This window comes from Acomys russatus, chromosome 1, assembly GCF_903995435.1.
Source record: "Acomys russatus chromosome 1, mAcoRus1.1, whole genome shotgun sequence".
NCBI classification, from domain to species: domain Eukaryota; kingdom Metazoa; phylum Chordata; class Mammalia; order Rodentia; family Muridae; genus Acomys; species Acomys russatus.
The window spans coordinates 31,980,934-32,053,022 of record NC_067137.1 but is presented as its reverse complement, the minus strand read 5'-3'; positions in this window follow the sequence as shown (position 1 = coordinate 32,053,022).

Genomic DNA, 72,089 nt, shown 5'->3' with positions numbered 1-72,089 from the left:
CATCATGGTCTTCCTGTTGAGTTCCTCCATGCTCATCAGTCCACATGTTATAATGGCACAAGGATGTCTCTCTGGCTGTAAAACAAGGACACACTATTGTCTAGTATGGTTTCATCATCATTCTCAAAATGAAACAAACTGGATTTGTATAAGAAGTAATCAGACCTCTCCCTATTTTCATTGGCCCTCACCCAAGGGCATGCAGCTATGCTGACACTTTGATTTTACTCCATGAGATACAGACTGTACCTCTGACCTCCAAGGCGCCAAGACACTACATTTGTATTGCTTACCAGACGCTACACTTGATTGTTGTTCTAACAGCAACAGAAATTAATAAACCTCCTTAGCCTAACCCTTCTTTTTCAGGCTTATGGGAAGGAACAAAATGCAGATTTTCATTACAAGGCTACCTTTCCTGGCTGGAGAGAGCTGGAGCCAGCTAATGTCTTCTAGAAGGAACTTGAAGTTCTGTGAGCCTTTGGTGGTAGAGTGAGGGTTCATATTCAGAGGAGAAACTGGGGGCTTTAAAGAAGCTGTGGCGGCAACAATAAGTCACTTAGATTCATTAAATCTTGTTTAATTAAAAATCTTTTACCATATAAATTTATATTCATGATTCAAAAATTAAAACATAAAATACAAAAGGTGAACTTTATTTCTACTGTTCTCTCCATGGACCCATGTCTTACTTTTTTGGTGGGCTACTGATTTTATTTTAATTAATTAATTAATTAACATCATGGTAGGAAATTCCCCTCTCTCCTCTCCTCTGAGTTCCCCCCCCACCTCAGTCCCTACCTTTCCGTTCCCTCCCCTCCCCCTGTGTCTCCCTCCCTTTCTTCTCAGAGAAGGGGGGGCCTTCCCATTGGTATCAAGCCACCTGTGTATATCAAGTAAGAGGACTGGGCACATCTTCTTCTATTGAAGTTAGACAAGGATGCCCAGTTAGGGGAAAGGGATCCAGATGGAGAGAAGAAAGGCAGACAACAGAGTCAGAGGCAGCCCCTGCTCTTGCTGTTAGAAGTCCCACATGAGAACTAAGCTGTACATATGTTACATATGTGTAGGACGCCCTGAACCATCCTATGGATGCTCTCTGGTTGGTGGTTCAATCTCTGTGACCCCTATGTATTCAGGTTAGTTGATTTTGTAGGTTTTCTTGTGGTGTCCTTGATGTCTCTGGCTCTTTCAATCCTTCCCCCACCCCCTTCTTCCATAAGATTTCCATAGACAACTGAAGTAGATGGAAGGAGGGAACTGGGTGAAAGGGGGGGGGGACTGGGTGGGGATCAGGTATGGGGAAGGAGGGTTGGGAGAGAACTGAAATCCATAGGGGGAAATCTGTGGGACCAAAAAGTCTCCAGGGGGTCTATGGTGGTGACCCCAGCTGAGCCTCCTAGTAGGCGGGGGTATGGAGCCTGAAGTGGCCACTTCCTGTAGCCAGGAAGGACTTCCAGTGGAGAGACAGAGACACCAATCCACATAAAAACTTTGGACTCAGCCAATCAATGGCAGGTCCAACTTGAGTCACATGCCATGAAAGAGAGCTCACCACTGGCACTATTAATAATATTCTGCTATTCATGCAGACAGGAGGCTAGCGTAACAGTCATCTGAGTGGCTTCACCAGCAGCTGATGTAAAAAGATGCAGAGATACTCACAGCCAAACAGCTACTGGTTTTAAATGAAAGCCTGTACTTGGTGGGAATTGCTTTGAGTACCTGAGCCTGGGCAGTTTCTCTACTGAGGTAGGAGCTGTGCAGAGGCCTGTGTGAGAGAAGCAATAGTACATGGAGATTCCCAGGGAAAGAGTATCAATCAGCTACATCAATCATGCAGTGACACATTAAAATGAGGAAATAAAAAAAATAACAAACCAGTACAAAGTTTCTGCTTTCTAAGAGGTCAAAAACTGTAGAAGGAATATATGTTTAAAAGAAGTGGCATTAGCTGTGCAGAATAGCCTATGATATTGAAAGAAAAAGCAAATTATTGATCATTTATTGTTTGTGAGGTGCAGCCTCCTGCACAGGTTAAGGAAAATGCACTTGGAGAGAATTGATGGGAAGCTGAACACCAATAGCCCTAATGCTTGCCATGTCCCAGACCAAAGCCCATTTAGGCTGCAAGGTTGGAACAAATGGAAACAACAGCATCCAGATGCACAGTAGTGGAGCTTACAAGATTAAGGGACAGCTCTGGTATTTGACTACTTCCGCTTAGTGGGGAGGCCTGGTGGCACTCAGAGGAAGGGTAAACAGGCTACCAGGATGAGACTTGATAGGCTGTGATCACATGGTGGGGGAGGAGGTCCCCTTTTGTCACAGACCTAGAGGGGAGGAATAGGGTGAAAGAGGTAGGAAGGGGGGAATGGGAAGATACAAGTGAGGGGATAACAACTGAGATGTAATCTGAATAAACTACTTAAAGAAAAAAAAAGGAAAAAGAAAAGAAAACAACAACAACAGCAACAAAAACAAGATTAAGGGACAAATTAGACTCTGGTTCTTCAGCTATTGTAGGACCAAGGGCTGCCTTGCGCGTGCATGTGCTCACCATTTCTGAGAAATGGGGGAAAAGGGATGGGGGAAGAGGGAAGGAGGTTGGGACTGGGCAGAGAGGAGGGAGGAGGATACAATTGGGATGTAAAATGAATAAATAAATTAATAAAAAATTCCCACTCCAAAGTACCAAGCAGAACACCAATGGAGGAAGGAGTGTGGAGGGCAGGGTGGCGGGAGCCTGCTGATATTTTATGAAAAGATGGTATGTTTCACTCTTGGAAGGACAATGAGATTAAACTAAAAAATATAATGTGATAGTCCAGAAAGGAGTCATTCCTGATCCATTTGATCATGTGGATTGGATTGGTGGGCATGGAGGAACCCATCTGGAAAAGTAGCAGTATTAGTTCCATGCTAATTCTCCCTCCTGAAAGCAGCTTCAGGTACTCCCTGTAGTAGGGAAAATGGGGCCCTTTCGATGGTTTGGAATCTAGAAGTTTCAGTATAACAAATCCATGCTCAGATTCATAGCAACAATCCCAAGTGAGAAAGACAGTTCACACTCAACAGGCTGTAAGGGTGGAAAAACATTAGTGGTGCAGAAATGCGAACTATGGAAATACTGTTCTTAGAAAGAAAACAACAGCATTATCCATGCCCTGTCAGGGCTGTTGTTAAAACCCCAGGAAAGCAGAGAAGTAACATCTGCCTCGGAAAGCAAATGAGTTTGCAACTGGAAATAGGGGAGAATCAGGGTGTGGTTGGGAAGAATGGCTAAGATGTAGGAAAGAAAAGAAACACTTGTTTCTAGTTACTCCAGCCAGACAGGAAAGGTGACCCCATTGTTGTTATTATGTCATGGGTGCCAGGCAGACAAGACAAAAGAATTTCTATTCTTTCTTCAATGCACAAAAGAGGCCAGACCAGTTAGCCAATCAAGAAAGGCTGTGTGACTCCTTAGTGTCTGCAGTGCACAGCTAAGACGCAGCCTCATAAGTCTTCTTCATAAAAGTACCTGAAAAAAAAAAAACAGTAGTCTGGATTGCTCTAGATGTTTCTACATGAGGAAGCTAGAGACTCATTAATATTGTGCAGGTGACATATTGTCCCTTTTCACAGCCCATTGTGGGGACCTAGAATATCACTGTCAGGCTTAGAAAGACTTGGGCTTCATAAAGAAGAGGTTTATATAAGCTCTAAGGCAATTCTTGCAAAGAAAATCTGTCTGCATGAATGCTCCACACAATGAGTGTGAATAGCTTCCATAAAGCCAGCAAGAATGGACCCATGAACAAAAGCCTCAGCCATGTGCTTATGGGATTGGACGTTGTCAGTCACACCACCTCTCTTCCACAAATTGGTTTCCAGGGTGTGATGTTTTAAAATCAGACCAGGGCTCTGAAGTTTGTTTTGTGTTGATAGTCCTAATGGATGAATTCCTTTCTGATCTGGAAACAAAAATCTTCAAGATTTTTGTATGTAACATGGCGTTCCTGGAAGTGTATCTCCTATCTCTCCTCCTGGGATGCACCTAAGAAGGTACTGCACACCTTTCAGAATTTATCTCTACATACTAGAAAAGGTAAGTCATGAACATGAGGAGTCTGGAGAGCCACCTTTAAAAATGCTTGACTAACCCTATGAGCATATAAAGGGGGAGGAAGTCCCCCTCAGTCACAGTCATAGGGGAGGGGAGTAAGGGGAAAATGGGAGGGAGGGAGGAATGGGAGGATACAAGGGATGAGAAACCATTGAGATGTAACAAGAATAAATTAATTAAAAAAGATATACAACAACATAAAATTAACAATAAAAAGAAATTTAAATTTTAAAAATGCCTGACTATCTAGTTTTACACGAGGAGTTAGTTCCATTTTGCCTGAGGAATAAATTGAAGGGGGTAAGAAGAGAAACTCCTAAGCAGACTTCTTCAGCAGCTCTGTCCTGGGAATGGAGGTCATGGGACCTGGAACTACAGATGTATCTGCCTTAGTTCACTTTGTGTGGCTCTAACAAAACACCCAAGGTTGGGAACTTTATTAATTAAAGGTATTTATTTGCTCATAAGTCTAGTAGCCAGATATTCATACAGTATGGTGCCAGCCTCCTGTCAAGGTTCATAACATGGCCATGACACTAATATTTATAGTATCATAACAGGTGAAAAGAAAAGAAAGACAAAAAGACACCAGTCAATTATATTATAACATTTAATAACATTATAACATATAATATAACAATTATATTATATTATATTATAACAGAATTAATGTACTTTGTACGATGCAAAACACTCTGTAGACCATCCACATATGAGATTGCATCTCCTAAGAGCAAATTAGGCTAGACTCAAATATACTAGGTTTTCAAGGATAACTTCTGTCCTAGTTTGGTTTCTGTTGTCAAACACTGACCAAAAAGCAATGTGTGGGAGGAATGAGATTATTTCGCTTATATAATCAGATAACAGTCAGTCACTGAGAGTAGCCAGGGCAGGAGGAGCTCAAGTGAGGAAATCAAGCACAGACAATGGAGAAATGCTGCTTTGCTTCTTACCAGGCCACTTCCAGGCTCACTTTTCTTATATAGCCCAGTCCAACCTACTAGGAACAGTAGCACCCACAATGGGCTGGACCTTCTAATACAATTGCCATTGCTAAGATGCTTCACAGCCATGTTATAGGCCAGTCTGAAAGAGCCAGCACCTCAGCTTAGGTTCCCTCTTTTCAGGTGACTCTAGGTTTATGTCAAGTTGACAATTGACAGTAGCTATGACAGTCTTCCACCCATGGTCTCTTGCCTGCACATTTCAAATGCATGCCTGTGTCACCATGCCCTGTTGGCCTAAATACATCCCACAGGCCTTTCTTCTCTAAGGTACCCTCATCTCCATATTATATGTTATGGGTCAAACTTCCAGCAGTTGAGTCTTTGAATGTCTAACTGAATATAAGCCACAACAGCATTGAGAAAGGCAATTTCACACTTAAAGTGTGATGAGCACAGTCTCTGAAGCTGTCCTTTCTCAGCAAGTTGCCATGTCCCTCGGAGTTTCTCATTACTCATCTGTATTTAAGTAAAGATGAGACACTTTTGTGAGAATAAAAAGCATATAAAATATTTATCACATGATTAGACACCAACAAGCTAAATATCAAGTATTTTATTTGTTACAGGAGAGTGCCTAAAAGAATTTGGTATTAATTTAGAGTCACATAATTGCCTTTCTTCAGCCAATATGAAGCTAGTTCATGTCTGAAACCCTAATTCTGCTTCTGTATGTTTCCCTACCTTTCATGCAGTGTATTTAACTTAAAATACATGTCCACATGCCTCAAAACCTAGGATTTATAAAATCCCCAGTAAGAGTTTATTCAATTAACATGTATTAAGATTAGAAATGCCAGGCAGTGATGGCGCACGCCTTTAATCCCATCACTTGGGAGGCAGAGGCAGGTGGATTTCTGTGACTTCGATGCCAGCCTGGTCTGCAAAACCAGGACAGGCAAGGCTAACACAGAGAGACAGTGTCTCGAAAAACCAAAAAAAAAAAAAAAAAGATTGGATTATAGGTTAGCCTGGCCAGGTGACACACACCTGTAATCCCAGTACTCGAGGAGGCAGAGGCAGATCTCTGTGAGTTCGAGGCCAGCCTCGTCTCCAAAATGAGTCCTGAACAGCCAAGGCTACACAGAGAATTCCTTTCTTGAAACGACAACAACAACAAAAATAGATTATGTACTTAGTATTGTGAAAACGTACCAAGGAGACAGATGTTTATTAAGCCATGGTTTGTTACATGCTGTTGAGAATGTTTTAACTGCTTATTTTATTTATTTACTTTTGTTTTTTTTTAATTCCCATATAAACCAATGCCCATTGTTTATTGGAAAATGTAACTTCTTGTTCATTGTAAGATTTCTTTATATATTCTGGATTCAATTTTGTTGTTACATATATGATTTACCAAAATTTTCTTTCATTCCGTATATATTATCCATACATGTTTTCCTGATGTCACTTGTGTTTTTTTGTCTTCCAATGAAGAAAGTTCTGCTTAGTAGAGTCATGAAGATTTGCTCCTCTTGTCTCCTAGGAATTATAGTTTTAAATCTTGCCCTTGGGTCTGGCCCATTATTTAGTGAATGCTTGTGTATGCTGTGAGCTACCAGCCCAGATCCATTCCTTGCATACTATATAACAAGTAGCCCCATTGTCATTTGTTGAAAAGACTGTTCAATCCTCATTAAACTTCTCAGTCATCAATACTGGAAACTATTTCTCTAAAAACTGTAAGATTTCTTTTATTTGTTTATATATATATACAGATTCTTATTCTTGTACCACACTCTGATTACGTAGCTTTGTAGTTAGATTTTTAAATGGGAACATGTGAGTTCTCCAACTTTGTCTCATTTATGTTGTTTCCAATTTTTATTTCAAGCGTCCTGAGAGAACGATTCTTGCCACCAAATCCTTTCTGAATTCCTTGAGTACATCTCGGCATGCAGATCCGAGGTGTTCCGATGCCTTCCTTTTTTTATGTTTCTAATATGCTCAGTTTCTGCTTTATGAATCCAGTTATTGCTTTCTCATGTTCTTTCACACACTTTACTGTGATTTCCCTCAACAGTTGGCTCTGACACTTAATGTAGACTTTATCTTACGGTACCACAGCACCTTGTGTATGTCGATGTTTTACTGAGAGTCTTGGATTTTACAGAGCAGAGCTACTTCCTGCCTCATCCTTATCCTGGGCCTGCAAGGGCATTCACTTCTCTGAGCTGTAACATCTTTTCTTTAAGATCTCCTCCTGAGAAGACCACCCATATCTTTTAAGCATTCATCATGTGTGTGTATTGTATGTATGTATCATATATGTCTCCAATCCATACAGCTTGCTGCTCATGTGATTCTAAGTAAACAATATACAAAGACTCGTTTCAGTAATTTCTTAGAACAACTTGCTTTGTTGGATCGTGGCCTTTACTGACTGGCTCCAGTATTTCTGTCCCTTTCGCACCTCCGTTTGCACATGATGTTTGTGTTACTTTACCATGCTCTTGTGTCTCTACTTGGTACTCAGTCCCAGCCCCACCTTACCCTCAGAGATCACCACATTAACTTCCCCTATATTCTGCAGGGATGCCTTAATCAAAAATCACACTGGGAGGAGAAAAGGTTCTCTAGAATCTGGCAATTCATAGATGCAGAATTATAGGACCTAAAAAGGACGTCAAATCCAGCCAAATGGTCTTTTTGAGCTCTAAAGTAGATGTAGGGAATCAAAGGATCCCCAGGCAACAGACCAGTGGCTAGTTTAGATGTGTCAAGTGGTAGGGCTTCAGAGAGAGAGATAGAGATAGCGATAGAGTTGGGATGTCCTAGAAAAACCTGTCTAAAATAGGACATGGAAAAATAAAGATACAGCCTATGGGATGAGGCATGGCAGGAGCAGGCAAGCACACTGCTCAGTGTCAGGTAGGCTCTGATTCAGGTGTCTACACAATGACATTTGCTTTCCTGAGACCCAATAGAAGACCTCCCTCTGGACTTCAGTGTCCTTGATACAAAGTTCCAGGAAGAGGAACTCAGATATGCTTTCACAGGTACATTAGAACTTGGTGCTGTTGGGTGACAATGAAGAATCTCCAGGTCTTGATTACTGCCATTTCAAAACCCTTTTGGCCTTTGAGTAATAAGAGCCACTCAAAGTTTGATTATTTGATCTCCTCTTAGTTCCAAAATAGCCACCATACCACTATCTGTTTTATATTCACCCAGTTCCATACAGTCTTCCATTCATCTGTCTTTAATATAAGAAGGTGGCTTGTCAGGAAGGGCAGAGGACAGAAGCATATAGTCTGTTAAAGGAAGTCACTCCGAGTCTCCTCTGAGCTGTCACTTAGCAGCTGCAAATACTTTCTTGGGTCTGTTACCAGTGGAAACAAATGAACCTGACCAACAAATTCTGGTGCTGAGTTTGTGGTGGTCTGGATTTCTTGATGTGGTTTTGGTTCATATGTCAAAACGGGGCCAATCTGTAAGTTCCTTTTTGATACTCAGTGTGGTTCAGGCAAAAACATCTTTTAAATTTGGATTACAATTACCACATCAGGCAAGAAAGCCAGTCTGATTGGGGGGCGGGGGAACAAATCTGATCAGCAAGGCTAGGAACAGGCCAACTTCTACAGCAAAGTTGTTCTCACAAGATCTCACTCTAGGAACAGATGAGAAAGTGCAGTGCATTTGATGGCACTGACACTATTATTTATCATGATGTGTGCTACTTTGCCTATAACAGAAGGTAAGATTTACAAAACTATAGGCTGCAAAGTAAGCTGCCTTAGTGGAAATTGACTTAGAAAATATATATAAAGCTTTAAAAAAAATAAAGGATGCATTTTTCTGAGGAAAGAGATTGTAGGTACTTGAGGTCAAAATTTTGAGGCTCACCATTCAATAACTAAAACGTGGTGGAATTTTAATTACTTATGAGGTTTAGTTTTACATTGCAGCTCTCTGACTTTTTAGTTGGTTGAAGAATTTAGGAAAATTGATCTGTCCAACTGAAAACAAAACAATGTTTGCAACGTAAAAATATGGGGCTTTCTCCAGAGTCCTATAGCATGACACAGTTGAGTTTAGTGAGTGAGTTGTATCAGTCAGGTGAATTCTCTGATTACTTGAAATTTACTTTATTAGATAACAGGACGTGTGTGTGTGTGTGTGTGTGTGTGTGTGTGTGTGTGTGTGTGTGTGTGTGTGTGTGTGTGTTTAAAAGCAAATTGTAGTTTACATGTTCTGATGTATTTCCAGAACTTATGTCATCTTTGCTTTCTGTTATCAGCTTCTTTGTAAATCTAGTCTCATGGCTTATATTTTGAGAGTGGGTGAAAACATTTTCAATGTCAAAGTTTGGTTTCAATAGTACAGACACCAAAGGTTTTGCTTATTGCAGGATAATTTTTCATATTAAAATCCAGTAAGATTCACTATAGCACCTGTAAAATATAGCATTTCAAATCTCAGCCTTGCAAGCTGGCTTCTTTGTTAAAAGTGCGTTCTGCAAAAACATGAGGATTTGAGTTCAGCTACCAGTGCCCATATAACAAGCCAGATGTCTTTCCTACATGCCTGTAACCCTAGTACTGTGAGCATCAGAGGCAGAAATATCAGTTTGGATTACTGGTAGCCAGAGTAGCAAACAAAATCAAACAAACAAAACCTTGAGCTCCAAGTTTGAGGAGAGACTCGGCCTCAAAAGAATAAGTGAGAGAATGATTGTGAAGACACTTGAGCTGACTCTGGCCTCCCCAACATGTACACATATTTGTGTACATCTGCACAAAAATATGTGCGTACAGCATTCACACACACACACACACACACACACACACACACACACACACACGAACCATCTTGCAGCAGGACTCTGGGCTTGTTAGTCATTCAGCTTTGACGGACTGACAAGCCATAACACATACTTAAAATATCTCATCATATCCCTTTTCTCCTTTCTAAATAGACTGAATATATTTTTGTGACCGCTCCAGTTTTTAATTATACTATTATGGATAATCTTGGTTGCTGTTGAGGAATGTGGGGCAAATTGTCCCTACATTAATACCATGTAGTGTGCACGTGAGCACATGTGTGTCGTTCTTTTGTTTATTTTTAAACAGGAGACTGTAGTAGAAGCTGGCTAGTGCTCATATACTTCTGGAGTGACATCTCTGTCCCTTTGAGCAGTTGTCTGTGCGCAAGCGTCTTGCTTCGCTCTACCATCTGTTATTCTTTGTTTCTTAATTGCTGGCATTAGGAGGCCTAATGAAGGATAACCTGAGGGCAAAACATGTCATGAAGATAAGACAAGTAGCATCATGCAGAGCTGCTGTTAAGATCCAGTTCTGCTTCCCATTAGCAGTGGCCTCTGGGCACAGCATCAGGGCTACTAAATCTTTCTACAGTGAAAAACAGAAGCATCTGGAGATCAAGAAAGCTCCTTGCTATGCCTTCCCAGGGCGGTGCCTACTCCACGCCAGGCTTTCTTGCCACTTAAGAGGTGGTAGAGTAGCTCAGTCAAATGGCTCCAGAGCTGGTGTTTGCTTCAAGTATGCTTTATTTTATTGCCAATAGATTCCATCTACACACACAAATAAGCAGGAGGACCCTACGTGCTGCATGGCAAGTCTCTTGTGTCTGTTCTTTCCTTTCCTTCCTTCACAGGCGGCATGAGCACCTACTCTTAAATAAGTCGAATTGACTCACTAATGAGCTTCGCATGGGATGCCATTTTCTTTCTCCATAGCCTCCCCTGAGGAGGACTTAGACGGTAATTTATCTGAGCAGGAATAATGTTTTCCCTGGGGACATAGGCAAGAATAAAGAAGCCACAGTGACTGTGTAGGTGGGACTGGTGTTGTGAATAAATGCAGATGTGCAGAGAAGTTTTCTGCCTTCTGTGTCCCATTACCCTGATCACGACAGGCCTGGAACTTTTAAAATTACGAAACACAGCAAAAAGCTGCAGATAGGATGTATTTTAAAAATAGATTTATGCTGTCCAGTGAACTAGGCAGACAATATATATTTTTCTTTCATCTAGTACTGCCTGTTAAATATGTCCTTTTTACTCGAAGGATTAAGCCTTTCTTACAGAATTCAGTGAAAGAATAAAGCTCTCTACACTACCCGGGAGAGTGAGCTAAATCTACTTTTCAAAAACTACGTGCTTAATACGTGTTAGTTGAACATATCAACAGGACTCTGTCTGGTGTTTCCACACATGCATGAAGTGTGTGTTGGTCATATCCAGGCACACTTCTGTGCCAGGCTTCCAGCCTCCACCACCAAAATCCTTTCCAGTTCATAGTAACCACTAGTCCTCTTCCAGATTAGTAATTTTTGCTTCTACATGCAAGAGAAGACATGTGATGTCTTTTTCTTTCTATTCCTCTCTTATTTCACTGAACATAATTTCTTCTTGTCCCATCATTTTTCGCACAAAGGGCAGAATTTCACTCTTACTTTATGGTGACTTATACTCCATTATTCATATATAGAATGTATTTTTTTATTCATCTGTTGTTGAAGTGAGTCATATTTCAGTTTATGTGAGTGGTGCCACAGCAAACATGGCTATGCAGGGATCTCTTTTTAGGATGATTGCATTTGCTTTGGCTGTTTACCCAGGAGTGGGATAGTGGAATTATGCAATGGCTCTATCTTTAGTTACCCCCATACTATTCTCCATATTTCTTTCTGGATGGACTAATTTACACTCCCACCAACAGAGCATGAGTTCCCTTTTCTCTACATCCTTACCCGCATTTATTAGGAAATCTAAAGTTAGTGTTCTAGGACAATAAACCTAATAGTGCCACGGTGCTGTAGCATTTCAGATTCATGTCAATCACCTACCTGGAAAGTCTGAATGCTTTCTTTAAGGGACGACCTGTCATGACTTTAATAGTAGTGTAAAGGACTGGGGGTGAAATCATGTTATCCATAGGAAAAGTATATTCCTTTGCTAGTATATTTATTCTTCTATTTATAAACCCCTCTCACATGCGACCTTTAACTTTATTATAGCTTTGTGTGTAGTAAATTTTAATAAGCATAATTAAGTTCTGATGGGATAAGAAGCTCACTCAAACCATCCAGCTAGAAAGCAGTGTGAACACACACAGAGGTGGGCTGCACATCCCAGTCTGGATTCCTTTTTTCATCTCAGGCATGAGGCTCTACAAATATACATGGTACATTGATCTCTGCTCTCTTGGAGTTTCATTTCAAACCAGGAAGAGTAGATCAAAATCAGTTTTAAAAACTATGTAATGATATCAAGTAATTATAAGCAAGGTGGTTAAACACATAGTAACTGGTGGGGTGAGGTGCTTGGGTGATCTATCCAGGGTAGCTCCAACAGAACATTTTTTAGGAGCCATTAGAATTAAGAGTCCGCCCAGGCCATGGTGGCACATTCCTTTAATCTCAGCACTCAGGAGGCAGAGGCAGGCGGATCGCTGTGAGTTCGAGGACAGCCTGGTCTACAAAGCGAGTACAGGACAGCCAAGACTACACAGAGAGACTCTGTCTCAAAAAACAGAACAGAACAAAACAAAACAAAACAAAACAAAAGAATTAAGAGTGCCCAAAAACACCAGTCTCTGCACAGGGAGCTATGCCACATAGTGAAGAGGCCATGAGGAGTGACAAGTGGGTATCCCTGCAATTAACGTGACAAGCACTGGGATGTTGGTACCTGTCTCTTCCTAAATAATTGGTGCTGCCGCCATTACCAATGTCAGGTTCTCATTTTGCAACATTGGAAGGAGGCATGGGATTTCTTGTTTCTTGTATCAAGAGGAAGGAAAAATTGAGAACTCACCCCCACACTTTCTTAACTGCTTTAGCTCTTGCAGCCTGACTGGCATCAAATGGCCAAACCCAAACTGTGCTTAAGAGGAGAATATTGGGACAATAGATTTTTGAAAAGAATTATCAGCTGTCTTTCTTAGGCAGTGGGCAAACTGAAGGACACTATTCAGTAAGAAGTGGGTCCAGAGCCTGCTGGTAGCTTCAGGACACCCTATCTTTACTCAGCTTGTTGTAAGTCCGAACGCTGCTTCAAGAACTATTGGCATAGCCTGGGACTCAAAACTCTACTCAGAGGCTGTTTCTATCATCCAGAGTGGTGGGAGGGTAGAAGAGAGCTTGCAGAGCAGTGTTGAGAAGCAGACTTGACCAAACACATTAAATGCACATATGAAATTCTCAGAAAGTAATCATTTGTAAAAGAGCTACTCTTAAAAGACATCTTCATAAGAAGATGCTGAGTTAAAGTGTCTATAGTTATTTAGAGACAGAATAGTTTTACATCGGAAACACCATGTGTTTTGTTTTCATTATTCACTTGCCTGGCAATGAACACTAGGTTGTTTCCACATTTCACTAGTGGGGATAACATCGCATTGAACATGACAGTGCAAATATTTCTGTACAACCTCAACTTATCTTCTTTAATATATTATTTTAAGTAGGACGTCCACGTCAGACAGAAGCTCTATTTTTAGTTATTCCGAGGAGTAACATGATTTTCTATAGCTACCATTCCATATCTCAGGGCCCCAACAGTGCTCCAGGCTCCGTTTCTGCACATCCTTACCAACACTAATACCTTTTTTCCTTAACTTTTTATTAATAGCCATTATAATAGTTGTATAGCTTGAAGATATTGTGCTCCCTAACATAAACTAGACACAGAATGACAAATATCAAATAATTTCACTCATTTCAAAAGTCTTAAATAGTCAAATTCATAAGGAATAAAGAGTGGGAGCTGGCTTTAGAGGCTGTGATGCTCAGTGGATGTCAATTTCAGCTACTCCTACTCCTAACCTCTAGGATCCTAGATGTTGTCCTAGATGTCGATAGAGCTGTACTGTGTCCTAGAAGGATTCAGAGGACAGATCTCTCACACAAAACAACAAAATATGTGTGTGTGCACAAAAACACACCTACACGCATCTCATAGACCCACACACAGACACACGCATGCACACATACACAATAAAGGTTGCAAAGGCTTTCAGAGGTGATGGTAATGTTTATTAGCCTGATTGTTGTGGGACTTTCTTATGTTTCTGCAACTTTCCAAACCCATTAAATATAAACATTTAACATATACAGGTATGCTATATCTTAATAAAGCTGTTAAACACAGCATGTAGCATTTACTCTTAATAAGAAAATAACCTTTCCTTCTCCCTCTGTATTACTGCAGTGAAAAGATACCAAGTTGTCATAGTGACCAAGGCAACTCTTTTTTTCTTATTTTCCTTATATTTTATCCATTTGTTTGTTTGTTCATTTGTTTGTTCACTTTATATCCTGATCATAGCCCCCTCTGTCCTCTGCTCCTGGATCCCTCCCTCCCGCCCACATCCCTCTGTTTCCCCCTCCCCCACTCTTCAAAAAAAGGGAAGTCCCCCCACATACAACCCATCCAGCATATTAAGTTTAATCAGAACTGAACACATCCTCTTCCACTGAGGCCAGGCAAGTCAGCTCTGTGAGGGGGAAGTGACTGAAAAACAGGCAACATAGTCCATGTCAGTGGCAGCCCTGGTCCCAAAGGCAGCTCTTATAAAGGAAAGCATTCAATGGGGACCAGTTTACAGTTTTAGAGGTTTACTCCATTGTCATCATGTTGGATTGCATGGTGGTGCCCAGGCAGACATGGGGCTGGAAAAGATGCTGAAAGTTCTGCATCCAGCAGCAGGAAGAGAGGGACTCTGGGCTTGGCCTGAGCTTTTGAATCTGTAAAGCACACGCCTCAGTGACACACTTCTTCCAAAAAGGCCACTCCTACTCTAACAAGGACATACCGCCTAGTCCTTGCAAATAGCGCCACTCCCTGGTGACCAGGAATTCACATCACTGAACCTACTGGGGTTGCTTTTATTCCAACCACTGCATCCCCTTTCACAGAGAACACACCTTCTACTTTGTGTTCTCTTTGGAGGAGCATCTGAGCAAACCATTGGCAGTCAGTAAACTGCTCTACCATGTGCTGACCGTTGTGTCCACCTTGTGGTTTTGCTATAAGTTTCTAAGGGTGCAGAACTGAGTCTTAAACTATTCTTCCACCTCTGGTACTTACCTTGGGGTTAGAGTTGCAATTTTTTTTCTCAAATTACTTTGGCTCTTGATCCAACCTAAACCATCTATACCAGTTGTACTGGACAACTGCTATACATTTGATCAGGAGAAGAAAGGAACAGGTTTTTAAGCTTCATTTTTAAAAATCATTGTTAAGTTTGAAGGTGAAAGAAACACCACACTCCAAAACTTTTAGCCTGGTTATCTGTTCTCAGGGTTTTAGCAGAAATTCTAATTTCTCCAAATTCTTACAAACCTTATTATTTTTTAAAAGTTCTACCCGTAATGTGCAAATCATATAGACTGTGGTACTTAATTCCATAGTATTAATTTTAGGGAGTTCTTATTTTCCTTAAGGATGTAAAATCGAAGAAGACCAGAATGACAGTGTGACCTCACCCAACCTTGACCAGCAACAGTTAATTCCACTCTTAGAGAGAACTAATCTGGGTTCAGAACCTACAGAGTCCAGGTTTCTCTCTAGGTAAAACTGCTGGAACATGTCTTAGAACTGGCAGAACCACTGCCCTCCTCAATTCAAAACACACAGAGAGAGGAGGACAAAAAAAAAAAGAAAAAGATATGCTTGAAATGCAGTGTGAGTCCCACTCACACTGGGATTTGGCCAGGGAAATAATGTGGAGTAGGAGAGCTCTTAATTAATGCATTTAACACCTTAATGATACAAATTAATCTGTTTAATCCCATTTATACTAAAAGACCAAGAGAAATTAAATGGTTCAGTCTTAAATACTGAAGGAAATGAATTTAGCCAGAAGTCATTCGTACCTGGACCATTTGCAGGGAAAAGTACTGGATCTGTTCGTACAGCATGTATTTCAGTTTTTAAGTTTCCTTTCCTGTCTGGTGCACTGGTCCATATCCCTTCTTCTGTTCCTTCTCAAGAAAGAGTAATAGCCTAGACATGAGACCTGGACCCAGCAAAGGGAGACTAGAAATGCTTTTAAATTTCCTGGAAAATGAGTGTAGAAAGATGTATTATTCTTTCTATATTAATCAATGCAATAAAATATTACAGCAGCAGTTTTCTTTAACCAGCTAGTTCCTCAATGACTGACACAGAGAGACTGACTTATTACTAAGCTGTAAGCACTATGCTGGGCAGGTTCTGAGCTATTCTTATCCTAGGACCTTTAAGGCCCACATAATCCTCAATCACTTGGCAATCTGATGATTCCCAGGGTGGCTTCCTCTCCATCGGTCTATCCTTACAGCCATCTTGCCTCATGGCGACTCCTTTCTCTCTAGCTTCCTCTCCTCCTGCTAGTTCTTCTCCTGCTCCTCTCCGCCCTGGAACCCAAGCCTGGATTCCTAAACCTCCACCTCTTTGTCCTAATGCATCAGATGCACACACAGGGCTGGAAGGAGGAGCGGGTTTCTTTTATCCTCTGAGCCCTTACGGTGTAAGAAGGGAGTCATGTAGCTGGTGAACACATGTTGGGATCATGTCTCTGATGGGGAACCCTTGGTTTAGAAAGCCCTAGTGTTGTTAAAGATCATTAGAAAACATCCTCAAAGTTTAGCAAGATAAAATTTGATGACAGAAAGCTAAAATTGCCCCTCTGTCTTACAAGGAGATGCTATCACGGTCTCCCAATACAATACTGGAGTCTTTGAGGCAATAGTGAGGATTAAAAGCTGGTGAAAGGTGGGGTGAAACTTTACTAGGAGCTGCTTGCTAGTGAATGGCATGCTGAGAAGTGTGAAGTGCTGGGTCTAGGTTTAAATTAAGCCCAGACTCTTTCCTGGTTCATTCTCAAGCCATCTGAGCTTACCTAAGAAGACTGAGTGAATACCTTTAGAAAGCCCTTTCAGGAAATACATCCCAATTACACATGCAGAAAACGAGAGGCCAGGTTTTTGTTTTTGCTTTTCATTATCCAAACATCTAAAGTGGCTTGTCAACATGGGGCCCAAACTCACTTCTATCATAATAGCTAATACTTAACATACCCAAAATTCTAGGAGATTTTCAGAAAACACAACTTGTAAACCATCTCCCCAGGATAAAGAAACAGTCACCAAGTAAACGGGGATATGGGTCTTTCTTCAGCTTTTGAAAGAAATCATCAGGGTTCACTGAGTACCACATGCAATGCAAGGTGCCTTCCATTTTGCAGCATTTTTCCCTGTCTTAGACAACACCATCTCAATTTCTCTCCCTCTGTCTTCTCCAATGCAATATGCCATTAGACACCAAGGATCTTTATTGTGCTTAATTGAATATGTGTATAGCTAGTGGAATAGAATAGAAAAGGTGCCAGTGAAAGCTGAACTCCAAATGATGTCTTCAGAGAGTGATTTTGAGTCACCAGTTAAAAATAAGGAAGAAAAATAAATCTCACAAAAAGCGTCTGATTTTTTCCACTTCTCTCTATTGAGACAGGTCTGTACAAACTGTAACCGGATTCAAATTTAGTTACTCCCGCTATTTGGCTCTCAGTGGGGAACTGATAAAATGTTATCAAGCATCATTTTCTACTGCATTGTGGGAGTTTTAACATTTATCTACAATAAAGGAGGCAAAATTGGAGGAAGTGAGTGCTTGATTAGGATTTGAAGACACGTACACCGTGTTCTCAAACTGTCAGGCAGCTTCTGAGTGCAGCTCTCTGTGATCTGATAATTAGCTTATAAGTGAACTGTTGAGATTCATAATGCTTTTTACAGGATCCCTCATCTTTCCACTGAAGATGGCTGATTACAAGTCCAAAGTTTGAACCTATTCTACCTCTCTATTTCTGATTCCCTGCAATCCCGATAGTCAGTAATAACCAAAAATGACATTTGAAAATTACATTTAAGATTGAAGTGTAGTCATTCCAACCCAGAGATGACAAGAATTCGCATAATTCATTATTGTTTAAAAAAAATTAGTGCATAAAATGTATCTAACATTTTTGACTAAGTGTTTGAAACATTGTTCATATTGTATCTTTTGCTACAAATACAATTCAAACATTACTAATCTCTAGTGTTATTTAAAAAAAAAACCCTCAGTGTAATATTTGTTTCCATTAAAGTCTTTTCCAACAACCAGAATGATATTTTTAAAAACAGGTAAATTAAATTGTGTATCTGCTTTGATGATTGTCACTGAGAAGCTTCTCCATGCATCAGATGATATATAAAGGTCCTATGTGGTCAACTCAGCCTCTGTCTCTTTCTTAGTGTTGACCTTTTATCCATCAAGGTCCAGACTGTGTGGCTTTTCTCCTCCACTTGTACTGGTTCTTTTATTGTTGTTGTTGTTGTTGCTGGTGGTGGTGGTTTTTTTTTTTTTTTTTTTTTTTTTAAATCACTGTCAAAAATAGTTGACAGAAGCAAGTTAAGAGCAGTAGGATTTATTGTGACTCAAGTCTTCAGGGCATTTCAATGCACCACACCAGGGGAGGCATGCCATAATTAATAGTAGGAGGAGCTTTAGCAGGGGCACCACTCACATTGTGGTGGCAGAAAGAAAGCAGTCATGGTCAAAACTGTAAGTGGACGTAACCTTTAGAGTCCCACTCAAGTGATCTGTGTCTACTAGCCATGGTAGCACCACACGCTGGTGGCCTGGTGGTCAACACATGATTCTCTGGAGACACTTATGATTCAGTCCATAACACCTTCAAACTCTGCAGGCTGACTCTGATGTTCTTTCCATGCTTTCTTCTAGTGCTCATAAATCAGTTCTTAACTTGTATCTTTCTTGCTCAGAGGGACTTTGTTAATGCCCGCTGCTGCTGCTCTGAAGAGTTCCACGGTAGGGTGTCTGGGGCTGGATGCGGATGCCCTTTCAGTTTGCTTTATCTCTTGGGTGGCCAGAGCTGATGGCTCAGGCAAGTGATCAGGATTGAAAGAAGAAAGAAGAAGGCGAACCCAGGCTTCTTCTCTAGGAACTGGCTATACTGCAGCCTAGGAAGAGAGCTGAGGTTGTAAAAGCGGCTTCTGGCTAGAAACTGCATGGGGGTTGTAAAAGGAGGCTCTTTGATCTATAGCTAGGCCTCCTTGTGAAGATCTCCAAATGCTAATGTAAACTTAGGCTTATTAGCCATAGAAGGCTGATGGCCCCGAGTCGGCTAACTTATTTGCGAATCTACAGGGAAATAAGAAATAAGGAAGAGATAGAAAATAAACCACTCACACACACACACTCAAGAGAAGAGGTGGGTGAAATTAGGCATCTCGACTTCAAGTGAAGTCAGGTTTCCCAATCTCAACACATACATTCCAGAGAAAGGCTCAAGAGAAAAGGTGGATGAAGTCAGACACCTTAACTTTAACTGAACTTAAGCTTCCCAATTTCAACACTGTTTATTGTAGATGACCAAACCTATACTTCTGAGAAAAAGGTATTACCTCATGGTCGAAAAAAGGCAATTAATCAGGAAAACAGATGAGTTCTAAAATACAACAGGTTACATGTTTTACATCTAAACATTTCTTATCTAAATATCCATTACATAAGTTCACAGTGAGGTCAGAGTGACAAGGCCTAAAATTTACAAGATTATACGACTTATCAATTGGGACAGACCTAATTACACATTATCCAGCTATCTCTTAGTTCATAATGAGTTCAGGACAATAATATTATCTGTCTTTCATTCTAAGAAACAGAGTAAATTCAGACATCTCTAGGTAGCTTCATTCCAACTTAGGTTCAGTGAAATACCAGGATTTGTGGTGCCATCTGGAGTGGAGGCTTATCTGAAGCCACAAATCTGCTACAAGGCTATCCTTAATGAGGCATCTGGAGGCTCACAAAGGTGTTTATTACAGCCATAAACTAACTTTAACTTTTAAAACTATTTGAATCAAATCAGGAATTCCATAATCAGGGATTAATTCCGCTGAGTAACAGTACATCTTCAACAAAATTCTATAGGATGTTTGCTCAATCAGAGCTCGTCAATACCCAGAAAGTAACAGTTCACACCAATGTCAGATGTTTCTTCTTTTTGGTTACTTGAGACAGAGTTTCTCTGTGTAATCTTGTCCATCCTGGACTCGCTTTGTAGACTGGGCTGGCCATGAATGAATGTAGTCCTGGCTGTCCTGGACTCACTTTTTAGACCAAGTTGGTCTCGGACTCACAATGATTCACCTGCCTCTGCCTCCCTGGGTGCTGGGATTATAGGCAGGTACCACCAGATTTTAGAATGCCAGATTTTAGTGAGATGCAACAAAGCACAATTGACAGGGTAGTCAGAGGTTAGAAGCAATTCTGAGGTACATCACGATACAGACCTTGCAAATATTAGATCGCCTCCAGAGATCTCTCATGCCTCCTGGACTTCCTCAAATCAATGGCTCCTGACAGCATGAGAGTGGTTGGAAGCAGTTTGGAGTACATCATGGTACAAGACCTTAGAAATACCAGATCACCTCCTAGATAGCCCACATGCCTCATGAGCTCCCTTAACAGGGTGGCTTTTGGCAGGACTTTATCCAAAGGGAGCTACGTGTAAGTTCCCGACCTTTTCACCAAATCCACCATCAGCTAAATAGCTCATCTGTAGTGTGTATGTGTGTGTATGTGTGTGTGTGTGTGTGTGTGTGTGTGTGTGTGTGTGTATGTGTGTATTCCTCTCTCTCTTTCCTACTCCTGTGGAGAATAAATGTCAGCAACTCAGTTATCTTGGCAGTATCTGTATCATATCTTTTTGGCTAATTTTTATATTTGAGAATTTTACATATGATTGTCGAATTTACATTAGGTCAGATAACAGGGATCTCTCTTCCCTAGAGAAAAATGGATTGTCTATTTGCAGCCCTTGATCGCTGTAGCTCTTCATTTCTACATGGGACCTTGAGAAATTTCCGTCCTCCACATGGGCATGTTAATTGGAGACACGATGTTTAGAAGCTCCTGTCTGTGTAGTTTCTCTTCTACTTACCTTACCTGAAAAGTTGAAGACAACTTTCCTCTACTATATCTCATGTTCATTCTGCAATCTCTCTTACACATGCACACACACACACACACACACACACACACACACACACACACACACACACACACACCCAAAAACTACAGAGTTCAGTGTCTTCAGAACATGACAGGACTACCATACCCATGAACTAAGAATAGCTGTGGTTTCCTGTACAAGACCAAGCCAGTCGACACTCTAGCAGAGAAAATGGAGAAGAACATGAGCTCCCACTCCTAGCTAAGAAGCTATTGGCTGCTAAGGGATATAGAGGCAGTTTTCTTTAGCAGTATGGTTCCTGGACCTATACTTCAGTGGCTGATTGCACACCCAAATGTGCCCAAGTGTGTATAAGCAATACTATTGGATCTGAACACCCACACATATGAAGTTGAAGTTGGGCAAGGGACTTACTTAGAGGGGGATCTAAAAGGAGTTGGAAGTGGAAAGGGCGTTTGATATGAACAAAATACATTGTATGAAAGTCTCAAAGAATAAATACAAATACCATATTCAAAATGAACACATTATATTCACAACCCCATCTTCTAACATGCCACACTTACTGTCTCCACAGGAAGCACAGCATCAAGGTTAATATCTATATTGTAGAAAGTAGGCAAATATAATTGAATGGATAGATAGTGCACATCTGAATGGCTGAACGAACATAGCAGTCATGAGACTCGCTGAATCAAATCCTGTTTCCTTCCCAAATTACACAATATAATTGTAAAATTCTAACTGGACCTCTGTATTTGAATAACCTCCAATTTTTTAATCTCTAAGATTCAAGGGAAAATGTATTTTATCATAATAGCCTATGCTTGACTTAGATTTTAGTCTCCTATGTTTTTGTTTCTTTGTGGTTGTTCAGAAACTGCCTTCTACTGTGTTCTTTCAAGAAAAGAATCACAAGGCATATTATTCATGTTGTCTGTACTCACTCCATCACACACTCTCTGAACTTGCCTCTCTCTCTCTCTCTCTCTCTCTCTCTCTCTCCCTCCCTCCCTCTCTGCTTTATTACTTCCAATCCAAGATCCACCTCCAGTGAAAAGTAAAACACAGCCCAGTGGACGGCATCTCAGTCTACGTCACACCACGACCAGGCCCACTCTGCTCTACTTAAAACCTCCCAACTGCTTACAGTTAAGTTTATTCAGACATCCATATATCTTAGCTTGCTTTCTACTGGTATAAGGACTATGACCCAAATGCAACTTGGTGAGGAAAGGGTTTCTTTCACTTTTCAGGTTACAGCCCATCGAGATGGGTCATAGGGACAGGAGCTCACGGCAGAAACCTCGAAGCAGGAACTGCAGCAGATCCTGGAGGAACACCACTTACTGGTTTGCTCCCTGCAGCCTGATTCATCTGCTTCTTTATAAATCCAAGGAACACAAGGCCAGAGGTGGTACTGGGCACAAGAGGCCCTCCCACATCAACTGTTAATTAAAATGAGATTCCCTCAGATTTGCAACTGGCAATCTGATGGAGGTGTTTTCTTAATTAAGGATCCCCTTCCCAGATAACTCTAGCTTGTGTTAAGTTGATCAAAACAAGCAAACAGACAGGTCAATACAGTTAATTATAAGCAATTACTATTATTTAAAATTATAAGTTGTAAAGATAGAACAATGAAAAGGTAGTCTCTATAGTAACAAAAACTACCACTAGAGTCAAATAAGTATGTAAATATCTACAATAATGGAAAATAGTGAAGGTGACACCATGAAAGTGAGGAAGAATGAGAAGTCCATGATGGAAGGCATTGTGTATGATGCTTGAGACAGGCTGCTCTTATGAAGTAGTGTTGAGATGACATCTGAATGAAAGGGAATAGGAAACTGTGAGTATCCGATGGGAGAGTGTTCTAGGTGGAAGTAAACAGAGCAACAAAGCCACTAGGTACAAATGTACCTTAGTGTGTTTGAATGACAGCAAAAGCCAGCACAGTAGTGGTGAAGATAAGATTCTTCTATCTTTGCTTTCTGCCCTATGCATTTGAGGCATTCTTATATTCCAAGCCAGTGTAAACACTTCAAATTCTCACATAGTCTCCTGTCCATACAGACAGGCTCCACTGCCCAGGAAGTCTCATCTTCCTCACTCTTCTACTTGACTCTTATCAAATCTTCTAGTGTGAGAATGTTATGTTCAGAAGCAATCTCTCTTCTGAAAGACAGTAAGGTATCCTGTGTCTGAGGTCTCACTTTTGTATGTGTCTCTATCATAATACTTAAGATAGCATCCTGGATTTTTTTTTTCCGTTTGCAAGTTTGCATCACCAGTTCTGTGAACTGTTGGATGTTTCAAATATGCCCCTTTATAACAAAAGTAAGGAAAGGAAGAAAAAAGAGCTAAAAATAAGAAGGAAGCCTTAGAAACAAATCATAAACTGTTTTGTTGTCTACAAATTTTGTTTTGCTGAAAATCTTTCTGTGTTTGGTTGTTTATGGAAATAAATGCGGAGGATCCCAGTGTTCTTGTAAAAAAATAAAATAAATAAATAAATAAATAAATAAATAAATAAGACCAAGGAAACAGTTTGTCTCTACAAAGCAAAAATGCATGCTTATGTGAAATCAGGCAAAACCCTGTAATGGCAGGGTTGTATCAAGCAGCCGCGATTCACACATCATCTTAGAGAGGCCGTGTTTATTGCCACAGTAACCAGATGTCTATCAGACACCAGAAATTGACTTTGAGGCAATGAGTACAGACACAGTATGGAGAACACAGGAGGAGTGTTAGGTGAAGGGTTGCATTGGCTAACCTTGGGCTTGCCTGGTACTTCACACAACTCTTGCTATTGCTCAGCAAAGTCAGATTATGAATTTCATGTGGGGCCTCTGAGGAAACACAACAGGAAGTTCCTCAAGGTTTTTCTTTAACTATGTTTTTATCCTGCATAGCCTTAGTTGCTGACATTTGAATTAATTATATTTCCCCAGATATTATTATGACCAATCTGTATATAAAAATGTACTCATATTTTGTCTGTATTTCATTTCTTCCACCCATTTTTATTCCTAAAGTTTTCCATATCTATGATGTATTGATATGATTTCTCAGATAATTCAGTATGAAACTGGTAACTTGGATCAATGATATTGTTCTGTTGATGCTATTCTATTATTTAGTTTCTCTCAATTCATGTTTAAGGCCAACATATTTTAAAATGAATATGCTTTATGTGTGTACTAGGTTTCTTAATTACTTCTAACATGTCAACACCAGCAACACTGCTCAAGTGATGTCTTTCTATATACTAACCAATGGAGTTGTAAAGGACACAGGTTTTTTTTTTTTCTTAAATTTTTTTATTGATAATGTTCATATTACATCTCAATTGTTATCCCATCCCTTGTATTCTCCCATTTCTCCCTCCTTTCTGCTTTCACCCTATTCCCTTCCCTCTCCTATGACTGTCACTAGGAGGGGGACCTCCTCTCCCTGTATATGATCCTAGGGTATCAAGTCCCTTCTTGGTAGCCTGCTATCCTTCCTCTGAGTGCTACTGGGCCTCTCCATCCAGGGGACGTGGTCAAATATGGGGCACCAGAGTTCTTGTGAAAGTCAGTCCCCATTTTCCACTTAACTGTGGAGAATATCCTGTCCATTGGCTGGATTTGGGTAGGGATTTAATGCTTACTGCATGTATTTTCCTTGGTTCGTGCCATAGTTTGAGCAGAACCCCTGGGCCCAGATCTGCCCATCATAGTGTTCTTCTTGTTGGTTTCTAGGACCCTCTGGATCCTTCTATTTCTCCAATCTCCCATACTTCTTTCACCTAGAGTTCCAATAGGATGTCCTCACCTCTATTCCACTTTCCTGGTAAGTGAAGACTTTCATGGGACATGCCGCTTGGGCTAGTGTTCAGATATAATTGAGTACATATCATTGAGTCTTTCTGCTTCTGGGTTAACTCACTTATTATGATCATTTCTAGTTCAATCCATTTGAGAAATGTAAATCAAAATGACTCTAAGATTCCATCTTATACCCATCAGAATGGCTAAGATCAAGTGACACCACATGCTGGCGAGGATATGGAGAAAGAGGAACACTCCTTCATTGCTGGTGGGAATGTGAACTAATATAACCTCTTTGGAAATCTATCTGGTGCTTTCTCAGAAAACTGGGAATAGAGATACCTCAAGACCCAGCTATTCCACTCCTTGGAATATACCCAGAAGATGCTCCAGCACACAACAAGAACATTTGCTCAACCATGTTCATAGCAACCTTATTCATAATAGCCAAACCATGGAAACAGCCTAAGTGTCCCTCAGTAGAAGAGTGGATAAAGAAACTGTGGTACATTTACACTATGGAATACTACTCAGCTATTAAAAACAAGAAATTCCCGAAATTTGTGGACAAATGAACTGAACTAGGACACAAGTTTTCTGCATATGTGAAAGAGATAAACATTTGTCAGCCCTTTTTCCTTCCTATACCATTATCTGCATCATCATTTCAAGAATATTCACTTTAGTGAAGAGGCAGAAAAGGACAAACTTGAGCAAACCTCCCTTGTCACAAACTGTCAAGTGGGAAATATCCAGCTCTGTACAAAGGCGCACAGTAGCAAAAGAGAGATCACCAATTTAAACATTTCATCGGAAAACCCACACTCACACAAAACGAGTTAACAATGTACATCTGGAAAACCAAAGCATAACACTCCAAACCTAACAAAAAGAACACAAATAAGCCAGAAATTTAGACAATAAAAAACAACAAGAGAAGGAGCTGGGACTCTATATTGGAAGAATTAATAGACCTCATAAAGGACAATGAAGAAAAGTTGAAACAATCCCAGAAATGAAGAATAAATTGTTTGCCAATGGATGGTAGATGCAAATACAATATAGCAGAAATGAAGAAAAATGGGGCTAATGAAAGAATGGTATCAAATAAAAAAATAATTGGGCAGATGGTACAATGGGAATTTTTAACTAATACTTTGGACAGACAAATATTTAAAACTGAAATCCAGGAATATATATATATATATATATATATATATATATATATATATATATATATATATATATATATATATATATATACACACACACATATATACATATATAACTGGAACTGTCCATGGGTAAGTTGACACAGATAAATTAATTCTGAGATGCCCCCAAAATCATAAGTGGAGAAGGACTTTTTAGTTCCTTTAAACAAGTGCAAAGACAACACAGTCCTCAGGCTTCTTAAGAACAGACACGCAGCAGCAAGGCAGGAGAGTCTTTTATGCATTCCAGGGCATCTAGCCATGCTGACGCTAAAGCAACAAAGCTTGAGAGTGCTAGTTCTGAACACAGAGGCACCCAACTACACCATCTTCTCTGACTGTATTAGAAAGCTGTATTAAAGAACCAGAGCAGACAAACTATGGCCCTAACCAAGGACAATACAAGTAGTAAACATCGAACCCCTACTCTGATCTAGCCAATGGACAGGACATTCTCCACAGTTATGTGGAGAGTGGGGACTGACTCTGACATGAACTCTGGTGCCCCATATTTGACCACTTCCCTATGGTGGGGAGGCCTGATGGCACTCAAAGAAAGAATAAGCAGGCCACCAAGATGAGACTTGGTAGCCTATGACCATATAGTGGGGGAGGAGGTCCCCCTCGGTCTTAGACCTAGGAGAGGGGAATAGGGTGAAAGCGGGAGGGAGGAATGGGAGGATACAAGTGATGTGATAACAAGTGACTTGTAATCTGAATAAATTAATAAAATTAAAAAAAAAAAAAAAGAACCAGAGCAGAGAGACCACCACATTGTAGACATGTACATGGTATGAGTAGAGTCAAGAACTAAGCAAGGTTGGGGAGTGAGGCATTGGAAATGTGGTTTGATGGGTCTTAGCCAGCTTTCCTCATAGTTGAAAACATCTTGAAAAATGAAAACTACTTAAAGGTGTAAATATTTTCAGGCATATGAGACGTGAGTTGAGTTATTTCACTGTGGTGAGGCAGAATATCATGGCATAAGCATGAAATGTAGGGAAGCTAGACATTTCATGATAGCTGAGAGAATAGGGAGGGGAAAGGGAGAGAGGAGAGCGGGGAGGGGGAGGGCAAAGGAAAGAGGTGGGAGGAAGAAGAGGGGGAGACTGGGAGAGGAAATGGGGGAGAAAGATGGGGGTAGGGAGGGGAAGTGAGAGAAAGAGGAGGAGAGGGGGTGGGGGAAAAGCCTTGCAAATGTGACCTACTTCCTCTAAAGAATTTAGAAGAACCTCCCAAATTCGACCACTTCCCAGCAACACCATCTATGTCTGATGTTATCACTAGATTTGACTCAGTTGGTCCTCAACAGCGTCACCATCTAAGGACAAAGTCTTCATCGCAGGAGTCTTTTGTTTGCTTTTCCTTTTCTTTTTGCTTTAATTATGTTGTATGCATAACAATACAACTTGAATTTTAACTAGCACTGTAACAGAAGGACTTAATATAGGTTTAAATAAGAAAAAAAAAAAAAGCAAAATGTTCAGGCTACAAAACCCTTTGCACGAACAAATTTAAAAAATAATTTAATTTTCTAAGTGGGTGAACTTGACAAACGGATTATGGGGCTTTTCATATCTAATCCAAAAACAGCGGGCAAACACATGATTCTGACAAAGTAGAAGATAATTGAGAGAAGTGGCAAAAAGGAAACTAGATTTTAATAATATTATATAATCAACAGAGGAACACCAAAGTTTGCAATGCAAAATTATGAAGCTGGCAGTAAATTTACACAACAAAAGATGGCTAAGGGGAGCACACCATTCATCTAATGTCAAAGATAACCACAAATGCTAAAGTTGAAACATTTTAAAATTCCTAAATACTTAAATTCATAGTCATAAAAATATCCTTCCACTATTACATAACACTGTACTTGAGGTATTAGCTAATGTAAAAAGATAAATACAAATGACTGTGGCTCTACAAATGCAAAAATAACAGTCAGATTATCAGTATTTGCAGATGACATATCATTATCCTCAATAATCCTACTGTGTCAATGATAAAGACAGTTCCAAAAGCAAATACTCACTAAGGTGATAGAATAAAAATTTAAATGTGAAACTGCTGTTTTTCATTTGTTGCATTAGTAACAGCTTGAAAAATATGAAAAATACCATAACAGCAAAGACATGCAATACACAGCACACTTAAGAAGGGTATGTGTATATGTGAGTAAAGAGGATTCATTGTTAAGATAACTCAACTAAGATGTCAGTTTTCATTAATGTAATTTAAAACTTAATTAACCTTAATAAAAATAGTAAGCCATTTCATTTCAACCAGAGAAGTTTGTGTTAAAGTTCACATGGAAAAAGTAAACATGCAATGCTAATTACAGTAATACAGTTGAGGAAGCTCTGTGGGGAACAAGAGCTGATTTTACTGAATGTTGTCACTCTGCCAAAGGCCAGAACACTATTGCATGAATGAATAGAACAATGTAATCTAATAGAATGTTTATACTTCAACACAGCTATGTAACAGAAGATGGTATATAAAAAAGCTAACATCTTGGTGGCTGAAGAGATGGGTCAGTGGGTAGAAATGCATATTGAACATGCAGAGGACTCAAGTTCAATTCCCAGCTCTCACATTGGGCAGTGTAATTTCCTATAACTCTCGCTCCAGGGAATTTGATGTCTCTGGCCTTCATGGTCACCTGAACTCATGTGCACAAATCTTTAAATATAACACATAACTAAAAATAAAATATATCTTTAAAATGTTAACAACAGTTAATTATTTAAAGGCCATGGGTTTGGAAGACAGCAATGAAGGCTATGTGGGTGGGCTTGGAGGGAAGAAGGGGAAAATAATGTGATTTCATTAGAATCTCAAAAAGAAAATAGATACTTTTTTAAAGCAAAAAATTTAATATATGAATTATTAAAAACTAATCTCAAGTTAATGAGAGAAAAGGGAAATTTTGGTAAACTGTATTAACTGGATAGTTTTAATAGGAATCATTTATATAGTCTTTGATACATTAAAAAGCCAGGTGTGGTGGCACACACCTTTAATCCCAGCACTCAGGGAGACAGAGGCAGGCAGATCTCTATAAGTTTGAGGCCAGCCTGGTCTACAAAGTGAATCCAACTCAGCCAAGGCTACACAGAAAAACCCTGTCTCCCCTGCTCCCCCCAAAAAACCCTACACACATTTTAGCTGCCCTGTCATTATCTTCATAGCCATTAGCCTTCTCATAATTATTAATAATTTTATAACAATGTGTATTTTAAAAAACTAAGTAAGAAAGCAGACAGTTCTCTCTGTGAGCTGAATTTTCTTGCACCACACAAAGAAAAGCCACTAAGGAAGAATCCAAGGCAGGGGACAACAGCACTGCGTCTCTTCTTTCTTGACTGATGTGTCCACAGTGCCTACTGCACTGCCTCCTGCCTGCTCTCTGATATCTTGAGAGAGAGAGAAAGAGAGAGAGAGAGAGAGAGAGAGAGAGAGAGAGAGAGAGAGAGAGAGAGAGAGAGAGAGAGAGAGAGAGAAGAAACAAGCAAGCCTGCCCAAAGCTGGAAAAACTCACTTTGAGACCATGTATATGGGGCAGAAGTTCTGTGTATCAAGAAATTGATCCCTTTGAAGTTTCCTGTTGGGAGAAGCCAGGCTCAGAACAGGATCCCTTTATCTCATTAAGTGGAAAGGAAATCCCCGAGAAATGTCTGTTCACAGCTAAATCATGTAGGTTTCAGCACTCACTCCTCAAGCAAAGTCCTGGCAACCCCCAAGAGCCATCTTTCTTACAAAAATCTGACATCTGTAATCCTAGACTGAGAAACAAAATGATTTGTGGAAGGAAAAAAAGAGTGTATAGTTCCAAAAGTGCCTTTATGGGACATTTTTTTCCTCAGTCCACCTACAATCTATCTCTAACCCTGCATTTCCTACAGTAAAAAAAAGGCTGTAGAAAAATTACATAAGAACTAAGCTGCTCAAGGACAATAGCTAGTAAGGGACAGAGACCAATCGGAAACATCTGTTTGTACACAAAGTCCATGCTCTTAACTGTTGAGACAACATGTGCTATATTACCAAATTTCCATGCACTAAAGCTTGCTTATTGCAGGGATCCATGGAAGAAATGACACTGATTACAAACGACAAGTAAAATTGAAGGGCTTAGTATCAAAGGTGTTAAGTCCTGCCTCTTCAATAAGAGTTTCTTACTTCTTAAAGTCTTGATAATATGGACTGACTTTTCACAGGAGATCAGGCTTGTGGGACAAACAGGAGAGTGTTTTACTATAACCCAGGAGGAAAGGGTTGATGTCCCGAAGCTCACTCTAGTTAGATGATAGACTGCAAGGTATTTGCACAACCTCTACCCTTCTTTCTGAAACACGATAATAAACTGATGGTTTATGTCCTTTTAATTTGTTTTGTTTGTGACTTTCTCTCTGATTATAAGCCATTTGTTTCACTGCAGCTGAACAAAACTAAAACCCATGTAATAAATTCATGATTTTTTTTTGGATCAGAAAATCAATCTGCATATATGAAGACTGTGAGTGGCTCAAAGTTACCTAGCAATGTGAAACAGGAATGAGGAAGGATTCAAACATCCTCCATGTCAGAGTGATGGTTTTGTCATAGTGGGACCAAGCAGTTATTGAAATGTAATAACCACTGATAGACCTTCCTCACTTAGAGATGTTCTTGTTAATAAATTAGCATGTGGATAATTGACATGAAATAATAAGTATAATTTCCCAATGGAAACATTGATCTAAACAATAAATATTCTTCAGGCATCATTATAGTCAGGGAAATTTGTTAGATTAATTTGGCCCTGAGGACAACTGTCCAAGACTTGGGGATGTTATTTCACTCTGTGTTCCTTGGTTTTCCATGTGACAATGAGGATATTTATGAAATACAGTATGGGAAGGAGAGAAGATGTGTACCTAAAGCATCTAGGAAAGCACCTGGGAAAGGCTGCATCTTTCAAGCAGTAGCTGTTGGTCTACCATTTTCATGGGCAATGCACCTGAATTTAAGCAAGTTATGATCCAAGACTTTCAGACAGGTAAATATCAACTTTTCCTTTTCAGAACCTAGCTTGGAGCCATAGAAGGACCAGAAGGCAATGAAGAAACAATATAATTTGGATTCAAAAATATACAAACATGAATTTGTCTTCTATTCCAGACTCAATTTGTAACTTCAAACCAAATATTTCAATGCTTCATTCTTTATTTGTTTTGCTTATGAATAGGCATACATCTGCTCTACAGCTTGGTTATGGACACATGGTGACATTTTTTTCATTTAGTTATTTATTTACTTAATCACTTCACAGACCTACCCTAGCCCCCTTTCTACTCTCCTCCCAGTCCCACCCTCATGCCCAATCCCCCATGACCCTTTCTCCTTTTTCTCAGAGTAGGAGAGGCCCTCAAGGGGTACCAATCCATCCTGGCACCTCAACTTGCAGCAGGACCAAGTACATTTCCCCTACTGAGGCCAGACAAGGAAACCCAGCTATGTGAAATGGATCCAAAGTCAAGTAACAGAGTCAAGACAGGCCCTACTCCCATTGCTAGGGGACTCACATGATGACCAAGCGGCAAATGGTGACATATTTTGCTGTTGTGGTTACTATGATGAGTTTTATCTGGGTTAGTATCTATGGCTTGTTGAAATTACATCTCTCAGACCCTGCATCCATAAGTATAGCTCAGTGGGAATTGTAGTTATTCTGGGTACCGAGGGTCCACAGACCCCAGCAAAGTCACTAGCTAGAAAGTCATCTTCAAAGCAAGATGAAGGAGAAAGGACCTCACACAAATTATAGCAGACATTTCAATTGCATTAAAGGAGCCCAAGCCTTGATGAAAGACATCAGAGACTTGTGTGATGGGGTCACTGAGTTCTGGGGGCGGATTTGAGATGCTTTGTAGACAGCAGGGGTCTGCAGTTAGTTCTATAAGATGTAGAGTAATATTCTTAAATGTAAATTTGACAGAGAACCACTTCAACGGCACACTAAAATTGCACAGCATGTTCAAATGAAGATCAGACTCTCTAAGAGAAGAGCTGCTTCTCCACTTGATATGGCTTCTTGCACCCCAGCTCCCTCCTGGCTCTGGGTCTCCAGACAGTCTTGCTCACCATTTCTTCCACTGGTCTATATACATATTGGTTCCATTCTCACCCAATTTTTTCCACATCACCATATCACTCCAACATAGCCATCAGATTACAGGTAAGTCACCACTTTGCCTTAACTCCATTGTTGATGCACTAAACCCCGTAGAAGGCAAATGTATTCTGTGCTTTCTAGATGCCATAAACCTCCCTTTGAAGTAGATGTGACAGAGTTTTATTGCATTGGTGCCATGCTCCGTTCACCTAGGCAATTTGAGTGACAGTACAATTGTGTTCTTTTTAACATCCTAGAGCAGTGTCTAGGATATTGTAGGTGCTGAAAATAAAATTGTAAGCTAATGAGATAATGTTAGAAAAGATTTTTTAAAAGACCACTAAATTTACAAGAAACGCTCAGTGTTTCAGTAAAAACATAAGAAAATAAAATATGCAAAGAAAGACTAAGCGGATACCAAGATGAGACTTGATAGTCTATGACCATATAGTGGAGTAGAAGGTCCCCCTCAGTCATAGACCTAGGGGAGGGGAATAGGGTGAAAGTGGGAGGGAGGGAGGAATGGGAGGATACAAGTGATGGGATAAGAATTGAGTTCTAATCTGAATAAATTCATTAAGTAAATAAAAATTAAAAAAGAGAAAAGAAATATGTAAAAATACATGAAGCGACTGCCTACAGACTGGGAAAAGATCTTCACCAACCTTACATCTGACAAAGGTCTAATATCCAAAATATATAAAGAACTCAAGAAATTAAACACCACCAAACAAATAACCCAATTGAGGAATGGGGCTCAGAACTAAACAGAGAATTCTCAGTAGAGGAATGTCAAATGGATGAGAAACACTTAAAGAAATAGTCAACGTCTTTAATCATCAGGGAAATGCAAATCAAAACAGCTTTGAGATTCTATCTTACACCCATCAGAATAGCTCAGATCAAAAACTCAAGTGACACCACATGCTGTCCAGGATGTGGAGAGAGAGGAATACTCCTTCATTGCTGGTGGAAATGCAAACTAGTACAACCACTTTGGAAGTCTATCAGGTGCTATATCAGAAAACTGGGAATAAGGCTTCCTCAAGACACAGCTGTTCCACTCCTTGGAATATATCCAGAAGATGCTCCAGCATACAACAAAAACTTTTTCTCAACCATGTTCATACCAGCCTTATTCATAATAGCCAGAACATGGAAACAGCCTAACTGTCCTTCAGTAGAAGAATGGATAAAAAAAACTGTGGTACCTTTACATTATGGAATACTACTCAGCTATTAAAAACAAGGAATTTCCAAAATTTGTGGACAAATGGATTGAACTAGACATGATAATAATGAGTGAGTTCACCCAGAAGCAGAAAGAGTCAAATGGTATATACTCACTCATATCTGTACACTAGCTCAAGGGGCATATCCCATGAAAGTCTCCACTTACCAGGAAAGTGGGACAGAGGGGAAGACTTTCTATTGGGACTCTAGGTGAGAGAAGCAAGGGAGAATGGGGAAATAGAAGGATCTAGGGGGTCTTAGAAACCTACAAGTAGAACATTATGATGGGCACATATGGGCCCAGGGGTCCTGTTCAAACTATGGCACCAGCCAAGGACAATACATGCAGTAAACTTTGAACCTCTACCCAGATCCAGCCAATGGACAGGACATTCTCCACAGTTGAGTGGAGAGTGGGGACTGACTTTCACACGAACTCTGGTGCCCCATATTTGACCACATCCCCTGGATGGGGAGGCCTGGTGGCACTCAGAGGAAGGATAGCAGGCTACCAAGAAGAGACTTGATACCCTATGAGCATATACAGGGGGAGGAGGTCCCTCTCAGTCACAGTCATAGGGGAGGGGAGTAAGGGGAAAATGGGAGGGAGGGAGGAATGGGAGGATACAAGGGAGGGGATAACCATTGAGATGTAATATGAATAAATTAATAAAATATATTTTAAAAAACAAAACCAATACAAAATTAAGTTAAAGCAAACAACACACACACGCACACATGTGCGTGCACACACACACACACAGCAAAATAATAAAAAAAAGAAAGTAGAGAGTTTATTACTGAATATGCAAAAATAAGGAAAACAGTTATGTTTGAAGGAAATAGTTTCAAAGTAAAGTAAACATCAGTTTTTTAAGATAAAATGTGTTCCTCATATCAGGGAAAAGGATATGTTTTAAATGGAATATAAATGGCATTATTCTGGATAAGTTACTCAGTATAATAGGTAAATAAATAGTTTTCCTTATAATTAAATAGATTTAAAGCAGTGTCTCATAGATTCTGGAAGAACTGACACCTTGGTATTCCCCACAACGTTCACTAAAATAAGCTGTGGTTCAACAGTGAGAATAATTTAAGGAAAAGAAAGCAACACACACACACACACACACACACACACACACACACACACACACACACACACACACATCCTCTCAGAGTCCCTACTAGGATGTTTATCAGTTGACAATGACCATACCCCCACAAGAGGCGGTTCCTCTTCTGGTAGACAAACACCACATGTCCTTTCACAAGTCTGTTTCTAGTGCACAAATCTGTTTCACATCCCACACTTGGGATCAAAATGAAAACATGTTTACATCCACTCCATGATATATACTTATCAGTTAATTTTCATTTTAAATATGAAGGCAGCAAACAGAAGTTTGCTACAGGAAAGAGCTTAAGTACATCCCTCAGGAGTACTTCCTGAATTAAATCTTAAAAATCAAGCCTGTTGTGGCTGCAGAAATTACTCAAGGGTTAAGGTCATGTGCTGTTCTTCCAGAGGACCTAGGTTTGATACATAGACATACCTGCAGGCAAAACACCCATACACATAAAACAAAATTTAAAAACCCACAAAGCTATCTCCAGATGGAATGAACATTCCTTCCAGATAGCAATGTGATGGGGAAATACTAGAGACCCGTGTAATATAGACTAAAATCTAAAACCCCAAGGAAAAATGTGTGTTGCAAACAGAAAATAAATATTAATCCTAGGGAAAAAAAGGCAGTTTACCCTTTTGGGAAGCAGAATTGAATGATATGTGAAAATGGTCATACTTTTATGCCATCATCCAATAATGTACCCTAAAGTGAATTTCCAAAGCTTAAAAAGATAGCATAGACTCTCAGAGGACATCTATGTGGGGCTAATATCCACTTGTGAGTGAGTGTATACCATGTGTGTCTTTCTTGGTCTGAGTTATCTCACTGAAGATGATCTTTCATAGTTACATCTTTTAGACATAAGAATAAGATAATGATAGATACATTATGTTATATGCGATTCATTAAATGAGCATGGGGAGAGTAGGAAAGGGGAGAGGGGATATCTGAGAGAGAGAGACAGAGACACAGAGAGAGACAGAGAGAGAGAGAGACAGAGACAGAGAGAGACAGAGACAGAGAGACAGAGACAGAGACACAGAGAGAGACAGAGACAGAGATAGAGACAGAGACAGACAGACAGAGAGAGACAGACACAGACAGAGGAAGAGAGGGAAAAGAGAGGAAAAGTAAGAGGAAGAGAGTACAGAGGGGGCCACGTGGATGGTTTGTCCTTTTATATAGCCCTGGGCAGGGCCATGCCCCCATGGCAGGTAAGCAATGACATCACAGGTAGGCAGACTGAAGCAGAATCCTAACATTCTTACCTTTTCCTATAATTAAAAAATGAGGAACTTTGGACTGTTTTTATACAAAGTAAGTTAAAGTATATAAATGTTGTCTCATTGGAGGCAGCTTTTGGCTGCCATGTGAGGGGAAAAGAGAGAAAGAAAAAGCAATAGCAACAAAATGTCCAGATTATATTGTGAAAGTGAAGGAAAAATTCTTCCGAGGAGTGCTGGGGGAACCTGGAGCTGCTTGTCCTGGGCCTGGAGCACAGCATTTTAACCTTTTGCAAATGGTGAGGGGTGAAGTAATCATCTTAACTACTTTCTGCTGACAGTAGGGTGGCGATAGGGGGTTTAAAAGGCTGAAATGTTGGCCAGGTTCTGGAAGAATAGGCTGTTGATTTGCTGTCTAGGGTCTGAGAACATCTGCAGCTGGGAAGGGCAATGCAGGTCCAGCTAGGAGGAACAATGCTGGTCCAGCTGGTATGATTTCTGGGGTTGGAAAAGAGCACTTGTGGGTAGCTGCTTTTGATGATGTCTCAGATGTAGGCAGTCTGGCAGGATACTGAAACATGCATGTGGGCAGAAGACAAAGTTAGTAGGTTAGGGAGAAAATTCCCTTTAAGTGTAAATTTGAAACTCTTGGGAAAGCAAAGAGAAACAGTTTGAAAATAAGGAAAGAGACAATGCTGACAACACTTGAAAATTTTGGGAGAGCAAAGAAAAGGTTTGGAGATGGGAACTTCCTTTCATTTTACCCTGGGAAAGGCTTGAACATGGGAGAACAAAGAAAAGATGTGGATATAGGGAGCTTCCTTCCATTTTACCTGATTGCTGGCAATAATTAGAACAGTTTAGTTTTGGGTCTATCCAAGTTTGGTTACAGAGGCGAGTAAGCTGGGCCAACTATTTTCAGGCTTTGTATAGATGTGTTTTCAGTTAATCTGAGTAAACTTCTGGAAGCATGGTGGCCAGATGGTACGGAAAGAGTATGTTTAACTTTCTAAGAAATGACCAAAATGATTGCCAAAGTGACTGCACCATATTGCATTCCCACTGGTCCCCTTCACTCCTAGCATTAGGTGCTGCTGCTGTTGGAATCTAAACATAGATTGGTATTTTCACTATCAGAAATGATCAGCTTATCTGGTTGCCAATAGGCATGTATAGTACTGGTATCTCCAGGTAAGAGCAAGTATGAGGACTTTTTTTTCCTTTCTGTTGTTAACTGACCCATTCTCACCCACCCAGAATTAGGAAAAGAATGCTTGACACACAAACATTGGATCAAAGAATGGCTGGGTGGATAAATTTGCTTTAGGAATTGGGAACAACTATTATTACTAACTTCATCAATACCTACACCTACCAGCCTTATCTAGTTTCAGCTCCATCATTTCCTGCACTTTATCCTCTCTCTCTTCAGTGTTGTTACCAATCCATGGGTCTAAGCTTTTGACTTTCTATTTGAGTTAGGGATGGGAGGTACTGTACTATTCTGATCCAACACAAATATGGCTTCATATTTTTGAAACTGACTCAATGGACCCTTTTGATGAATGCATAAATTTATTTTAGCTGCTGCTCTTTGATAAGGAAGCACAGCCTGGTTTTCCCTTGTAACTGCTGGCTTTCTATTTTTGAGGGAAAAAAATCAAGTTGATAACATGAAAAATGAGTTCTGCAAAAGCTTCTGTACCTTCATGAACTGAGGAGATGAAAGTTCTGCCTATTCTTTCTCTACAAGGCATAGCATAGGTTCATACTAGGTAAAGCACAGTAAACAAATGCTTTCAATAGCCAACAGCGCTGCAGGTGGATATACCAACGAGAACTGCTGCAGCTGAGTTTTGCTAGCAGCTGAGTTTGAAATCATTGATATTACCAAATAGTGAGTAAAATATTAAAGATGCAAATACATTTGAATGTCCAAGAAACTTAAGTGAATACAATTGTCTGTTTTTGGGGAGCTTTCACAGGACCCAGGGACACTTTGCCTTTCCTTAACCGGATACAGAGTCCATGAGTGATCAGTACAGCAGGGGCTCTGTTCTGCCTATTACTGCAGCAAACCCTTTATTGAGGCTCAGAAATCTCTATTATGAGAAACATTGAATTCAGAAGGAGGTGTGGCTGAATTACCTCATATTAATAGATTAGCCAAACACTTATCAAACAGAACGTTTAATAGGAAGAATGAATCTGATGTATTTTTGCTTGTACCTCTAAGCAATATTTTAAGTTTATAATGTATATGGGAAGCCCACTTATTTACTAACATAAATAAGTTGGAAGACTTAGTCCTTTGGCATGGCTAGCACAGGTGGTAAATCACTGGTGCTGAGTTAAACTCAATTCCTATCTTGCTTGCTCTCACTAAACAGTATCTTGTTTCTTCCTCTAGATACAAAATACAAGAATTTCTTAATCCTCCACAGTGCACAGGAGCATCACTAGTTTATGACTGATGGTCAGCACTCATAGTTTAGAGTACTGGTTCTCAACCATCCCAATGTTGTGACCCTTTAATACAGTTCCTCATGTTGTGGTGGTTCCCAACCATAGAATTATTTCATTGCTACTTCATAACTGTAATTTTCTACTGTTATGAATTGTAATATAAATATCTGATCTGCAACCTAAAGGGAGTCATGTGGACTCATGTTAAGAATCACTTGTTTAGAGTGTTTGGGGGCACATGGTTTCTGAAGGTTATCTCCATTCTAGAAAAAAAACATGAGGCCTTCAGGATACTTCCTTCTCATCAAAAACTATCAATTTCTCTGTACAACTTAAATGAGATTTTTCAAAGTGCCTATTGTAAAGGGAATGTTTGATGCATTCTTTTTGATATTGGGGTTAGTTCTACCAAGGGAATGTTTTCATTTATAGTTGATTTATTTGAAGATTTCAGCTCTTTTCAAGCAGATTCAGAGAACTTTACTGTGTATAAGTAACGGAATTTCAAAATTTCAGGCAATCTACTGACAAAGATACTACTACCACGTTGAATAGACTTGGGGTCTCCTTGGAGATCTTGAGAGCAATATAACTTCATTGAAGCTATTTTCCCACTATCTTTGCGATCCAAAGGGAAACCTGTAAAAGGTGGATTAATACACTTCCCATATGTATTCATAAGAAATCTGGGACCTTGAAGAGGCTTGGAAATTCTTTCACCTTTCAGCTTACTTTCAAGGACAAAGTGTTTTTTGCATCAACATTCCTATTTCACACAATCATTGAAACACACACACACACACACACACACATACACACACACACACACACCAATCTTACAGAGTCCATTCTATGGAAACTATGAGGCAGCATATTCTGTACTCCCACACTCTTCAAATCTAGAGTGTTCAGGAAGATCAGGACCTGCAGAGTTTGGTACTTGTCTTCTCTGAGCACCACATTTCTAATAAACTTAGAACCATAGTGGAATAGCTGGCTGGGTTATCAAACTTGAAAAAGAAACCCCTGATATCCCTTTAGCTCCCCATATTCTCCAGATTTCCTCAGATAAAGGGAACCCTCATGCCGTTGCAGCAGAGGCCACCATCTCCCCGTCTCCCTCTGATGGATTCCTCTTCATCCTGTCAACCTTATCTCACAGGAGACTTCTGTGAAGTGAGCTTGCCAGCCACAGGCCATGATTATTCTCTTCCCTCTGCCTCTGCTGTCCCTGAACCTTATATGCATCTCCTTCACAGCACACTGCACACCACTTTATATTAATTTCAAATTTGTCACTCTACTGCTCCAAACCATAATATTCCACAGCCATCAGCCAAGGCTCCCGTATCTTTTATTACCAATTCCTGAAACACAGGAAGTGACAGAATAATTTGTGTTCAATGAATATCTGGTTGAATTTCTTTCAAAAACTATTCATTTGTCCCTGAAACAAAACAAGCTAAAGTGTTGCTAGGCAATCTCATTTGTAGATTTCCCATGAGCCTTTGAAATTGTAAAAATGAGAAAGAGGACACTTATTCAGCTCATACTCCAAAGAGTTCTCCCTTTTAAAAGGAAGGGCTGGAGAGATGATTCAGAGGTTAAGAGCACTGACTGCTCTTCCAGAGGTCTTGAGTTCAATTCCCAGCAACCATGTGGTGGCACACAACCACCTATAATGTGATCTAGTGCCCTCTTCTGGCATGCAGGTCTGCATGTAGGCAGAATACTGTATACATAATAAACAAACAAACAAACAAATCTTTTTTTAAAAGGGAAGGTAGAAGCTTACTTTCTAGTCAGAAAAGCCATACATCCAAAATATATAGTCGAAGAATAATAGACTTTTAGTGAGTTCATGAGCTTGATGTCTAAATAAGTTTTATTATCTTCCTGTCCTCTGCCCAATCCTAGAGCCCACCATCCAACTGATATTTATTCAGCATTTACATTATCTCAAGTCTACAAGAAATGAAAACAAAGAACAATCAAAAAGTACCTTGCTACTTTTTGAGCCATGGATTCACTATTATGGACCAAGAGTTTAAAATACATTCATTTATTAGACATTTTCTTGTTTTGTAGAACATGATACTAAGATTTAGGGAAAGATATTCATTTGCCTTATATCACATATCTTTTAATTGCTAAAGGTGAAGGTTTAAATTGGTATCTACCTAAGTACAAAGCCTGTTGCTATTTCACTGCTAGTTGTTATTTCAGAGTGACACAGTGATTGCACTCAAGGGGCTGGTATCAAAGGTACCCTGGGCTAGGCCATCAGGTATGAGCCTGCTCTGCATCATCACTGCCTTCAGTTTTAGGTTGAGGTAGAGCTGAATTTGGAAACCAGAAGGGTCACAGAGGGCTGCCACCTAAACTCCAGAAGAGGTACGTTTGACCAGGTCCTCATTTTGGAATCAATGGAATGGACAAAGTATCTCTTTCTCTACATCTGAGTCTTCACCGTGGGTTGTATGATGGAAATGAAGAAGAGACAACCTTACGGAATCACACTGTTCTCTGTGACTCCTCTGTGAAGAATCACTACACTGACTGCATGTCAACAGTGTTCTTCAACCTCAGACTATTCGCAACCTTGCCAGTGTGTGCTGGTGTAGGTTATCTCAAGGGCATCAATGGGTAGACAAGGTACATTGTGGAGTGGTGCTGTTACCTTGTAAGTGTGTGTTATGCACCAAATGTTTGTTACTGAGTATTATGATGGCTAATCGTTACTGTCAACTTGACTGGATTGAGAAGTGCCTAAGAAATTAATAAAGAATACTCTGAACTTATCTATGAGGGTGTATCCAGAGATGATTAGAACACAGGGAGCTCTGATATAACCACTGGTTTTTCTCTTAATGAGTTCACATAAGATAACATGATTGGAGATTATTCAAAGTAGGAGATTTGGCCTTGTTAGAGGAAGGAAGTGGATGACTTCTGTGAGGCTACATCTTGTTCTGGAAACAAACAGGAGAATGAAAATAAGAAACAAACAAAAGAAAGAGGATGAGAGGACAAGAAAGCATGAGATAGAATGAGGCCTTTAGTATTGGATTGGAATCTGAGGAGGAGAGTGGGAGGCCAAGGTTCCCATGCTTTAGAATGGTATCTTCTTTAGGGGACCAGCTCCTATCAGTCTCACTAAGGCAGTGTTTCTTAACCTGAGGGCTGGCTAGCAAATATTTACATTACAGTTCATAACAGTAGCAAAATTCTAGGTATGAAGTAGCAATGAAAGTTATGGGTGGGGACCACTACAACAGAAGGAGCTGTGTTAATGGGTCACACAGAGCCTTAGGAAGGGTGAGAACCATTGCTCTAAGGTTTTCTTTCTTAATGGTCTGTGTTGGTTACTTTGTCTGCCTTGTTGACCTCGGAGAGGGAGCTGGCTCTGTAATGAGGAAAGAGGAAGTAAGGTGCATTTACATCTATCAGTTTGCCATGCACACATCATATATTCTGAAAGATGAGGGCATCTTGGACTTTAGTGGATGCTTGAAGAAGGGCAACTCCCTTGTGAGCAAAGAAACATTCCCAAGACTAGGAGCCAATATTGTACTGTAGGGATACCATACACCATCTCTTGGTCATTCTCCTTTCCTAAGGAACCGGTGTGTGTGTGTGTGTGTGTGTGTGTGTGTGTGTGTGTGTGTGTGTGTTTTGATATTCTGATATTTCTCCTCTTACAGCAATTGGACAGAATATGGCAGTTTCAGATCTGGGATGCAGAACAGTGGGAATCTCCCTGAGATAGGATGGCACAACCTCAGAGGACATTCCCACCCCTGCTACTTCCACACATAGATTCCAGAACTTGCAAGTCCTTGATGTGAGAAAGGCAATGACTTCACAGGCTCCTTTCCAGAGACAGTGATCTAGGGATAACCATGTCAGACTTATTTCTTGTCATTGCTGAAATTAGATACTCTCCAGATCTCAGTGTAGCTCAGGGAGAATAATAAAGAGGGAAATGGCTCTTAGGATCAGATGTCAGGGACAGGATACTTCAAATGTACAAAATGATCAAACAGGTTGGTCTTCCTCCAGGTATAAAAATGGAGTCCATTAAAAATACTGTCTTTAAGCTGGACATGGTGGCGCAAGCCTTTAATCCCAGCACTTAGTAAGGCAGAAGAGGAGGATTGCTGCGAGATTGAGGCCAGCCTGGTCTCAAAGTGAGTCCAGGATAGCCAAGGCTACACAGAAAAACCCTATCTCAAAAACAGAAAATAAAAATGAAAACAAAACAAAACAAAAAATACTGTCTTTAATTTCCTCCTACAGGGATGATGGAAGATTTAGGATGATTTAGAAAATTCAGCAATTCCTGCATTCATCAAACTTCAACGTCTGCTGATGAAATATAGTGCCTTAAAAACTCAATAAGGCCTCACTTTTTAAAAAGGCAAGATTGTGTGTGTGCGCGCAAGTGCGTATGCACGTGAGTGTGCGTGTGCATGTGCGTGCGTGTGTGTGTGTGTCTGTGTGTCTGTGTTACTGGAGTGTCCATATTTGGCAGAAGACTGAGAAAGAGAATTCTGACCATCATCATGGGTAAAAGAGAGGTCAGGAAGGGCTATGTGTATTTGATTTAGGATGGGAAGGCACAAATGAACTCTTTCAGACATTGCTACTTATGCTTGATGCATTTTCACTAGAAGATGAATGTTTAGTAAAAAGCTAAGCTTAGTCGCATATTCTCAGAAGGAGGTATGCATTTTGGAAAGCAGAGAGAAATTGAAATTGCTCATTCCAGATAATCTTCAGAAGGGAGGTACACGAGTAGTGGGAAAAAACAAATGACTTTGAAATGTGGGGTTGAGAAGAGTGACACTGTTTATCTTTCTACTCAGAATTATATGGGGAAGTAAATATGAATGCAATGAGTAAAATAAAATCATAAGGAACTTTGCTAATAGAGTCAACATGAATATTGATTATCCTAAGGTAAAAAAAAAAAAAAAAAAGAAAAGAAAAATCCAGTCTGAATATAAAGGAAGTCCCAAGTCATTTTCAGCTTTCTTTTATCCATGCCCAGGAATCATATAGGGTGCAATTTATGTTTGCATGTCTAAACTGTCATGTTTTCAATAACAATAAAATAAATATTTATGTGATAAGTTTATCTTGTTTCAAATATCTTGTTCAGTAATACATAGAGTAATAGGACATTTTATAAGCAGTCACACCTTAGATTTGAAAATTCTATGGTACAATAGCCCAAAGAACTATATAAAACCATGAATTTTATAACTGTTTCTATATAAGCTTAAGGAAAATAATTTCAATGTTATCATATCCCAGGCCACAAAACAAAATGGAAATTTCCAAAGTTCATTTGGTGGTAATAGTAAAACCTTATTACCAAAATCTAATAATGATGCCATACAAACAAAAGAGAACTAGATTTTGGTTTGATTTGCTAATAAGGCACAATAATTATAAAAAAAGATTTTCAAATTAAGTGTAATATCACAAGCAAAGCACATCCAACTAAGGAATTATTAAAGAAACAGAGTAATAGTTTGCCACTAGAATAATGCTATAAGCATATCACTTTTTGGAAATAAGATAATACACATAATTAAGTCAATAGATGATATGCGTTCATTTGATAGGAACCAGCAGTGCTTTCTAATAAAGTTGCTAAGTAAGTGGGCTCCCAAGGACAAGAATTTGCCAACCTTAGCAAGGAACATAGAAATAAATAGAAAAATAATAAAGACATTCTGAATAAAAAAAAAAAAAAAGAAGTGATATTTTGCCGGAGTCCAGCTCCAGATGAGGGTCAGCTCCCGAGGAAGGGTGTATGTAGCAGCGACGAGGGAAGAAAGAATCAGACACAGACACCATTCAATTGTTTTCATGAACGACAGGACAGAGAAGAAGCCTTAGTGGCTTTACCTGCTCTGACAACTTGTGTCTTTTGTATGCTTTATTTATACACAAAACTATTTCTTTAAAACCTTTAATCATTGATTACACAGCTTGAAATATTTTTTGGTTACATAAGTATATAGAAACAAGGGGGCGGGGGAAGCGAGCAAACAGCAAATTTCCTAAGAACTAGAAATTAACTTTAGGATAAAATCAGCTTTCTTTTAACTTAAAAGGTTCTTTCTCTATGGTTGGCATCATAAAGCCTTGTGGTTACAAAAGGTATTAAACTAAGTGACTCTATTTGATTTTATTTTAAGTTGGCATATAGTTAACAGATCAAAGATCAATCCCTCCGCCTGGTACCCTAAACTTGTCTTCCCGGCCCTTAATTAATCCTTTATTTTCCTATTTTATATTTAAAATAAAGCTATCATTTAAAAATATGTAGTCTTTTTACTTGGAAGCAGCTTGTCCTTTTGTGTTTCCAGAACATCAGGAAAGTCCTGGCATGTCACGTTTACTCAGAAGGGCAGGCAGTTCACTGAGCCAACATGCCTGTCTCTGTGACTTCATCTTGAACTCCTTTATAAATACAATTTCTATCTTTACTGTAGTTTTGTAAAGAATAGAAAATTACTAGGACTTTAGGACTGTCTCCAATGTCTTCCTTTAATCTCATCATGACTGTTTACTTCAATGCAATTTCTACCTTTACTATAATCCTGTGAAGGAACATTAGAATTTTAAAACTTTTTTCTTTTGCTTTTAGGTAGGCACCAAGGTCTGTTGATAACGGCATGATCAGGATCTCTTTTCTTTCTAAACTAGTTCCTTGTTTCCGAAGCTGGGTATATAGACCTGGTGATTTTAATTATAGTTTGTCAGCTTTCAAAGTTTCCCTAAAATTTTCTTCTTTATTAATTCTTCTAAAACCCTCTAAATCATTTACCAGAATCATTTATTAATAATCTAACAATGAATCTGAATAAGTTTTATAGGAGACTCAATTTTCTGAATAGCTATATTTTCCCAGGGAATCACCAATGACTTTACTAGTTCTTATTAGTATCAGCTTTTACTAATTTTCAATTCTAGTCTTTGGAGAGAAGCCTCTAACAGGAATTTCCACAGTAAAGGGTCAATCCAAGGCATCCAGGCACTGGAACTTTGTCAAGCAGGCCTTAAAGACCCCTGGTTGTTGGGGCACTGGAACTTTGTCAAGCAGTGCCCCCAGAATTCTTGGCCTCACCAATACTTATTACAAATCTCTAAAATATACACCTATGTAATTATTTTTACAAAAAAAAACCATACAGGAACTATGACTATAAATCTATATTTTATGTGGAAAGACATAAAACTCACTTGAAAATTTTGCTGCTGCCATAATAGCAGTATTTCTCGAATTAGCAGATATGCTGCATAGATATGATGTCCTTAGCTATTCAAGCCACAGGAGAAAATCAAACTAAATAATTAGTATAAGCATCATGAGAAAAGTATGATTGTTTCTCTTTGGATGCTATGAAAAAACAAGCAGAAAAAAATCTAGCCAAAATAACAAAATATTACTGATCCAGCTCACATTAGAATTCTACAAAATGACGTTCTGTGTGGTAAATGCACAGAAGCCCACTGATTTTCTCTGAACAGATACTTCTGAGTTGCTGTTGCATGACAGCCACTATTTTGAATATGAGGAATGCAGAAGTGAATTGAAATTTCCATGAAGCCTTTTTTTCTAATGGAAGAATAATGGGAAAAACACTTCCTAGAAACCAACAACATATCAGAGGGTGAAGACTGTGAAAAAAGTAAAACAGAGCTGAAAGACAGGTAGAGAGAGACACAGGGAAGAAGTGTCTTTTTAAATCTGGTGATGATGGAAGATGATGCTTGGAGCCTGAGATGCAAACATCAGAAATCTCAATTTGCCACCCTCAAAAATAAAAAATGGGAGAAATAACTGAGGAAAGCATCCATTTACTCTTAAGACAAATATTTAAAGCATACACATAAGTCAATTCTTTAACAAAAAACCTACAGGGAATGTAAATGGACAGCTATATTTTCTGTAGGAAACCCTAAAACACTATTGAAAGACTTATTGCTGGAATAATGTCGAAATTTCTAATATTAACATGTATGTTTAAGCTGCACATCGGTATACCATTGCTGATAGAAGACTGAAGATAGAAAAGTGCCCTAATGCTTTTGTCTAGAAGCTGAGACTATTAGGAAGAATATGGGAATCAAACAGGAAGATGTAGTCTCAGCTACAGCATCTAAGCTTCCTCTGTTTTCCAATAGATAATGAGAGTTCTTCAGCCCTCAAACAGAAAGTATGCATGACTTCAAATACCAGGAAGACAATTTGCAAATTAAAATGATAACACATTGACAGAAAACCTGGTCAACATACAGAAGCCTATAATATGCACATTTGTATATTAGAGACATTGCATGCCCACCTCCCAGACAAAAATCCTGTATGTGACTTTCAGATTCAATAACAAGTGATGACAGATGCTCAGCCTCACAGCTCTCAAGAGATCATCTCTTTTCATTAAACCAGGCTTGAGACGCAGGCACTATGCCTTAGTTCTAAGTGGAGTCGTGGGAAAAGACTTAGGTCCTCTTGACCAGCCATGCTTCCACATCCATTTGAATTCTTAGTCAGGTAACACTATTCTCATGAAGATCTAAAGGCTATACTTTCCATTTTTATTTTTATTTTTTGCTTTAATCATCACTGAAACTCAGCAGCTCAGCTCTTTTTTTTTAATAATTTATTCTTGTTTCATCTCAATGTTTATCCCATCCCTTGTATCCTCCCATTCCTCCCCCCCCCCATTTTCCCATTATTCCCCTCCCCTATGACTGTTCCTGAGGGGGATTACCTCCCCGTATATATTCTCAGCTCTCTTTTAACCTCAGCTCAGACCTACAAAAGTATCCACCCAGAAAGTTGGTGAAGCAAATATGTTTAATGGAGAGATTATGAAAACTTTGGGGGTGACTTTTGAGGAGCCTAGGAAAATAGTTGCTTTTGATAGGAAGTTGGAACATGAGTCTCACCAAGAGAGATGGATGAGATATGTTCTAATTACTTCCATTTAACAATAGAAACTGACAATTGACTAAAGGACTTGCTTTAGTCTGCAGCAGAGAGAAGGGAACTGGATAGAGCATGGTGCTCTGGCTTTGTGTCAGAGCAGGAACTTAGCTTTCAGAGAGCAAGGTGCTGGGTGAGAGCTTGGATTCTAATTTGAGCAAAAGCAGGACTTCTTGCTCTATAGAGCCCTGGTACCTGCCTTTCTCTCAGTGACAGTCTGTGATGTTCAGTATGTACTGACCATCTCTTAAAGTGACTATATGGACTCTCTCCTCTAAAACGCGCCTCTTCTAGAGCAGAGTTTTCAACTATAGTCAGCTATGGCCCCAGAGGAGCCTTGGCAATGTCTGATGAATGTCTTGATTCTGTTGATGCTGGAGAACTTGCTGCAAGCATTGAAAACGTAGAGTTCAGAAATGCCAGCAAAGATTTGGCATCTGTAGTCTGCATCAAGTACAAGAAACACCCTTGCTGTACACAACAGCTCTGAGAGTCATAATCCCATTCCAGATTAAAAGTCCTTTTCCTATGCCTTTGCCCTGGAATATCCTCACTTTATGGTGCTTCACAGTTGTTTTGCTCTATTTAGATTGCTTCCTTCCAATTCTTCAGGTTTTATAACATGCATTTGTGTGTGTGTGTGTGTGTGTGTGTGTGTGTGAATGCATATATCAGTGCATGCCACAGTGCATTTGTATATAAACTGCAGGAGTCAGTTCTCTCTTCCAACCATGTGGTTCCAGACATTGAACTCAGATCATCTGGCTTGACAGCAGGTACCTTTACTGGGTAGACTATATTTCACTGGTCCCAATTATTTCCCATTTTATTACAGCACAGTTACAGAGATATTTTCAGATACTAAGAAAAATGTAGTGCACTAGAAAACTTTGTTTTTACTTTTCCCCACTAGAAAGTATCTTGTTTCCTATTAACCCAGCCTTTGGGGCAGACCAAAATTATTTAATCAAGTAATTTATCCACCCATTTCTTCATGCCTCAGTTGTTTCTCCAGCCCTAGCCTTGACAGGGAGCCAGTGCTACCAAAACCTACCTCATTAGTTAAGACTTCTCACCAGATGCTCCTGACTACCTGCCCAGCTCCTTGAGCACCCTCCTCAGGAACAGAAAGGACCATATTTCAGGGCATGTGTCTGGCTGCCAAAGTGTGAGGAAACTGGCTGCTGACAGGAAGTGTTGACAAGCCTCTGGGAGCTGACTTGCTCAGCAGGACCCTGCTAAGTGCTGGCAGTAACAAAAGGCATTTTCTAAGCTTCTTTAAAGATAAATATGAAAGGAAATAAAAAGGGAAAGAACAGAGTAAAGATGGAGACCCAGCTGAGTAGACACTGAGAAAGGGACAGGAGGGCGAAGAGGAAGCAGAGGGTGATTAAAGTGTGTTTCCCACCCACCTGATAAAGTAATACTTTATGTAGTTCTCTAACCCAATCCTGTAACTGCAATTTCCTCTTAACTCCATCCTGTGATGGAGAGCTATCTCATAGAGTCTCTTGAACCATTACAGAACTTAGCCATAAAGGAAGGACTACATTCCTCAGCCATTAACAGAACTGCTGGGCAACACCTGCAGAAATACTCACCTAAACAGCTAGGATATTTTTAAAGGAAAATTTGTGGAAAGAGGGCATATGCTGTTTAGATTAAACCTGCTTTGACTATATTGGAGAGGAACAAGATTATATAAAATCTTTGGGTTTTGTTGTTGTTGTTGTTGTCTGTTTGTTTTATTTTTTGCTTTGGGATAGGAGGCATACCACAGCAGAGACAATTATTACTTCTGGATTGCTTCACTGAGTCTGCAAGCAGAATTGAGTGTCACCTAGGATTTACGTTAGTATCTGTGTTACTATTTGAATGCATGTTTAAGACTGTGATAGAATTGTTTCTTTTCCCCCAACTCTACTGAGGGCTTCATATTTAAATTACTTTTCTCTTATCAAGTTCTATAAATGAGAGGCCAATTTTGCTGTTTTTCAAGACAGAGTTTCTCTCTGTAGCCTTGACTGTCCTGGACCTCCTTTGTAGACTAGGCTGGCTTGCCTCTGCCTCCCTGAGTGCTGGGATTGCAGGAGCATGCCACTGTGCCCTGCTATGAGACGCCAATGGAAACACCCAGTCTGAGAATAAAAGCTTAGAGAGATCCATAGAATTTGCCAGAGTCATAGCTGAAAACCTCAACAGTCATTAGCTTCATAGCATAGAGATGATTTTGAATCTTCAGCAATTCCATGTTCTTTCTAATCAGTAATGGCTCTCGCTGGGTAAGATTTTAAATTGTGATAGCTTATATATTACTTATAGAATATTTCCCATTAGGAAGAGAGGAGGCAGAAAGAAAAGAGGGATGGGGAAGGAAGAGAAGAATGGAAGGAGGAAGGAAGAAAAAGGGAGGAAGGAAGAAGAGAAAAAGAAAAAGGGAAGACAAAATGAAAGAAGAAAATTTCTGGTTTGCCATATTCTATGGTCAAAACCCTGAGTCTTTCAAAGAATAGATCACAGTATATTTTAAAAGGGACAGTGAGTTTTCTCGTAGTTACTGAGTGAGTTTTCTTGAGTAGCAAAGCACTCTGAAGCAGCTGCAAGATCTCACCATAACTGCACCATGTCTCTCATGTCTTCCGTTGGGCAGAGCAAGCATGTGAAGATGGAAGTTCATCTCAAAATAAAGCTGAGAATGAGACAAAACTGGGATGCTAGGAGGCATGCTCTGCCTGACCTTTGTGATGGTTTGAGGCAGAATCAACAGACTCCTTCCGAACATTTGGAGCATATTCAAACTGGTTTTCCCATCTCTCCAAGAACACACAGAAGAACAGAGGTCAGTGTCACTAGAGTGAGGACCCAGTGAGTAGAAAGCACAAAAGAAGGAAAAAGGAATATTTAGCAGAGAGTGATATTGGTTTTAAGTCTTAACATATACTTTAAAAAGCAAATTGCCTCTTAATTTAACTTAGTAGAAAAGAACTTACCAGATAAGTGCAGGACCCCACCACCAAGTTAATTAACTATTTACTTAGTTAATAAATTAATTGAAAATAAAGTATATTGGGAGTGTTTACAGGCCTAATGATTCCCTGTACTCAAAACAATGTTGATTCTAGGCATCATCAATCAATATTTTCCTCACATAATAGTAAATATAAAGCTATATTTATATTTACCATGTCAACTGACATTGAGAAAGTTGGAGGGAAACTTGTTTCCTCGCTGTTGTCGTCAGCTTGGCAGCAGCAGCAGCAGTGTGTGTGTGTGTGTGTGTGTGTATGTGTGTGTGTGTGTTAGGAAATAAAAAAAGTAAAAGAAACCCTTCAAAGATAAATCCTTGAATCACAGGCCTTGCTTGAGCTGTACTTCCTTCCATTTGTGTAATCCTGAGCAAACAGCCTTTGTCAGAAGGTAGTGGTAATCACTTACAAACACCCCATTCTATGCCATTGTAGGATGAGGAGCGAGGGATATGAGAAGTGGCAGTAACAGGATGTGAGGAACTTACCACAAGGCATCCATGACAGAATATGTAAATATAGTAGCCAAGTATATTTCCATGGATCGAGACAATGAAACAACTATACCAGTATTGGAAAAAAATAGACCATCATGGTGTTTCCTTTTAGAGACCATCTGATGATAATAGAAAGAGCTAAGTTATGAACTGAACAGGCCCAGGGGAAAATGAAGATGTGAGCTTCCAGAATGATCCGGTAAGGAAGGTGAGGCAGAACATATATGGCGAGGAAGAGACATTATCCAGTATTCTACACCGATCTACCAAACAAGATAATCTGTTTTCTTTTCCGAGTATTTTAAATTCTTTTTCATACATTTTATTAAATTGATATAGCCTTTGACCCTCCTCATTGAGAGGCCAGGATTCCTGAAACCACACACTATGGTGACAAAAGAACTGCATGTCTTCATGAAAGTTTATTTAGATGCTAAGTTGCATAACAGGAAGCCAGTGGGATTAAAATATACATTTAGAGGCCTCAACTTGAGATAATAATTGCATATTGTGTATAGCATTATGTGAGAAGCTATTTTAAGAATGCAGGAAAAATATTACTTTGAATTGTCAATATAATTACATAGATTTTCTTTCTTTTTATTATTTTTTCATTACCTTTCTAAGTCAACATACAAAATAATGTCTATCCTTATGGGATCTGCACACGCACGTGTCATTATGCTTCCTTTTCATTCACTCCCTCCCCACTTCCCCTCTGGTAGGTCTCCTCTTTCCCTTAGATAGTGTATTCATGTGCTGTTACATGCATTCCAATACCCTTTCTCCCTCCTTTCTTCAGATCTCATATATATTAATATATTTTTAAATTCGCTACACAAATTCAGAACATCTCTCCAAGCAGAGGACAAAGTCAAAGGACAAACAGGGAAAGAAAAATGCAATTAAAGAAAAAAGGAGTCATGCAAAAGCCTCAAACAAGCTGAAATTCATCTGCTGATGTCCCCATGCAGTCACAAAATTGGCAGTTTTGATGATTGGAAGGATATGTGCTTGGGCTAGCTGCAAAGGGATTCTCTGTGCAGCTGTGCAGGGGAAGCTATCAAAAGAGATCAGTGCTGTGTCTGTTTTCTCATTCTTTAAGGCAAGACTGAGAACAAACATGCAAACCCAAGCAAGGTGCTCTACGATACACAAAGGATCCTTAAAAATCAATAAAAGTACCGACAGTATAGTATTAAAGGGCAAAGGTTATGCATGAAGAGTTTACTAAAAAGGAAATATACAAAGGGCCATGCGATAACCACACTGATACACACTCAAGGACGTGTGTGATTGACAGGCTTGCCTGCACTGTAAAACCTTATCAGTCATGTTCCAGCTCTGAGCTACCATGAGCATAAAGAATCATAAAACATCCTCTATTATTGCATGGTAATATTTGCAAAGAAAACTGTTGCAATACTTACATAATGTCTGTTGGTTGTAGAAGTCACCCCTATAATGTCCTAACCAGGAAAATAATGAAATTTTGGGGGTACTTTGGGTTTTTTTTGTTTTTTGTTTTTTCTTTTTGTTTTTGGGTTTTTGGTTTTGTTTTTTGAGCTTTTAAGACAGGGTTTCAAAAACTGTGAGGCTCTGGCCATCCTGGAACTCACTCTATAGACCAACCTGGCCTTGAACTCAGAGATCCACCTGCCTCTCTGCCTCTTGAATGGTATAATTAAAGGTGCACCACGACCCCCAGTGACACTGTTTTTTTTTTTTAAAGATCTATTTAAACATTTATTATGAGTCTTGTGTATGTCACTGTGTTGGTCTCTTTGTCTGTGTATATCCACGGGCCTGCAAAACTATAGGAGGGCATCAGATCCCCTGGAGCCTGCGTTACAGTCACTTGAACCACCCAACAAGGGCTTTAGGAACTGAACACTGGTCCTCTGAAAGAGCAGCAAAATAACTGCAGTGATCTCTCTCTCTCTCTCTCTCTCTCTCTCTCTCTCTCTCTCTCTCTCTCTCTCTCTCTCTCTCTCTCTCTCCCTCCATCCTTCCCTCCTCCCCTCTCCCTAACTTGTTTTTTTTTAAGACATATTCTGTCACTAGAACCTGAAGCTCACTAATTGAAGTGAGGGGGATATCCCATCTTATGAACCACATGGATATTTCTTTCTGCTTCACAAGCACAGGATTAGAAGGGGGCATCACCACGCCCAGCGTTTCATTGAGGTTATGTCTAAATGCTTGCATATAAGCCATGCTGCTTGCTGGCTGAACCATCCTACCCCGCCCCAGCACCTCAGTTACATATTGAATCTCTACTGTGGTGCCTCATAAGATTACCATAGACCCTACTTTCAAGTAACTTTCATGCAGAGGTTTGGAATATTCTAAGCACGTCTGCCTTGCTTCCGAATACACAGTTGTTCGTGATTCTTGTTTGGAGTCCAAGGTGAATTTGAATCCCACCATCACCTGTCTTATCTTTTTCTATCTCTTCTCCTCTCCTTTCCTCTCCTCTCCTCTGCTCTCCTCTCTTCTCCTCTGCTCTCCTCTCTTCTCCTCCCTTCTTCTTTCCTTTCCTTTCCTTTTCTTTTCTCATTCATTACTCTTTGTCACAGTCTAAGTTCAAGACAAGTTTGGTAACTTGTCTCTCCCTATACACGGAGATGCACATTGTTCATCTCTTTTTCTCCAGTTGGGGATCACTTCATTTTGCCATCTTTGTCCCAGTGTTTTTGAGGACAATGACTCCTGTAAGCCCTTTGCTTCACCCTGATGAAAGTCTCTGCCTCAGTGGTCCCTAACCTTCCTAATCTTGTGACTCTTTAATACAGTTGTGGTGACCCCAGCCATAAAATTATTTTTTTGCTGTTGCTTCATAATTGTAATTTTGATACTGTTATGAATCCTAATGTAAACGCATTATATTTCCAATGCTGTTAGGAGACTCCTGTGAAAGGATCATTTGATACCCAAAGGGTTTGTGACCCACAGCTTGAAAACCACTGCTCCACTTCATTTCATCACCAGCCTTGCAGTTAGTCCTACAGCATACAGTTACTCTGTCTGGTCTTTCATGGCCACAAATCTTTCATTGTTCTTCATTTGTCTTAGGACAATAACGACTTCCTATAGGTGCCTACATCACCCATTGCCTATAGCGCATCATAATTAGGCAATGTGTGATCATGAATAAGTTAATACAAGACCTAAACAGTGAATAAATAACAAAAGCAACAGATGCAGAATCATCACAAAACAGATAGAACCATGAATACATGTTCACCAGGAATGATCCACCTGCAGCTAACACATGGCATCATCCCAAGAGAACAAAATATATGTTAGCTGTGATCCATCCAGGGAGCGTTCCAGGGAAGCCAGGTGAAAGTAGCAGCCTTCAAACAGACTTCCTCCACCCACCTGCTAACCCTTGTAGGGCACATTCCCATAAGCTGTAATTTTTTAGCCACAGGGCTGTGTCTGTCAACCTGGCCCATGTATTGATTTTATTTTTAGACATAATGAACTGTAATCCTAGTACCTATTCTAAACTAAATTAACATGCTTAGCATTCTCCAATAAGAGCATTAGGCCACATATTACCCGTTTACTTCAGCTGGAATGCTAAGTATAATGTTCCTTTTCAACCCGAACCTGAAATAACTCATATTTAGAGTATATGGCTTCACATGAGGCACCTACATTTGGTCCTGTTAGATCCTCTTGCCTCCAGCTTATTTTAAACCATCAATGGTGGAGCCTCCAGTGTGTCATTGGCCTGAGACACAGTATGTTTTCTTGGATGAAAGAGAATCAAGCTGCGAATTACAGAGTTTCTGAGCCATTTTCTGTTCTATATTTTTGAAAGTCACTCCCTGCTGGTTTTTTCTTCTGTATTTCTAGTTGCATACACCAGGTTTCTATTTGAAAATGTAGTTGGTGCACTGGAACATCTGTCATTTCAAACCTCTCCCTTTATTTTTTATTTAACAAGGGCTTGACCCTCACAACACCCACAGTGAACTCAGAGTGCCAGCACAACTTTGGAGAAACTTCGGAATTGAAAGTCTGACTTTACTTACTTTCCTCTCAGCTGCTGTGGCTGCTGACTCCACCCGAAATCTACCCACCCCCAACTTCATTGATTGATAAAACACAGAGAAGAGAGGACAGACCAGTGAATGTTCTCAATCTGAATTCACTATACCAAATCTAGGAGCAGACACCATCCATCGCCCATGAAGCCAGCCGTGCACTTCCCGTCACTGCTTCCTCTGAGATAGAATTTCTTCTTTGGATTTAAGCAGCATGGATGGCTGCTGTCTGCTTTTGATGACATAGAGTGATGCAATGTGCTCACTCATCCGGCTCTGGGGTCATTTCATTCAGGAACATATTTGTGCAATGACTCTATTATTAGGTGAGGTTGTACATTTTTGTTGTCGTAATTGTATAAAGCTCTACCAGGTAATTATATTATCACTTTCTTCTAAGTTATCCATTTTATTTCATTACATCTATCTGCTTTTCTATTTTGCCTTTTCAATTTATAAACAACTTGTAGATACCGAATTCTGATTTTTGGAATTATAACATTTCTCTGTTCCCTTTCTTCCCTCTGATGCTTCTCATATACCGTTGCTTACTCTCTTTCGAACGCATGACCTTTTTCTTTTCATTGCTTCTGCAGGGTTATATGTAATGTTATGTATATATGTATTTGTAAACATAAGATGCTCAGGCTGTATTATGCTACCTGTAGGTATGTCTTCAGGGATGACCCTTTGGCATTAGACATTTCTGATTTGATGTTCAGTGTAGTTGTGAGCACTCTAATAGATGTTTTGTTTTGTTTTTTTGATAGAATACATATACATTTATTATTCAAAGGATTTGTGTGGATATATGTAATTTTAACCTCAATATGAATTTGAAATTTTATGCTGGAAAATGCTATTATAAATGCCTTTTTCTTAGTTTTTTTTTTTTTTTTTTTTTTTTTTTTTTTTTTACAAATTAGATATCTTCTTTCATAGAACATTCATTTGATTAACTTGTCCAGATTTCAGTTAAATTATCAATCATTCTCTTATTTCTAGAGAATATATATAGTAACGTGTATCTGTGTGTGTGTGTGTGTGTGTGTGTGTGTGTGTGTGTGTGTGTGTGTGCGTGTGTGCAGGTAGACATGTGCTGTGGACTACATATGGAAGTCCCAAAGCAACTTGCAAAAGTGGCTTCTCTTCATCCTGTCCAGTCAGGGTCTCTTTTGTTTCTGCTACACTATTTATTACTCTGGGTTAGTTGTTCTTTCAGCTTCTGGAAGATTCTCTTTTCTCTGCCTTCTATCTTGCCACTCTATCTATCTTTTTAATGTGGCTTTCAGGGATAAACTCGGGTTATCAGCTTGAAAGACATTCAGTTTTACCTGCTAAGCCATTTCACCAGCCCCCAGTGAAAGCTAATGTTCTCCCAACGACTGATATGGTCTTAGTGTAATGTCTCTCAAAAGGTATATATTAAAACTCTCCTGTCCACTGCGGAGATTAACATTAGAGTAAGGCTTTCATGGTGAGATTAATACCCTTATCAAAGAGAAGCCCAGAGATCTTTATCTGCCATTTGGGGACACACAGAGCAGCTCATCTACACACCAGAAAGATGACCCTCACAGAGACCCACATTACTTTGTTAGCCTCTGGAATTATGAGAAATTCATGTTTGTTTTTGAAGACACCCAGTGTATTGTACTATTACTACAATAGCTCAAAATGGAAGAAATAACTACCACAAGTGACTTAGTTATAGCCTATACCATATATGACCAACCAAATGAAAAAAAAAAATACCCAGGCTTATTTACATGAGCTTCAATAAGCAAATCTACTCTCTCAGATCCTATTTCAATTAGAAAAGGTACAGAGGTCTTGCATATTTCTCATTTTTTTGTGTGTGTCAATGTTATGCTTTTATAAATTATATTATTTAAATAGTAAATAAATTAGATATAAAAATAAATGACTTTTTGAACTAATTAATTCCTTCAGAATTTTATTTTCCTCATTGAAATTGGCTTTCAGATGCCATTGTTTAAAAAAAACCATTGGATTCACCTGGAGCTAGATATTTAATTGATAATTACTGCCCCCCCAAGATGTGGCTGTACCCCGGAAAAACACATTCTCATGTACAACAAGTGATGCTGTGTAACTTTGCTCCCCAATTATCCCTGATTGGTTGATAAAGTTGCTGAGAGCCTGGGCTGGCCAGAAGAGAGGTAGGCAAAGCCAAGGTTTGTGGGTTTTGGGGGTCGGAGAAGGAGCACGAGGAGAGAGGAGTAGAGGAGTAGAGGAAGAGAAGCGTCATGGGTTAGCAGCATAAACTAGAAGCGTGTGGCCAGGAGCAGCTTACTCTGAGGATTGGCGTGATGGAGAGAAGCAGCCCAAATGGGAAAACACATGCAAGTCTTTATGGGAATTTTTTTCCATTTTATTATTTTATTCATATTACATCTCGATTGTTAGCCCTTCCCCTGTTTCCTCCCATTCTTCCCTCCCTCCCACTTCCCCCCTTTTCCCCTCCCCTATGTCTGTGATTGAGGGAGACCTCCTCCCCCTATATATGCTCTTAGAATATCGAGTCTCTTCTTGGTAACTTGCTATCCTTCCTCTGAGTGCCGCCAGGTCTCCCCATCCAGGGGACGTGGTCAGAAAAGGGGCACCAGAGTTCGCGTGAGAGTCAGATCTCACTCTCCACTCAACGGTGGAGAATATCATGATCGTCGGCTAGGTCTTGGTAGGGGTTCGAAGTTTAATGCCTATATTCTCCTTGGCTGGTGCCTTAGTTTGAAGAGGACCCCAGGACCCAGATCTGCCTGTCATAAAGTTCTTCTTGTAGGTTTCCAGGATCCTGTGGGTCCTACTATTTCCTTATTCTTCCATGTTACTCTCGCCTAAAGTCTCAATAAGATGTCCTCTCCTCTGACCCACTTTCTTGGTAAGTAAAGTTTTTCATGGTACGTATCCCTTGGACTAGTGTTTTGATATAAGTGAGTATATATCATTGGTCTCTTTTTGCTTCTGGGTGAACTCACTCATTATAATAATTTCTAGTTCAATCCATTTGTCCACAAACTTCGGGAATTCCTTTATGGGAATTTTAAGCTGTGAGGTAGACAAGATAGCTTAGAAGGTTAATGTCTGCTTAGCCCCATTGCTTAATCTTATAAAAGATATAACAGGTCTTTGTGTCCATTTATTTTATATAATAGTAGGTTAAGGAATAACTGCTGCTTTAATAATTATATGAGTCAATACTAAATATTAATAACCTTTCAACAAAAACCATCTGTATTGAAAACAAACAAACAAAGAAGTAAATTATAAGTAGTAAGTCAGGTGATACCTCTGAATCACTATACAGACACTAATGCAAAATATTCAAGTAAAGTACTGATTCCTAATTACAAGGCATTCTGCACACATGCTATCACTTCACACCCCTGTCTCTTCACACTCTAGCGAGGTTATGATTTAGTTACTCTAGCTTATCTTGGGAGCTTGTGACTTTAAACTGTCTCTACATGAGACAGAGACATGAGAATAGAAGCCTTGCAAGGGACATTTGCCGTCTCAGGACATATGAGTAGATGCCCTACCATGAAACCCCAGATTCATACTCTAAACAAGGCAACTGTTTTCCTCATGCCCGTCAAACCTCAGGCACACCATCTCCTCAGTGACAGGGACTTACTGAAACCCCTTTTGAAATTTTAACTATTTCACTCTGTTTTCAGTAGACCTCCTTGTATGTGGTCAGGTCTGCTTCCATAATTTTTCAAGAATGACTGAGAAAAAAGTTTATATACTGATCATAGAAATACAGCCCAGGAATTATCTGTCAGCAGAATGAAAATATCAAGGTTTTAGAAACTTTATCCTCTTATACTTTTTCCAGTTGTTTCATCACACAGAGAAATACATAATGCTGAGGGGAATGAGTAGATTTTTAATTTTTTTTCTGTAGTCAATTCTAGTCTTGTGGAAACATCACCACGTTCTCACCTCATCCCAGAGAACACCCTTTGGGGATTTGCAAACTCACTGGCATATTCTGTAAATGATGGTTCTGAGCAATGAACTGGTTAGTGGGAATTTTGTTGAAGTACCACGTTTGTGAGTGTCTTCTCTGGAGCCACCATTGACTGTGTATGTTCCTGTTAGTGTACTGTTGTTTACCCCTTGTTATCCCATTTTAACAAACTTAAATCTGAGATCCAAAATGATCATTCGAATTGCTCAGCTCTGTCTCACTGAAATTTTGTTCAGAAAATTACAGGCTTTGAAAGCATTTGCAAATTGGAAAAGTACTCAAAACTTCAATACCTGTGTCACGAAGCAATAGCTTAAAGTAAAAACAAAACTTTGAAACGACTCAGAAACACTCACAATGTCTGGATAACTATTTTCTCTTCAAAAATTGCAGAAATCCAATGGTAGTTTTCATCATGCTAATGAATCTCTGCACTATTAGGTAATACCAGTTCTATCACCCCTCCCTGCCACAGCTTTACACAGTATCCCTGGAACCTTAGGCGGGCACAAACTATCCTCACTCCATGCAAATCGCCTGTGGAGGCTGACCTTCAGTCCATATATTTCCTGCTTCATATAAAAATTTAGCGTGCTGCTTCTCTCTGAAAATTTATCAAAATTTCTCATTTTCAAAATTTTAGGCTCCACACCATTATCTCCAGTATGTGAATTTACACCTTTCTTTGCAAAGAATTTTCTGTTCTTGTAAAACAGGTTTTGCTGCCTTGAAAATGCTAGCCTAATTTTTTTAAGTTGCACTCAAGTAATTACTTGGTCTCAGAATTCATGTGTTTCTTTAAAACTTAAAAGTGTCTATGCTATTCGAAGAAACAGCTAAAACTCACCCTTGCTGAGAAAATTTATCAGAGCACTCACTGTTTCTAACTCTTTTAAAGTGCTCTTTAGATCACCCACCAAGCACTGTTATTGTTTTTCTTGGTATTGTTGGCTACCTGTACATGTGAGCCATGTATTAAACTGAGGTTTATTGAAGATCTACCTCTGATACTGTCCTGAGTTCAGAAGAAGAGGTGATAAAAATATCTCCTAAAGATAGCTGAATTTGACAATGTATTTATACAAATTTTTTACTCATGGATCTCTTGCGTGATACAACAAAACACACAGCAATGAAGTTAAGGCATAAAACTAGAAAGAGAAATTTGACAGGCTCAGTTGCCACTTGACTCACACTTGGATGCAAAATTAAACTAAGGCAGCCACTGAATATTGAGGATTTGAGACATCTGCTAAGCTCTATAGGCAGGTTCTATCAGCCCATCTCCGGAGGATGTTATTAAGGCCCCAACTGAGAATCATCAACGTGTGTCTGATGGGTTGCAAATGTCGTTTGCGCAAACACTAAAGCAATATTGATGCTGCTGATTTGTTCCCATGATATGTATTGAAAGCAGAACTACTGTGTTTTCTCACTTTACATATATGAAAAAATGAGGCACAGCACAGGAACGATATGCAGTAGGCTCAAGTTTACATAGCTAAAGCCACCAATGTATGTTCACATATGCGCATTTATGTCTGTATTCATTTGCAATCATTGCTTAATTAAATAAAGAATCTTAAAAGAGTAAAAAAGGCTAACTCTGGGTAAATACAGTGAATAAGTCTCTGTTCTCTATAGGTGTCCACATCACCTGTCTATAGAACTTGAATTATTTCCTCTTTTGCTGAGGACACTAGCACCTTCTCTCCAGAAGCATGTGCCTGCATGCAGACTAGGAAAGGAGACTTCTGAAGGTAACATTGTTAAATATTCACTCTACCTTCTCTTCCTACTAGAGACCAAATGTTTAGAAACAGAGAAGTGGTTTAACAATCATTTGCCATTCTGACATGATGCCCTCATCAGCAGGCATCTGTCCACTGGTGTTGGAGTCAGAGCTTTGTCACAGAGAAGGTAAAAGAGAACTATTAGGTAGAGATTCATCAGTGTGTCTCACACACATATGGCCAGTTATTCAAATCTAAACCCTATGGTACACTGAAGACACACTGTCCAGTAAAAATAACGCCAAGGCTTATAGGCTCTCTTATCTTCTTTGTTGGATCATGACAGCAATACTAACTGCTGCCTATTACAAAATCAGCAACATGTGGGACTCTTTGTTGCATATCTCATGTATAATAATCTTTTCCTTACATAAATTCTGAAAATTATTTTTCTTATCTGTATTTGGCTGCTGATAAGATCACCACTATGAGTAAGTTAATTTGTAGTCAAGGCCATGAAGCTATTGATAATTCAAGCCAGAATATGAATCACGTTTTCCCATGTCAAACCTTTCATTGTTACCAACAGCCATGTTCATTCTGACTGCATGGGAGCAGCCCTGTAAGTGCAATGCCCTGGCCTTGGCATAATACATAGAAGTATCCATTGCCTGGTCATACTGGGCTCTCAATCGGCTAGAATAGAACTGTTGATGCTTATGGGGCAGATTATTAATGTTTGACCAAGTGTGGTTAACATGCTTGAACTTGCTTCAGAAGAGCCCATTCCAGGCTTCATTATCACATGTGAATTAGTAGCTTGGCAGTGCCTGATGGAAAACTAATCTTTAATTACCAGCATAGAATCTGAGGCTACAGGGCACTCTGCTCCTGTACAGTGTCCTTGCAGAATATGCAGAGGAGAAAATCATGGTACCTGCACCACAAATAAAGTTTCTGAAGCTTTATCTACAGATGAAGACATTCTGTGACTTTTCCTGGGGAGATGTGAACAAAAGTTCATTCTCCCCAAAGGGATCAAAGAAACATGCCATGTAAGTTCAGCTGGGCGAAACTAGTTGCCTGGAGTTTCTTACAAGTGCATGAGTGAGAGGTTACTGTAGAGACATGGGTCACTCAAAGGCAGCAGCATCACCAAAAACTCCAACCCACTGTGGGTGACAATTCATGAATGCTGCATCACTGGAGTTCCCCACACACATGCAGCGCTACCAAAGAGCCTTCTTCTTCCAACAAGTCTTTCCTGCTTCTATAACCTGGCAAGAGGACAGGTGCATCTTATTCACTTTGACCAGATTTTTCCTCTTCTCCACAAGGGAATATTTCAATCCAGAATAAATAATTGTACAAGCTTAAACTTTGAGGCCCTTAAGAAGCACTTTAGAAGCACCTGGCAAGGCATACTTACTATATTATGGTAGTCATGATCTGTTTGACAAACTTCTATCTACAAAAATATTTACATTATGATTCATAACAGTAGCAAAACTACAGTTATGAAGTAGCAACACAAATAATTTTATGGTTGAGGGTCACTACAATATGAGGAGCTGTATTGAAGGGTTGCAGCACTTAGAAAGTTGAAAGCCATTTTGTTGCGATGATTTGGGTTTTGTTTGTTAGTTTGTTTAGTTGGTTGTTTTGGTTTGTTTGTTCATTTTTCTTTTTTGTTTTGGTAAATGGAACATCTTAAGAAATATTCATGAAGTAAAGAATAAAGTAAATATTCAGTCTCCCTCAAGGACTCAAGACTGGGTTCACTGTTCCCAAGATGTCTCTCTGTCATGTGACTCTTTCTAGGGACACTTAAACAAATAGGCAACTGAAAACATATTAGACCAAAGTAATGATCAGAAGTCCAACTCTGCAACCAGTTGGGTTGTTTCTGGGAGGACAGCTAAAGGGTTAACTCACAAGAATATGGCGACCCAAAAGCAGCCACATTAGTCAAAGTCTGTTCTAGCCTGGGTAAAGACTCACAATAGTTAGAGTTCCTGGCACCACCTGCAGGAATTGCAAGTTGGACATTCTCTTCTTCCCTGTGGTCCTTACTACTAACATAACCTTTGGAGAAGGCCTTGTGACACAGTAATTTTAAATAACATCCTGAATGTGGATAAAGAGGAACACCCCTTCATTTCTGGTGGGAATGCAAACTGGTACAACCACGTTGGAAATCTATCTGGCGCTTTCTCAGAAAACTGGGAATAGGGCTTCCTCAAGACTCAGCTATTCCACTCCTTGGAATATACCCAGAAAATGCTCCAGCACACAAGAACATTTGCTCAATGATGTTCATACCAGCCTTATTCATAAATGCCAGAACATGAAAACAGCCTAAGTGTCCTTCAGTAGAAGAATGGATAGAGAAACTGTGGTACATTTACACTATAGAATACTACTCAGCTGTTAAAAACAAGGAATACCCAAAATTTGTGGACAAATGGATTGAACTAGAAATGATCATAATGAGCCGAGTTCACCCAGAAGCAGAAAGACTCAAATGGTATATACTCACTTATTTCTGGACACTAGCACAAGGGGCATGTCCCATGAAAGTCTTCACTTACCAGGAGAGTGGGACAGAGGGGAGAACATCCTATTGGGACTTTAGGTGAGAGAAGCAAGGGAGAATGGGGAAATAGAATGATCCAGAGGCTCCTAGAAACCTACAAGGACATTATGACAGATGGATCTGGGCCCAGGGGTCCTGTTCAAACTATGGCACCAGCCAAGGACAATATGTGCAGTAAACTTCAAACCCCAACCCAGATCTAGCCAATGGACAGGACATTCTCCACAGTTGAGTGGAGAGCGGGGACTGACTTTCACATGAACTTTCGTGCCTCATATTTGACCACATCCTCTGGGAGGGGAGGCCTGGTGGCACTCAGAGTTAGGATACCAGCCTACCAAGCAGAGACTTGATACCCTTTGAGCATATACAGGGGGAGGAGGTACCCCTCAGTCACAGTCATAGGGAAGGAGAGTAGGGGGAAAATGGGAGAAAGGGAGGAATGGGAGGACACAAGGGATGGGATAACAATTGAGATGTAATATGAATAAATTAATAAAATATTAAAAAATAACATTCTGAGATTTCTGAACATTTTACTTCCTGAATCCTAAGGATTCCCTCACCAGGATGAAATAATTCAATTAGAAGGAATTACTACACAGCATGCCCTTGTCTAGAAGAGACCACAGTGGAAGATTTTGCACTGTCAGGAATATGAGAAGACATGTCTCTTCTGATAGAAGAGTTTCAAAAAGCATGGAAACAATGAAGGAAATATTTAAACATGATTAGACCTGCTATACTGTTTATGGACTGAGACTGTGATGGGTAAGACAATCTGTCCCTATAAGCTGAGCTGTAGACATTCTCCTGATAAAGATCAATGGCCAATTTGGAATGATTTACGAGTACTGCAACTTTCAAGAGAGACACAGTTTCTCATCATTTTGGCATTCGTGCACATGGTGACATTGCCACAGCAAAGACGACCTTGCCACATCAAAGCCTGTCCCAAGCAGGTGGTTATTGGGTGAACAAGGGGCTCAGAAAGCATTCAGCTTTAATCAGATAACAACTCACTATTGAATAGACACTTGTCATTTGATTAAGTGCTTTCTCACCATAATATCAGCGGTTTCAAGTTGAGGTTCTATGCTGAGTTGCCCCAACACTAATTAGTTGGAAAATAGATTGTGATTAGAGGGCCAAAATATGAGAGAAACATGAGACGTAAGGAGCTGGTGGCTAAATTGGTTTCTTGCAGAAAAGAATTTTTATGATACAGCTGTGATAACCAGAAAGCTACATATCTGATCTTTTCACACAGAGAACTTGAAAAAGAAAGAGGTGAGGGAATTAATTAAGTAACTTACAGTAGGCTTGAACATGGACAGGCCACTATGATGCTCAAGGCAAGGTTAGTTAGCTATGAACATGATCATCATCAAAAGTACTTCTTTTTTCCCCTTATATAAAGAAGCCTAACATTAATAGGTAATTAGTTTGGTTGACCAGACAGATAATATCCCCATCATTGTTGAAATGATTAATTACTAATTCCCCTCTATATCATAATTAAGTTGGTAATTTAAATATGCAGACATAACAATGCTCCTTCTATAAAATATTCACAAAACCCAATTCATCTCTTATATTGTAAAAAACAGGAGCTATTGACTTAACAAAGATTTTCTTTATTCTCACTCTTTTCACAGACTGAGGAACTAATGCAAACAAGACAGCCTGTCCTGTAAAATCCTTTCAGTTTACACTCTAGGTGACTTAGCAATTTAAACCAATAAGGATGCCTTCGCCAGGCCTGTGTACATAACTTCCTTTAATTTCCATCTTAAATACCTCCTTCTTTATGCTTATAAATAGACTGAGGTTCTTATTCCCCAATGCATCCCTTAGAACTTTTATATGAGTTTAGCTCAGTGCACTGTAAATCCTAGCTTAGCTTTTATTTCTTCTAGTGCACTGAAAATTATTTGACAGCAGAAATATTGACTTTTTTTTTTTTTGTACAAATGCATTTGGTAACTTCATGCCTAGTGAACAGAAGAAATATTCAGTGGATGTTCAGTTAGAAAGGAAAAAAAAAACCCTATGTGTCTGGTTCTCACTTACCATGTGTGTCTCCAATAGAGAATGTGATTACTTTTAGGCCAATCTCATGACCTTTCTCATAGATTTGTATTCTTTCCTATTTGGACAGCAGTAACAAGTGTCTGATAGATACATTTGCCTTTATCTATCCTCTTCTTCCCTTGACCACAGAGGACCACAAGAATCCAAAATAATTAAGCACAAAAGCACAAATGGGCCCTGGCTTGGGGAAATTTGACTCTCTGATGAAATTTCTGCAATTCACATTGAAGCACAAGGGAAAAAATTGGAATGTTATGGCTACTTTGCTCTTCCATCTTCTTTTAGCCTTATCTTTTTCTTTTTTCCTAAATCCAAATACACTCAACAGGGCAAAGCCAATGGGACAGAGCCAGAGTCCTTTACTTCATGTTGGGTTTCTACCTCACCCACTCTCTTCCTAGAAAACTCAAGGTTTCATTTATCAGCAAGGCAACAGTTAGCCCAAAACTCACAGAGAAATAGTCCTTGGACTGTAGCAATAGTGGAAATATGTGACAAAGGTTATTGATGTGTGAGTCTGGTACTGATTAATTATTGTTTATGTTAATTACAAATCTCTTAATCTCGAAACCTATAATTAGAATTTATTAAGTTAGGAATTAGACACCTATATAGGTTTAGCAACTCCAATGTGTTTGCAACGTACAAGCATACTGAAAACCCGGCCCTTTTTCTGGGACCTGGTATACACTGGTAGCTTCAGAGAAGCTAAAAATCATCCAGACCCAAAGAATGACACTAAACTAAAAGATAAATTCACAGGCCAAAGGCTCCAGCAGAAATATCAAAAGAATAATGAATTTTATAACATTTGGTCTTTATAAAGATTCAGTAAGGCCTGAAAGTGATTAGTATATTATTTCAAAAGACATTTGCTGTTTCCTTACATAGGCTCATAGCGCTTTTCTTCCCATCCTTCAGGATTCCAACTGTCATAGAGTTTTATCTGTACAAATGATTTCCACTCCATTGACTGTCATCCTGTCAGTAGATCGCCACGAAATGGGATACAATAAGGCAAAATAAGAGAAGAAAATTTAAAATGTAGACCACACAACTATTTTAAAATCTAAATCCAACCAGAAATACATGAATCCCTGGAAGAATTTATGAAAAATGACTTGGTTGCTGTATTTTTTTTCTTTTTATATAATGTATATATAAACATTTTGGGGATTTCAAATAGCATTTACAACACATTAAACCTTCAAAGCATTGAACTATTCATTTCATGCTTAATTTTCATAAAAATTTCTCTAATGCTCTCAGCTCCTTGGAGGAATTATGCCACTACACAGATCCCTTTAAAAACAGCAGGTGGCATGGACTCCAGGGTAGTTTTAAAGTGAAAAGCAAAGGCCAGCCAAGTTTGGAACTCCTAACACTATTACCATAGAATTTATCTTTATTTGGAGATAAGCCCTTATGGAGGTAATCAGAAACAAAGTTCTTGCAGAGTTAATCGGCGAAGATAAGGCAAATAGGGTGAAGTTAATACAATACAGCTATTATCCTTATAATAAGTTCAGTTTTGGTTCCAAAGACGTACAAACAAAAGAAGAATGCACAGGAGGATGACAGTAGAGAGAAAGGCAGTATCCATGTTCCTTGATGCCTAGCGGGGCTGACAATATTTCAGCACCCAGGACAGAGGCCCACAGCTGATTCTCTCTAGCCCTTTTGGGAGCACCCACTATTGGCACTTTGATCTCAGCCATGCAAGGTTCAGAACTGTGAGAAAAGAAATTTCTTTTATTTGAGCCTCCTGGAGAGTGTTCCTTGTTTACAGCAGTCCGGGCAAAGCCTTGATACAGCTTTCTGTCTGAACAGTCATACGACTGATTTTCTCCTTGCTACCTTATAAAGTCTCTTTTTTCCTGATTTTTCTTTCCTTCTTTCTTTTTTCGTTTGTTTGTTCTTTCCTTCTTTTTAAACTTTTTTCAAGGCAGGGGTTCTCTGTGTATGCCTGGCTGTCCTGCAACTTATTCTGTAGACCAGGGTGGCTTCAAACTCAGAGATCCACATGCCTCTCCCTCCCAAGTGCTGGGATTGAAGATGTTGGCCATTACTGCCTGGCTTTAAAAGCCAAGTAGTCCTCCTCCTATGTTTGTGTGTGTGTGTGTGTGTGTGTGTGTGTGTGTGTGTGTGTGATCCAGTGAGCTTAATTAGAGTATTACAATGAGTTATTTACTGGGGTTCAGGAAGCTTACCAGTGGCTACTCCACCTCCCTCAGTACCATAAGCTGTGACTAGCCCCACAGGGAAGGGCAGGGCCTCATGATTCCTTCCTCATCAGTGATAGAATACTAATGGGCCACATCTTGTTCAGCATTTGTGCAGCTAACCACAGCTACAGTGAGTTCATGAGTTAAATGGCCTTGTCATGTCTAGATGATAGTATTACTTGTGACTTCTTCCCATCCTTTGGCTGTGTAACTATTTGTTCTATATACTTCTTTCTCACCCTTACTTAATACTTCGGTGAGTAACCATGCTCCATTTACTTCTGTAAAGAGGCATGTAATAGAAGCCAGGTCTCCCATTACTGGAGCTGTTTCTGTTGCAACATGGATTGTTCCTTCCTCCTCTCTGTCTCCCTGTCTCTGTTTCTATCTCTGTCTCTCCCTCCACCCTCTCTCTTTGTGTGTTTGTGTGGTGTGTGTGTGTGTTAGCTACTCTATTACTAAGTAACATCCCCAGGCTTTCTTTCTTTCTAAAGCAATGATCTTCTATGGGAGAAAATCTTCCATATCCTATGCCTTATAATAACCTAGAGATTTTATTACTCATCATGTCTCCAGTTTTCAGTCCATCAATAAAGCCACTCATGCAATTTTTAGATGTTTACTCTGAAGTGATAGATTAATAGTCATTTAAACAAAGTGTGGACTGCCTGAATTATTCTAACCATTATTCATTTAAATGCCTGTATGACATATTAATCCTTTCTGTGAAATAGAAGTCTTTATTATACAGTGGGAGAGAGTTTTCATTTAAAAGATGTGCATTTAAACTTCAAAATATACTTTTGAATATTCAAGTATTTGGCAGTCCTTGTTGAAATGTTTATGTCTGTCTGGAATGTAATGATTTCTTTTTCACAATACACTTTTTTTCTGATCATAAAACTTGAAAAAAATTTCTTGAAAATTTACTCGAATGATGCAGTGTTATAATAACTGCCAATTTTTATTGAGTAACCCTACACACGATCACAAACCACTTTACTTACTTTTTATAGCAACACTATGATGCAGGTCCTTAATCTTACAAATAAGAGATTTGAAATTCAAAGAAGGAGATGGCTTGTTCTAGAGTACATGGCTACAAAGATAAGAGGCTAGAATTTGAAGCCAATACTCTCTCCACAGATTTTATAATCCAAGACCTCTACAGTCCAGTTGTGAATGGAACTTAAACGTATGTTATTCATTACTCTTAGCTCCACTATCAAATGACTTTCTAAGTTTAAAGGACTGAAAAACAGCAAAGCTAAAAACTCAAAGAGAGATATTCCGAGTCTCATTTCAGTGTCTGTATTTGTTGCTTTTGTCAAAACCCCTGTGACTATGTACTGGCAAGAAGCAAGGTAAGGGATGAAGGATTTGTTATAGCTCATTGTTCTGGGGCACTTAGAACATCATTAAGGGGTGGGCATTGTATGTAGTGACTGCTCACCTTGGCAGATCAGGAAACAGACTAGAAGTAGATTGGACTGTCATCTTCAACACTCTTTTCTCCAAATTCCAGTTCCTCCAACTATGCCCGACCTCTTAAAGAATTCACAATCCCTAAAAACAGGATCACCTGCTGGAGGATAAATTTTCAAACACATGAACATGAGGGAGACATTTCAGATCCAAACTATTACAGTGCACCATTCTCACCATACCACTTATATTTCCAGTATATTTAGACATGTGTGAGAATTGGGAAATATGTTTTATTATATTGTGATCATTAACTTTATGGGTCAACTGACATGGGCCACATACATGAAGACACTTGATCCTAAATTTCTCTGGGCATGCCTTGATTATGTTTCTAAATGCAACTGGTACGTGAATAAGGAGACTGATTAAAGTACAATGCCTTCCCCATGTTGAATGTTATATAATCAGAGGAAGGCCTACATGGGAAAAATTGAAGAGAGGATTCACTTTCTTTACATGGCTTTAGATAAGACACGGTTCTCCCATCAATAGACCAGGACTTAAACTATGAGGCACCTATGTATCACTCTTCAGGCTCTGACTCAAGTTATGTTATATGATAGCCCAACCTTTATAACTGCTTGAACCAAGTCTTCATAAAAAAAATCCCTTAGGTCAATAGATGATGAATAGAGAGATAGGTAAATAGATGACAGAACTTTCTATTTATAAAAATGATAAACTATTTGCTAAGGCTCTTGGGAAAATAGTGACTAATATAATACACAAAAACACACACACACAAACACGCACACACACGCACACACATGAAGATGAACACAGACATACTTTGCCTAATTGTGAGAGATTCTTAAGATTCTTATTAAAAGAGACAGAGCATGCTAAAAATGCTCTAGTTTAGCCTCAAGGCTAAAGAAAATCATACAGGTAAAAACTAACATAATATGTAAGTATTGATTCTTCCTTCCCTGAGATAGGAAAATTTTTATTTTCTTGCTGGTGGATTGCTTGATGCTGCTAAAACAATTTTTAAAGAATACACAATAACACATGAACCTGTATGTATGATACAAAAAAAATGAGCTCTTTTAGACATAAACAGACAAGCAAATGTGGCATTATCCCCCATTATCTGTGGGGTAGCCATGGTCATGATAAAGGGCATTGCACAGTACAAGGAGAATGCTCACTCAGATTTACTCTTAGACTTACCCAGTCTGCGTTTGCTCATGAAGAGCATGGACTGCATACAAATGACTTCACCTCTGCAGCACAGAATTTAAATGAGGCAAGCAGAAAGCTAGCTAGTCACCCAAATGCATGTTAATCTGCCTGTAGAACAAGCCCAGAGGCTGACTCAATATTTTGGTTACATCAGATTTCCACCATATCAAATATAACTTCAAATAAGGGAACTGCTAAAAGCCACTGATTTTATTGAGCTCCTCTTACATTTTTGATGAGGACTTGTGCTCTATTTATCTCTTATTTATTCCTTCATTAAAGAATAATTAACACTAAAAATGTACATATTTTAAGGGTTCAATAGGATACATTTTCACATAAATGAAACCCTTGCCACAACAAAGGTAATGAGCATATCTATTACGTCCAAATGCTTGCTCACAATCCTTGTTCTCCAAGCCTGCCATCTCCTATTCCTAGAGTCAGACATGTTGGTGTTTGTCTATATAGGTTAGTTTGCATTTTGCAAAGCATGCTATAATGAAATTCATCTGCATTATTTTTGTATGATCTCTCCTACTTAGCAAAATCATGTCATTGCATGCATTATGACAGTGACATTATATCTACCAACAGTTCCTCCAATATATATATTGGAGGAAGGCCACGCTGTGTGGGAATAGCACAAGGTTCAGCAAGGTTTTGTTGCTTTCTCAGGTTTGACTTCTCTGTAAACATCTGTATATGAGTTCTTCTCTGAGCATATGCTGACTTTTCCTTTTGGCAAGTTGGGAGAAGACGAGTGATGGATTGTATGCTACATATTGTCTACCTTTTCATGACACGGCTGTCAAATTGCTTCCCACAGGACTCACAACATTTTGTACTTCCTGTTGCAGTGTGGTTCTTCCTACCCTCACCAGTGCTTCTCAGAACTTTTACATTTTCAGCTGTTCTATTAGGAGCTCTGGGGATATCATGCTTTTAACTATATTTCTCTAGTAACTAGAGAAATGTGTTTTGTATTCTTATTTTACATTCTTATTATTTTATCTTAGTGTACTGGCTATTCAAATCCTATGTATGCTTTGCATGTACATTAGCCTCAGTCTGTAGATTATGCATTTTTCCTTTTAAAATTAATTTTATCTTAATACAGATGGTTTAATTTCAATAAAGTATAATTTATCAATTTATTCTTATATAGATCTGAATTGTGATGGAAGTCTTTGTGTAACCTAGAAGAGGGACTGGTTTTCTTACTGATTTGTGTTAGGGCTTTATCAAAACTCTGTTGCTCATGTAGGGGTGAGGCTGACTCTGGGATTTCTTTTATGTACCATTGAACTATTTATGTTGACCCTGCAGTGGGTTGAATGGAAATGTCATTCATAGATTCCTGTCTATGTAACAGTTTGTCCCCAATTGGTGGTGCTATTTATGGGGAGTTAGGAGGCATAGATTTTCTGACTGGTGGCAAGCTTTGAAAATTTAAAGACTCAAGCCGTTTCCAACGTGTTCTCCCTGCTTCTTACTTGACGTTCAAGATGTGAGCTCTCAGTTTGCTTCTCCATTCACACCATGCCTTCTGCCGTGCCTGACACTTTCCTGCAATTGTGATGGACTCTTATAGCTCTGGAACTATAAACCAAAACAAAATTTTCCTTCAGTAAATGTCCTTGGTTGTGGCATTTTATCGCAGCAGTAGAAAAGCAATTCGCACAGCGACTCATTGCAACACTTTCTTATGCGTGCCTGGTGCCCAGTTTGCATCACAAGTGACTCAGCCAGCACAAATCAACAATGCCCCAACTTTTGATACCTGACCCAAGATTCCTGCACCAAATTTTCTTAAA